Raw genomic sequence first — 59,944 nt, 5'->3', positions numbered from 1 at the left:
AGGCACTTGGCCCATCCTGTGAATGCACCGTGGCCTCTGTCACGCTGGAACCACCATTATTTTTCTGAGAAATGCCCCAAACCCCTCCCTTCCCCTCTGCCTCACGGTGGGAGCAGCCTGAGGAGCTGCACCCTGCCAGGACCCCTCTGCCTTCCCGGGCACTCAGCCCTGCAGATCCCTGATAACAGCACTTTGCTGCAGTGGGTGGGAGATAACCAGTGCTGCTCCCCCTCCACCCCTCGACCAGGATCTTCCCCTTTGAAAAGGACAAATATAACCGAGATGAGTCAGTTCCTCCGAGCTCCCGGCCCCTGTACAATATGTAACTGGAATTTTTCATTTCGGCACTGCAGGGGAGGCATAACTGGAGAAGACAATGGAGTCAGCTCCGACCCAAAAAAGCAGTGCCAACTCTGTGAGCCTGGGAAATAAAAACATTTTTTTTAATCTAAAAATAAATTAACTGTAAGTGACAACAAGAGCAGATCTGCATGTACTCGCTGCCGGCCCGCGCAGGACCAGTCCCTGCTCCTTGGCACAAGGATTTGGGAGAATTCCCTGCTCTTTTCAGGCCAGGTTGGGATTCACAGCTGTACCACAGAGCCAGGGAGACACTCAGCACCTGCACCAGGAACTGAGCTTCCTGAGCTGGCATCAGACCCGGCAGCAAATCCACAGGAGCCGGGGAAACCTCTTGGGTTTGTTTTCCAGCTGCATTACAGCAGTGAGGGGGGAAAGAGGCTCCACTGAGCTCAGGCCTTGGCTGGGCCAAGGCACTGACAAACCATAAAGCCCATCCAGCTTCCCCTGATTAAATAAAAGGGTAGGAAGGCTGAGGTAGCTGAAGGCCCCCCTGCCACCCTTGTGTCACTGGGCAGAGCAGATCCCTGGGGCAGCCCCGAGCCCACCCTCCTGCCCTCCCTGCTCCTGACTTGTGCTTGGAGCAGACACAGAGCGTGTGGGTGTCACAGGAGAGGGTCTGGAGACTCCAGAAAATAAAAGGCAGTCAATGGACCACAGGTGGGACCTGCAGAGGGAGCTGGTGCAGTATTTCAGGCACCTGAGAGTCAGGTCAGCATCTCTCTCTGCTCCCAAAACTCCTCTGATCCCAAACATGGCAACAACCTCATGGCAGAGGGGCCAGGAGCTCCAGGGGGATAAAGCCATGGCCCAAGCACATAACTGGGATTCTGACAGCACAAAAACACTCCCCAATTTACTGTGCAGCAACATCAACCCCTTCCCTGGAGGCTTCTTTCAGAATTCCAGCACCAGTGGTGGTGGCAGTTTGCTCCCTGTGCATGAAAATCTAACAACTCTCAGCAGGGATGTGGAGAGAGCAGGTGAGGGGAGACATTCAAAACCCAAACCACATGGGGACAATCCTCTCCTTTTCCTTAGGATATTGCCAATAGGACCATATAAAAATGTTCTGCCTCCCGTTCTTTCCTCTGCTCTGTTTTCCAGCGCTGCCTTCACGGGGCTGGGTTTCTTTCTTTCCCCCCTGGACTTGACTCCTCGCTGGGTAAGGCTGTATTTGATATTTTTAATCACTCAGCATGCATCAGAGCTTGGCAGCAGAAGAAAGTGAAGTTAAAAGAGAACAGAGACAGGCTGGGTTTGCCAGGGCTGCCTGCCACGGCCACAGCCCCTCATCGCTTGGGCTGCGATTCCCTCTGCTGGGAAGTCACGAGCCACAGCTGACAAGGGAGAACTTAAAAACCAAACTAATCACCAGCACTTATAAACCTGCAGGTTTTGAAGCCCTTCTTCAAAGAAAAACAGAAGTCCCGAGCCCTCCTGCCTTTGCTGTGCAGATATAAAGGCTTTACACACAGACGCATTTCATGTGCACATCAATATTAGTGATAAACGTTTAGAGTAAGTCTACGTTTGTTTTTTAAGGCTGGAAGATCCTGGTCACTGCAGCAATGTTATGGAAATTTTGACTTTCTTTTCCCAGAAGCTGCAGCAAAACGTTTTGTTTTCTATGAGGGCTGTAACTCTCCCCCTGAGCAAACCTGTTGTGGGTCACTGAAGGACTCCTGGGGGACAGGCAGCACAGAGAGAGGCTGTTGCTGGTTTCTCATCCTGCACCAGGCTCTGCCCTGGAACTCGCTGGTGTTTCCAAACACACCCTGAGTTCATCTGGTTCACGTGTTGCTTCCTTACTTTGACTATAAAGTTTGCATCACCCCATTGAATCCTTGGAAAAGGAAAAAAACATTGATTACAGTGTTACTAACCCATGGAGTCACTTCAAGGCTGCAGTAACTCCCTACCCAGTGTCTGCACTTCAATGTCTCTGCACTTGGGTCATCCCATGGAGTGTTCCAGGCTGGGGGAAGAGTGAATGGAAAACTGGGAAAGGACCCGAGGGTGCTGGTGACAGTGGTCGGACACGAGCCCAGGTGTGCCCAGGTGGTGCCACTGGCCCCTGGGCTGTCCCAGCACTGGTGTGTCCCAGGGCCAGGGCAGTGCCCGTCCCCCTGTGCTGGCACTGCTGGGGCACCTCCGGCCCCGGGGGCAGGTTTGGGGTCCCCAGTACAGGACACGGAGGGGCTGGAGCGTGTCCAGGGAAGGGAACGGAGCTGGGGAAGGGGCTGGAGCAGCAGGAGCAGCTGAGGGAGCTGGGGGGGCTCAGCCTGGAGCAAAGGAGGCTCAGGGGGGACCTTCTGGCTCTGCAACCCCCTGACAGGAGGGGGGAGCCGGGGGGGGTCGGGCTCTGCTCCCAGGGAACAGGGACAGGAGGAGAGGGAACGGCCTCAGGCTGTGCCAGGGGAGGGTCAGGTTGGACATCAGGAGGAATTTCTTCATGGAAAGGGTTGTTAAACATCGGAAGGGGCTGCCCAGGGAGGCGGTGGAGTCCCCACCCCTGGAGGCGTCCAAGGAACGACTGGACGTGGCACTCAGCGCTCCGGTCTGGGTGACAAGCGGGTGCTCGTGAAAAGGTTGGAACTCGGTGACCTCGGAGGTTTTTTCCAATCTCAGTTATTCCCGTGACTCCCAAATACCGGGACAATCCGAAGACCCAGAGGGCGGCGGCAACACCTCCCGCCCGCTGGGGGGCGCCCTGCGGGCCGCGCCGGAAGCCGGAAGTGCGGGCGGGCGGCGATGGCGGCGGCCGTGTCGTCGCTGAGCAGTTTGGGGATCCCCGATGGCGACGGAGGGGTGAGGGGGGGACGGGACGGGACAGGGCGGCACCGGGAGGGGCGGGCGGGGGGCCCCGGCTCCCTCCCGAGGCTGAGTGCGCGTTGTTTCAGAGCTCCTCGGAGGAGGAGGAGGCGGGCCCCAGCGCGGCGGCGGCGGCGGCGGCGGAGCAGCGGCGGGAGGAGCGGCTGCGCCGGTTCCGGGAGCTCCACATGAAGCGGGTACGGATCGGTCCCGGAGCCCCCTCCGGTACTTGGCGGGGAGGGGGGGGAGGTTTGCTTGGCCCTGCGTTTGTTTGTGTGCAGTTCTGGGCTGCTCAGTGCAGGAAAGATGAGGAGCTGCTGGGGGGGTCCAGCGGAGGCCGCAGAGATGATTTGGGGTCTGGAGCATCTCTGGGATGAGGAGACACCGCGGGAGTTGGACCTGGTCAGTCTGGAAGAGGGAAAGTTGAGAGGGGACCCTCAACCCTTGCAAATATCTCCAAGGGGTGTCAGAGGGTGGTCCCAGATTCTGTTCAGTGGTGCTCAGTGACAGGACAAGGAGCAATGGCCATAAACTAAACCACAGCAAGTTCCACCTCAACATGAGGCAGAACTTCTTTCCGTGGAGGTGGCAGAGCCTGGAACTCTATGCCCAGGGAGGGTGTGGAGTCTCCCTCTCTGCAGACATTCCAGACCCACCTGGACACATCCCTGTGTCACCTGCTCCATGTGACCCTGCCTTGGACTGGATGATCTCCAGAGGTCCCTTCCAATCCCAGCTCCTCTCTGATTCTGGTTTACATGGTGCTTTCAGGAAGCAGTGGCCAGGCCCCCTCCCAGGGGGGCTCCCGTGTCCCCCCAAGGGTTCTGGTTTTGTTGTTCCTGTGCTCAAGTGTTGCCCTGTTTCATTCCCAGTATGAGGCTTGCAAGCTGAACAGCCAAGAAGTGGTGGAGGAAGACAAAAGACTTAAATTGCCACCAAACTGGGAAGCTAAAAAAGCTCGGCTGGAGTGGGAGCTGAAGGTGCAGGAGAAGAAGAAGGTAAAGACACCTTTACAGCTCCCCATGACCCTGTGGAGCCACAGCCCAGGTGCCTGCAGTGACACTTCATGGTGGCTCAGCAGTCTTGGGAGCTTACACTGATGTTACCCTCCCAAAATCCACGTTCTAATTAGGCTGCTGATTATCTAAGTCAGTGTCCTGCTCCAGAGGTTGACTGGGCTGATCCAGGGAGATGCAACTGAGTTTTAGGCTTGGCCACTGGCTCATTGTTGAAACTGAAGTGTCCCTTGTGCTGTGTCAGGAATGTGCAGCGAGAGGGGAGGACTATGAGCGAGTCAAGCTGCTGGAGATCAGCGCTGAGGACGCCGAGAGGTGGGAGAGGAAAAAGAAGAAGAAAAATCCCGACCTGGGCTTTTCAGGTAACGGCTTAACCACGCAGCTGTGTTCGGAATGGACACCTGTGTTGGTGTTTTGGGTGAAAACTGGACCATGAGATAAAGCCCCTCACCCTGACACCGTCTGTCCCCAGATTACGCGGCGGCGCAGCTGCGCCAGTACCAGAGGCTGACGCGGCAGATCAAACCTGACCTGGAGCAGTACGAGAAGCTGAAGGAGCAATAGTAAGTTCTGTGGTATTTCCAAACCAGTAGCAAACACTGGAGACTTAAATCCTTCCAGCACATGCACGGTCTCGTGTGCCCTGTGATGTTAATTAGTCTTTAACATGATATTAAAGTACGGCCTGCTAATCGACTCGGCCATCCCTGCTTCGGGGGACTCAGGGGTAGTGGAGTAATTAATGAGGTTCATTTCTTCAAACTTCTTCCCTGTGAGGGTGGTGAGGCCCTGGCACAGGGTGCCCAGAGCAGCTGAGGCTGCCCCATCCCTGGAAGTGTCCAAGGCCAGGTTGGATGGGGCTTGGAGCAACCTGGGCTAGTGGAAGGTGTGACCTGGTGGAAAAGAACGGTGTTTAAGGTCCCTTCCATCCCAAACAATTCTGGGATTCTGTGAAATCTCAAAGCAACCAATAGTTGTGTAACCTGCTGCCCCTCTTCCCCTTATCCAGCGGGGAGGCGCTTTATCCCACCTCCGACAGCCTCCTCCACGGAACTCACGTGCCCTCCAAGGACGGGGTTGACAGAATGGTCGCAGATCTTGAAAAACAGTAAGTAAACCCTGGGGCCAGGCGTGTGCCAGAGCAGCTCTGGGCAGTGGGACGCCCAGGCCTGGCCCAGGGGTGCCCCATGGGTGCCGTTGTTGCCTTCCAGGATCGAGAAGCGGGAGAAGTACAGCCGGCGGCGACCCTACAACGACGACGCCGACATCGACTACATCAACGAGAGGAACGCCAAGTTCAACCAGAAGGCAGAGAGGTTCTACGGGAAGTACACGGCCGAGATCAAACAGAACCTGGAGAGAGGGACCGCTGTCTGAGGCAGCTCCTGGGGCACAGCACACAGCCCTGTGCAAGGGGAGTGCAAATTCTACAGGCAATCTTATAAAATAAAGCATTATAGGTGTTGCTGTCTGGAATCCGTGGTGGGTTTAATGGAAGAGAAGCGATTTGTGTAACTGCAGCTGGACACTGCTTTTACTTGCAGGAGTAATCTTGTGTTCTAAATAAAGACCAGCTTTAGTCTAATTTAAGGGTTGGTGTTTGTTCTTCAGTAGTGGGAGGTTATCAACAAGATGAAAGGTGAGGAAGGTGAAGTGACATTCCCGTGAAAAAACAGCTTCCCAGCTGTCACGTGCCAAGGGTGGAGCTGCCCACCCTCCCCGAGGGCCAAGAGAAACATGAGCCCTTGTGCACTGCCAACCTCAGCTTGGCCATTTAATAGTTCCTCAAAGAAGCTTCCAGGCACAAACAGTCAAATTCAGTTTATTTTACTAGTAATTTATTTATACAAAACCCAGGTTTAACCAATTGCACCAAGTCCATGCAACAGCCCGTTGATTTCTCCCATCCTTTTCTCCTGGAGCAGAGGTCTGGCTGAGCCGTGGAGTCATCACAGGCAGCATAACCTGTACCCTGTCAGCATGAACCCTCCTGCACTGACTGCCTTTCCCCTCCCTGCCTCACAGTGACCCTTAGAGGCTGTTTTTAAAGCCAACTAAGTAAAACACAAGCCTGCAGTAAGTCGAGCATTAGAAGGAGCAAAGGGACAAGTTGCTCACGGTGCAATATGGGACAGTGAGAAGGGCAGTGACTTCACCTACAGCAGTCACATACACATCCTACACAAGCTTTCCACTTCCAGAGGGATATCCAGGGAAGGTGCTCGAGGCTCTGAACTAAGCACAGCCCAGGCAGGAACTATTCCAGCATAAAGATCCACTTTAATGATGCAACAACTACCTTCTGTTGCACCTTGTGATAAGTGGGGTAAGTGAAAGCTAAACCACAGACAGGACATACTCATAACACAGGTCTAACACTTCACACGTTAAGCCAGTGCAAAACTAAACTTTATTCACTTGAAGTAAACAGTTACACAATGTAAATCCAAGTGTCCAAAGAACAGCTACTCAACTATGGTTTAGAAAAAGTTACCCACCTGCAAGGTCTAGTCCGATAAAGCAATACAAAATATTTACAAATATACACAAGATTCCCATCTGTGGCTTCGGGATCAGTGTGCTCTCTATCTGAAAGAGAAACCTTAGATTCCAAAAATTAAAAATCTCAAAATAAATACTCAGTATTAACAAATCTTCAACCCCATCAGAAAAGTTTGCAATCTCTCTACTGAAGGATGTGAAGTGCTGCAGTCAGACAGTGAATCCCGTCAGCGGGCCCGGAACAAGGTGCTTTTGGGTGAGAAGTTTAAGAATGTTTTCTTCTCCTCCTTCTTGACAGGAACCCACTGCCCATAGGGACTTCCCTTCCTGTCATCTTCTCTTGCTGGAGAAACTACTGGCTCCTTAACAACATGGCTCACTGGCTTCTGCAGGGCTGGCTTTGCCATTGTGTTCTGGAAAAGAAAAAATTTCATGTAAGAAAAGGTATTAAAACCTGTCACACCTCAAGGGGTACAAATCCAGTACATTTATCTGGACTGATTATATAAATGTTTTCTCTCCAGCTCTTGGAATACCTGATATAATATCACTTAACTGATAAAGGATTCAAGAAGTTATTAAGTTTGCATTACTAAAACACAGTACTTGAAATAAGTTCTGATTTAAATTAGTTCAAATTGTTAAGTCTTTGTTTCATCTAGTTCTAGCACTCTCAAGTGTATTGCAGAGTACAGATATAGTCATTGTTAGCAGGTGTAGAAGTAAATATCTATTTTAAATCCACTGCTTACAATGAATGCTCTGCTGAAGGACTGATTAACTCCTCCAGGAAAAGTCATTATCAAACCATTACATTCATTTTTTTACCATGATTAAGATCACTCACTTGGAAACCAGAGCTGGGAAAAGCCTAAGACAGGATAAGGGGCTGAAGTACTGGAATTCCATCTCGGGAAGTCACTTACATTAGGACTGAAGGAAATGCTCCTCTGTATGGTTGCTCTCTCCATCCCAGTCTTGGTCATGTCTTCTGCTGCACTTCTGGGTTGCTAGAGAAGAGCACACACAGCCTCAGTGGGAGGACACATCACCCCATGCAAGGTCAGGCAGTTACTACAGAGCATGAACTTTCTGGTATGGAGTTGTTTCAGGTATTTACATCAAAAGTAGCTGTAAAGCTACTGGATATGCAAACAGAGCAATGCTGAACCCAATTGGAAATGCATTCAGTATTTTTACCAACGTGGCTGTGCCAATTCAGGTGTGAATGGACGTGATATCCACAGCCCAGTTACAGTTTATAAGGATTCAGTCACAGCATGAACTGTCACACGAGTGCAGTGACAGAGCAAGTGGCATTAAGTTCTGCATAACCATCCTGCAGAGCTTTGGATAATGACAATAAACTTATCTGCAAGTGATGCAGGCCTCTTCTTCTGTACTCTCTCAACATCTGGAATATATTGCATATATTTATGAAAGGGATGCCTGTACCATTTGTGTAAAACCCTTAATAAATTTACTTCCATTTGTAACAGCAGCATCTGACTCACGTACAGGTTTGTATTCACCGTGACTCAGGTTAACACACTACAACACAACCAGGCTAAAATTCACTTTAAGCTGCTCAAGTTTCTCCCTCCCTTAATAAATTCACAGCAGCTACAGCCCACAAGTCCCTTAATTACCACCAGATTTTCTTCATCATGTCTGGAACCATAGTCATGATTTCTATAAGACAGAAATAAAGTATGTAAAATGCATTGTGTGCTTGCGTATGGAATTTCTGGGAAACAGTTTGTTGCACATGAAAAACTTTTAACAGTTCAAAAAAAGGCAGAAAGATTTAAGCTTAAAAAAAAAACCAACAAAAAAACCCACACTATTCACTAGGTTTGGCAAGGAGACTCCTGGTTTAGGTCAGGAAGACATAAACTAGCTGGATTAATGGGCAATATCCCATTAAAAGAGTAAGTCAAAAGGACAAGCTACATTCTCCTCTCCTTCCCCACCTGTCACTACTGGACAGCCTGCACAGGCTCAGAGGATCAACCACCTCTCTCAGGTCCATTGTGCTTCCAGCTTAAGGCAAAGTCTAGAGGTTTCCTAGAGCAGTTGTTGTTCAAGAGTTTGAATTCTTAATCACAAACTCCACAGTTAAACTAGAACACATCCATGCAGACAAGTTTTAAGAAGTGTTTACCTTTTCAGTGAGAACCCTCCTGTCCATACTTACCTCAGCTGACTCTCCAGGTTCTTCCCGCTCCTGTTTTTCATTTTTTATCTCTTTGGCAGGAGGAGGGATCTTCAAGCTTGCTGGCAAGACAATGTTATCTGTTCCCAGAGCTTTGGCAGCATTGGCTTTCGCAATTTCCAGGAGTTCCCTCTTGTCTAAAAGAGGAAGAAAAAAAAAAGAAGTGCCTTGTGTTATGTTTAAATCCACATTTACCTACTCACACAAGCCTAAAAACTGCAGGTTTATTATCACTGCATCTATGTGAGCATCAACTGTGATGAATTTCATCAGACCTTGAGAGATGTAGCTTCAGTTCAAGTGCAAAAAATGTGCTCTGAACTACTTTGTTTGTTAAATATGCTTTTATAACCACACAGAGATTTTCTTCCACAATGCCATTACAAATTATGCTCTATAAGGCAAGTAAACAAAGCAGAACTGGACTGGTTAAAGAAAGCTGTACAGTTTGAGGTTCTCAAACAGAAAAGTCTCCAGAAAAGTACCTTTCTCACTGAGGTGGAGAGGTGACCGACTGCGGGACCGTGTCCGTGACCTGCTCCTCCAGCTCCTGTAAGCCTCGGGATAGATGGTTCGCCCAAATCCGTAATACCTCCGGCCTCTGGAACGGGACCTGCTCCTCGAGTAGGACCTTCTGTAGTAGGACCTGCCGCGGGACCAGGACCTGCTGCGGGACCGGTAGCGCGGGGGGGAGCGGCGGTACCTCCGGTAGTGCCTGGCGTGGTACCTGCCCCGGTACCGGCGGTACCCGCGCGACCTGGAGCGGCTCCGCGAGTAGGAGCGGGAGTATCTCCTGGACCGGCGGGAACCGTTCCTTCTGGCCCGTGACCTCGACCTGGAGCGGCTCCAGCTCCGCGAGGAGGCTGAAGAGGAGCTGCTGGAGCTGGACCGTGAGCTGCACGAGGATCTGCTGGAGGACCTTGTTGACGACCTGTCACAGCTCCTCTTGGATCTCACGGACGTCTCTCTCTTCTTCGGAGAGCTGAGGGTCAAGTCATCCATGAAACCCGTCATGTCTTCTGTTTTCTGCACACAGGTGCTTTCAGAAGCTGGTTCTGGTTTTACTGTTGCTCTGCAATGCCCAGTCTCTGTTCCTGTTGTTGGGTGGGGTGGAGGAAGTTAATTATTCTTAATTATTCATGGGCATCGAGTCATTTACTCAGCAACGACAAACACGGTGACACACAGGCAAAAAGTTCAAGGATAATTAAACACACTTAACAGTCCTCAGCCAGTTTACCAGCATGTTTTGCACATGACAGTTGTGTTTCATAATTTCCTCACCTGTAGTCAGTCAAAAGACTGAAATACGAAATTATAGGGAAAAAAGGCTTTAGTTTAAACCATATATAGTTCTGTGTAGAATTTTGGAGAGAGGTAGGTTTGTGCAGGTTTTAAGTGTAATTCCTTTTGTGTAAATGGTACAAGTTAATACCCTTTTCCTCCAAACAGAATTTTCAAGGTATTTGATTTTAACTCTAAATGCAGGCTATTGCACCTGTGATGCAAAATAACCATTTGCCTTCCAGATCAGTACGAACTGATTTACTCCAAGAGGAGGCAAAATAAAAGTACCTTCAAGGTACAAAGCAGCCACTTCAAGGTCTTGACCATCTCATCTTACAAAAAACTCCACGCACAGAGCTCCACCCATTCCAGCAGTGTACACAGCAAGCTGCTATTAAAAATGTTCTACACAGATAGTAAAAAAATACAGGTGGTGACTCACCAGACACAACTTGTACAGAACACTTGTTATGGTTATATATTAATAATTAAAATGGCTGTCCCTCTAGCGGCAGCCATTTTATAGCTACAAAGGTTACACGAGTGTAAGGATCTTATCACAGGACTTAAGCCCCGAGTTACGTAACCACTGTACAGCTTGAGGAAGCTTGCTTTAACCCAAAAATTCCTAGTCGCTGCTCAATGCAAAGTTCGCAAATAAATATAAAACCGTTACTGGAATCTGTAATTTAAGCTCTGTAAGGGCTTGCCAGACGCCACTTCCCTCGGTACTACTACAAGCTAAAGTTTCACTACTTCACCTCTACGCCAGGGCCAAGGTCACAGGCGCTGTACGTGGCACAACAAGATAAATTCCGATGTGCCGTTTCCCAGTGTTAATCCCCCTCCCCAGCCTGTTACAACCCGGTTCATCTCGGACTCATCGCGGGTACCGCACACGCCCCCCCCAGTCCCACCCTGAGCGCTCAGGGCTCTGCCCGGGCTCTGTCCCCAGCACTCACCGCTGGGCGCGGCCGGGCCCCCCTGGTGCTGGTTCTCGTGAGGCACCTGGGCGCTCCTGTAAGGAAGAAAATAAAAAAAAGCACCCGTGAGCGATGCGTGTCCCTCACACCCCTCACGAACGATCGCAAACGGCCACCGCGAACGGCCTCTCCCGACCCTGGCCCCCCAACGACCCGCTCCGCCGCCTCACCGGCTCCAGCCGCCCGGGCTGCCCCCGCACGGGTCCTGAGGGGAGAGCCCCTCTTCGTGAGTCACCCCCATAGCGCCGGGCCACGCTGCTCCACCCGCGAAAGAGTCGCGATACGGCCGCGACAGAGCCCCAAGACAAAAGCTCCGCTCGCTCCCGCCGCCCGGCAGCGACTGAGGGCCGGCCCAGAACCTTCCAGAACGTCCCTCGCCTTACGTAACCCCCGCGCCGAGGGCGCACGCGCGGGCGGGCATCGTCCCCTCCCCCGGGTCCCCGCCCCGCCCACAGCGCTCGGGACACGCCCCCCGCGCCCTGCGCGCGCGCGGCGCATGCGCGGGGTCCCCGCCGCGTCCCGTGACGGTGCGAGGGGTGCGGGGTGAGGGGGTGCGGGACCGGGGATGCGGGGGGCGAGAGTGCCCGGGGCGCGGGATCGGAGTGCGCCGTTTGGGGGGGTGCGCGGGTCGGGATGCGGGATCGGGGGTGCGCGGTTTGGGAGGGTGCGCGGGTCGGGGTGCGGGACCAGGGGTGCCCGATTTGGGGGGGTGCGGGATCGGGATGTGCGGTTTGGTGGGGGGTGCGGGACGGGATGCGGGACCAGGGGTGCGCGGTTTGGGGGGGGTGCGCGGGTCGTGGTGATGGATCGGGGATGCGCGGTTTGGTGGGATGCGCAGTTTGGGGGGGTTGCGCGGGTCGGGGGCGCGCCGATTGCGCGGGGTGCGCAGCGTGCGGGGCTGAAGGGGTGCGGATCCCAGGGTGCGGGATCGAGGTGTGGGGGGCGAGAGTGCCCAGTGCGCGGGGTGCGGGATCGGGGGCGTGCGGGTCGGGGACGCGCGGGTTTTGCGGGGCGCGCCGTGTGGGGGATGCGCGGGTCCGAGGTGCGCGGGTTTTGCGGGGCGCGCAGTGTGGGGGGTGCGGGAGGGGCCGGTGACCGCGGGCCCTGAGCAGGACGGACCGCGGGGCTTCTTCCCCGCCCGCAGAGCCGCGGCCCCCGCACCCCTCCCGAGCGCGGGGGCCGGTGACCGGCGGGGCTTTGGCCGCTCCGCACGGGCCGTGCGGTTTTCAGGCAGCTCGAACCTCCCCTGCACGGCTCGATGGTTTCCTCTCGGAAATAAACCTCCCCTTTTTTTGCTTTTTTTTTTTGTTTGTTTGTTGTTGGGGTTTTTTTTCTCCTCCAGTTCTTCCAAGTGCTGAAAAAATGTCCGGTTTTCTGGAGAGCTTGAGGTGCTCGGAGTGCGTGGACTGGGGGGAGAAGCGGAACACCATCGCCTCTGTGGCCGCGGGAGTGCTGGTACTGCTCTGCTTGCCCTGCTGTCAGGCCCCCTAGGTGTAGTCAGCTGTCAGGAGCTAAAGGTTGTTAGAGCTTGGAAGGCTCCTCTCTTCCAGGTAACAAAGTGGCAGGATGAGAGGAAAACAGCCTCAAGTTGTGCCCGGGCAGGCTTAGGTTGGATTTTTGTGAAAATTTCTTCCCTGAAAGCATTGGAACAGGCTGCCCTGGGCTGTGGTGGAGTCACCATCCCTGGGAGTGTTCAAAAAAAATGTGTGGATGTGGCACTTGGGGGACACGGTTTAGTGGTGAACGTGGTGCTGTGTTAGTGGTTGGACTCCACCATTGCAGAGGACTTTTCCAGCCTGAACACTTCTGTGAAAAGGAAGAACAGGGATACATTGTCCTTGTACCTAGCAGCAAAGTTAGGAACAAAATCTGTTCTGGGTTCTTGCATCCACCTGTTTCTTGAGCTTCATGGAGTAACTGCTGGAGTAGGGAAATCTCTGGCTTTGCATTCAACCTTGTTCCCAAGCCAACAGCAAAACTACTTATACCATCACTTTACCCTGTTGGAGATCGTAAGAATGATTTTATATATTAGTGTTATTTTTTTTCTAGAGCAGTCTTAGGTATTGTAAAAGGGCTTGTGTCTGTACTTTAAGCCATATTCCTTCTTTTTTTCCCCCCTAGTTTTTTACAGGCTGGTGGATAATCATAGATGCAGCTGTGAAATACCCTAAAGTGGAAGACTTCAACCACTCCTACCATGCCTGTGGGGTTATAGCCACCATTGCATTCCTGATGTAAGGGCCATTCCTTGATCAGAGCCACACACTCCTTTGTGCAATTAACAGAAGGCTTCAAACAGAGGGGATTTATCCCATTTTCTGGTTTTCTCCCTCAGGATCAACGCGGTGTCCAACGGCCAAGTGCGGGGGGACAGTTACAGCGAGGGCTGCCTGGGGCAGACAGGTACAGATCTGGGAATCCACTGAGCCTTGGGAAAACTGGGAGAGCTGTGCCAGGCTGTGCTTTGTGTGCCTGAGGCAAGAGCCACGGTGCCCATCTTCACACACAGGCACCAAACATCCCTCTTGTCTCGTTCCAGGGGCTCGGATCTGGCTGTTCATTGGGTTTATGATGGCTTTTGGATCTCTCATTGCTTCCATGTGGATCCTTTTTGGAGGCTACGTTGTCAAAGGTAAGGCCTGACCCGTTTTTGGAAGTTTAAAATATTTTAAATGGCTGTTGAATTTTAGAGCTTATTTTTATATAGTTTCTAGGCAGTCCCTGTTTGAATATTTTAGTTCCCTACACACCACTGTCCCATTGTGTTAACATTGGGAGGGATTTTTTCTATTTCTAAGTCACAAACTTCTGACTACCCTCTAGAAACACAGGTCTTGCTCGACTGGGAACTGTACAAATATAATTAAACTGCTGCAGTTTTCTGGGAATAATTCCCTGGGTGAGCACTTATTCCCAGAACAAAAATTACTGACTCTGTGAAGATTGCTTCCAGAGCCTTTATGCTAAATTAGCAAAAGGTGTCAGAAATGGGATATGCTTGAAAATCACTTCCAAAAAAATTTACAGAGATTTTTTTTTTCCTTTTGTTAGAAAAACCAGTGGTATACCCAGGAATAGCTGTGTTTTTCCAGAATGCATTCATCTTTTTCGGGTAAGCCTATCTTCCTTTGGTTCTTTCTTATCTAATTTGTTTTTTATGACAAAAACTGAAACTTGCTGTAATCTGGTTTTCCCTTAAGCCCTGTTTTGTAACCAGACCTGTGTGAATAAACCAGTGAAGGCAGCAGATCTCTGGGATCTGTCTGCAACAGGTTTCGTGCAGGACAGAGAAGTGGGTTTGCAAATACCACAGTTTGCTCCCTGAAATCATGTTTTTAAAACTTGATTTGCTCCCTTGTGTGCTCATTATGTCCCTTTATTCTGTTTTAAACAGAGGACTGGTCTTCAAGTTTGGTCGCACGGAAGATTTGTGGCAGTGAACTCCCCTCTGGAAGTGCCCTGGCCAGGCTGGGTTTTAACTGCACACCCCCAAAATTTTGTAAAAACCATTTTGTAAACCGTGACCTTCCATTATGTCAGAAGATAAATCAAGGAAAGCTGAAAGCACTAAAAATTCCAGCTCTGTTGTGTTTGATTTTTTTTTTTTTTACTCTTGTACGTCCACTTAAATGTCGTGGTGTTTTTTGACAAATGTAAAATTGCTACAGGTAACAGTGGAGTCACTTTTCTGATACATTTGCTACAAATAAACAGGATAATGGAATATGGATGTATTTAACCAGCTGTTTCTATGACATTATTTACGAAGAAAAACTTACTAAAATGCTTTAAAACAACTTTTTAACATATATTTATTAAATATTTCCTGTATCTGGACAATATAACCATTTCTTCAGTTTCAAAGGTTATTGGTGTGTGGCTTTTCTTGCATAATATAGAACTATGTTGGTTGGGGATTTTTTTTTACCTCTCCCTGAATATTTAATTTATCCTGTGGTGATAATGAGGAAGTCTCTGGCAAGTAACAGCTTGCTGTGGGTGACACTGGAGAGGCACAAATTAAATAGTGGCTCTAGATGGAAGTAGCTCATCCACAGTGCTTGTGCTCAGCTGTTTTCTAACCACTGTGAGAGAAAAGGATGGAATTCTCTCTTCAGATGGAATTCTCTCTCTGGAAAAAGGTGCTGCTCAGATCAGAGAGTTCTGATCCTGTGTCTGCCCCTTCCTGTGCATTCACCCAGGCCAGTTGCTCAGGAAATCAATGATAAGGGAAATGGAATAAAATATTAGTCACTTAAAAGACAGAAAACAGGAGTTTGTGTTGCACAAGTTACATTTGGTTGGTTCCTGGGAAGTTAAGAAAGTGAAGAACACAAGCTGGGCCTGGATCCCACTGTTACTCACGTAGTAAGTGGTGAGTTAACTGTGAGGTAACACTCTGTGTGTCCAGGCTGGTGGAAGCTGTGGGCAGCTCATTAACTCAGCAGATCACTGGCTCCTTTGTGGCCTAGAAACAAAGAAAACTGGCCCTTCCTCTGCAAGTAATTTTTCATCACTTGGAACCTGTTTCATTTCTGTAACTGTAGTGACCTGCTTTGCTCAACACCTAAAGAATGAATGAGGTCAGTGAGCATCAAAGAACAGCCTGGTCCTCAATGTCATGGGTTTCCTCATTCATTTTTAACATGTGTGCTGAATAAACAAAAACAATCACATTTTCACTTCTTTATTAGGTAAGCATTTTGGAAAGAGCTTTTTTCTGTGTCAGCTATTTTTGAGACGAAGAACAAACACCGAGGATCACAATCCACTTATAAACAAGGGTGCACTTGCAGAGAATCCTCTGTGTGATTAGGCCCCAGAGTCCCCTGCTTGTCTTGGAATAAGCCACTTCCAAAATTGGGTCTTGGCATTGGTTTCAGGTGGCTCTGAGGATTATTCCCTCAGTCCCCTCAGGTGGCAGCTGACCCTGTGGTGGTACAGGCTGTCCCTACCCAGACACTGACCTGAGGTCTGCTCTTATTTTAGATTTGGCAGCAAATACCAAATTGATTTCAGGGACACCATGCACAGGAAGAACAATTGAACCTCTTGCCATCTGAACTTCCAAATAGCCCGAGCCAAGTAATGACAGATTTGTCTTTAAGCAGTCAGAGAACTCAAGGAGTTCAGTCTGGCAGGATGCAGAGTTTGGCCCAGATCCAGCTCACCCATCAAATCCTTCCTTAACAAGGCCTTCAACAGAATCAATTTAGCTTAAAAACATGCAGTTGAGTACTTTTCTAGATAAGAAGTGCTCCTTGAAAAAACACACTTTGAAATACATAATTTTGGCTTTTAAACTTGGGAGCTAAAAATAGTTTAAAGTTTCCAAGCATTTGGATTGATAAGCCATTACAGCCATGAATGCAGTCAACCTTTTTTGTACATATCTTATTTAAGGCAAGACCAACAAAGCAGAAAAGCTAAATGCAAGTTTGCATCTGTGAATTTACACTCAGTATCTTTGGAGAATAACTAGTTTAATACTAATTTTTTGTGTCTCCACTGGGATGGCTTTTGTGGGCCTGGGAACTGGTATTTCAGTGCTCTTTCAACCCATCATAGCTACTCATTTTCTCCAGTGACAAAGAGGAAAATCTTATCTTGGTCAGCTGGGATCTTGCACTCAAAATTCAACAGCCAAATGGGGAAACTGTGAAGGCAAAATTCTTGTGTCAGAACATTTTATGCACAAAATCACTGTACAAAAAACCCCAATGGAAAACCTGATTAGAAGCTTATTTTCATCCATTTCTTTTCTCTGTAATTCAGATACAGCATCTCAACGAGCACCTAAAGGTGCTTGAGCCCTGTGTTTGTGCATCAAACAAAATGTGCTGTGAAATGGAATATCCCCTTTTTTTATATGTTTAATTCAATACCCAAAGTTCTTCATCAAGGTGCTAAATATACTCTCACACAGTTAATTTTACATTTAAACTTACCTCCCAGTAAAACTGGTCTTCGAAGTACTTTGATACAGGGATGATCTTAAGCAGTCTGGTGTTCAAGATAAAACCTATTTGTAAAAACAGACATATCCAATATAAATATAAACATCAGGAAAGGGGGAAGGTTTTGTGTAACTGGAAGTTTCTTAGTAACATGTATCCAAATGTAACACAGATCAAAATACAAAGTCAGAACTAAATGCTTCAGCAGAGCCCCTTGACTGAAGCTGACCTTTAACACAAAGAGAGAAGCTTGCCAGGATCGAGGCTTATTGATATTAAAAATTAATTGCTTTAGGTAAAACCCAATTAAACAGCCTGCTAGACTCTAAAACTACATCAAAAATATTAACTTCTTGCATGAAAAATGCCTTGTGTATTTAAAGCAATCTGGCTCATCAGCACTGTTAGCTTGGGGTTTGAGACGGATGTATCTCGATTTTTAAACAGTTGGTTAAGCACTGAATGTTTGGTTCTTTTAGCTGAATAAAAACCTGCTCAACTTTTTAATTACACTCAAGGTAACGCAAAGGTTTCAGATCACAAAACAATCGTTTTAAGAGTGTATTTCACAGCAATTTTCATCAGCCATTTCTGTTTTACTCAAGACAGAGTTAACAGCTCTAGAAAAGCAGCAGCTGCCACAAAACAGGACATCACGTGGGAGCCACGTGAGCCCTGCTGATCCCAAACCACTCCTGATCAAAGGCCTGGTGCTGGAATGATGCAGCTCCTGACGTTGGTGAATCTCTGCACATTTACACCGACTGGCACAAGAAGTGACAAGCCCTAAATAGCATTTTCTGTCACCAAGACAATACCCAAATGTAAAAATATTTTCATCTTCACACATCTCCTGTGTGAAATGTGAAGGCAGCTGTTAAGCCTCGGTTAAAATAAACTTGAGCACTGAAAGAATGGTGCTGCTGGGTTATTGATGTGCAACACATCTCTTCTTCAAAAGGCTGGCTCTGAAGACCCCCTGGCATTCATGTTTCTGTGGCTGCTTTACAAATAATTTACCCAGGGAAACTTGCCCTGAGGAAACACTGAAGAAATTACTGGAACCTGTGTTTCAATACTGACCTGTGATAAAACCTGTTAGCAAGGCAAGGCTGATGGTCTGGCAGAAGGCACCAAGGTGAAGAAGGACCAAATAACCCAGACTGAAAAGGAAAACAAGTGTTTCACCTTTTACAGTTGCTGAATTTAGCATCAGGACTGTGAATGAATCTGTATATAAACAGTATTTTACATCAAAACCTCTCATCAAAACTCTGTTATTCCCAAATCTCTCTGCAGCTGCAGTTGGATGTTTTAGGAGATCCTACCAGAAAACTAATACAGACTTTAGGGGACATATTTTCTCCTTAGAAACCATCACTGTGGTACTAAAACTTCATTAAATTTGTTTCAGTAAGAACATGACTAGAAGTATAAGGCCCTCATGCTGCACTCTGATTTCTCCCTCCCCTCTCTTTGCACACAAAGCTCCTCAAAACACCTCAAAAGCTAAAAAGAGTCTTGGAAGGAGGCACATTCCCAGCTTTCATCTCCCATTTCTGCTGTATTTAATGTCAAATAAAAAGGGAGACAGAAAAGAGGACCCAAAACTGATACAAAAGTTTTGATCCAAAGTCTGCTCAACTCTCAAAGCCCTTTTTTACTGACCTTTTGGACTTCAGGGATTATCTTGGGTTATCTGGTATAAAACAATTTATCTGTGATGACACTCAGGCTCTCTGTAGGTATGAGAACTCTTCTCAGGGCAGCTGCAATAATGCTCATTTAAGCTTATTATTTAATAACAAAAATTTAAGTACCTCGATGAATTAGTCCATTCTCTTATGACTAAGAGGACAACTTGGGCAAGACCTCCAAGCACAGCAGGCAAGCCAAAGGTGAAATGAACTCCAGAAGTATCATGAATTTTGAGAGGAGGATTCAAGCATCTCTGGGAAGAAGGAAAGATTTAATTGATACACAGGAACACAAGCTGATAATTGCATATTGTCTGTTGCAGACCTAGGGAATTTGCAAGTTCCAACCCTGCACTCTGCTCAAAGCACCTCGGGTTCCTTAGTTTTAATCTCTTTGAAAAAGAGGTTTCTCTTGAGGTATCCTACACTGGAAAAGAAGTTTACACAGCTTATATGAAAATAACTTCAGGTTTTGAATACTACCTGTAAACAGTGAGATCCTAATATGGTGATGGCACTGCCAAGCAGACCCAAAATCATGGCAATCCAAGGATGACTGATTGTCTCTGCTGTAAAACTAACAGTGACCCCACCAGCCAGTGCTGCACTGTGGATATGAATCTGTAAAATAAAATAAGAACATAGAGTTAAGGGACTTTTTATTTAGTGATAGACAAAGGGGAATGGCTTTGAATGGAAAGAGTGAAGGTTTAGATTAAATATTAGGAAGAAATCCCTCCCTGTGAGGGTGGTGAGGCCCTGGCACAGGTTGCCCAGAGAAGCTGTGGCTGCCCCATCCCTGGGAGTGTCCAAGGCCAGGTTGGATGGGGCTTGGAGCAACCTGGGCTAGTGGAAGATGTCCCTGTCCATGGCAGGGGTGGGACAAGATGGGCTTTAAAGTCTCTTCCCACCCAAACCACTCTGTTATCTGATGACTGTCAGGCTGAGAGCCTGGACTTGTTTTTAGTTAACAGCTATTATATTATCAGTGTATTACTGAGATTAACAGAAAAATCTTCTCCATGAAGGGATTTTTCTCTCGTGCCTTACCATTCTGAATTTCCCATCCTTTGAGGTCAGAGCAGACAACAGGAAGGCAGTTACAGCACTCACTGCAAGGGCCAAGTAGGTGTTGAGGAGTGCATTCATCCTGGACTGAATGAGCAGAGCATTGAAGCTTGGCCAGAACACCCAGAGAAAGACACAGCCTTGGAGACAAACACAAGAAACTCTCATTACCTGCTCTGAACCACAGTGAATCCAGCACATCTGGAGTGCCCACAGTTTGCACTCACTGTAACTCCCAAACTGTAAAGAAAGGGGAGCAGACAGCCCTGAGAGGCACCTGCCCCTCGGTCAAAAGTTCTGCTCCTTTTCATGGAACTGTGGAATTACTGTTCAAAAACAGCTGTGAGAGAATGAAAGCCAGGGAGGAAGGGAAACAGCCCCCATGGTACAAACCACTGTAAAAAAAACCCCCAACTGCACTTTGGTGTGTCTTTTGCCTTGGCTACCAGTATGACTGCTGCTGGTTGTCTTGTCTCCTGGCAGGGTTTGAAGAGAAATGAGGATGAACTGAATAATAAGAACAGAATCCTCTCCACCTCTTTCATGATTCTTCCCAAGGAATGTGCCTGCTCAGTTGCACCTTTCTACCCAAGTTACCTCAGGAATTATTCAAGAAATAACAATATAATTACTCCAAATAGCAAGCACTTGGTTGTAGCAAGCTGCCCTAAAATTATAATGAAGGTTTAACAATGTCTCGATGAGTTAGATGAAAATACTGATCTTGGATTCTCCAGCAAACAAGAACTCCAGGAACACAAAAGAGCAGCATTTAAACTTCTTTTGCCTCGACTGGGCAAAGACTGACTAAGAATTAGACTCTGTGGACCCCTGCAGGAAGATCTTAGTTCAGCAGGTGGCAGTTACACAACAGAAGCCAAGGTAATAAAGAAACCAAATTGCTTCTGTAAGGACAAAGCTGGGCCTCCCACACCTTCAGCCTGTCCTCACTCAGATGCTTTCTTGTGGGCCTGCCTGTATCACACTCCCCACCCTTCATGAGGCTTTTATCTTTTCATTTATGTTACTAGGCAGGGACTGCCTATTTATATCTCTGCAACCACCTTGCAAACACAACTGAGCCTTGGCCCCAGTGGGGACTGGGAGCTCTACCAAAATACACGTTAGGACCTCAGCTTTGGCACACAGGCTGCTCCCCAACGTGCCTAGACAAGCCCAAAGGGGACAAGTGGGCTGTGACAGGGAATGGTTCACCTGGAGAAGGAACAGTTACCCTGGCACAGCCTTCATGCTGAGGGTGACAAAAGCAAACTGAGCCACAGCCGTTGCAGGAGTGGCCTGGTAGGGAACATGCTGAGAGTCACCAGCCCATTGTCAGAAACCACCAGCCACAGCAGCAGTTTTCTATGCCTGGCTGACTCACACCTGCATTTTGGATTCAAAACCTTCAGCCTGCTGTGCCCAGCACCCCAAAAACCTCCCTTATGTTCTCACTGCAACCTCTTCTTCCAGCTGAGGCGCTGGAGCCAAAGACTCACCCAACATGGAGAACAAGTCTGACTTTGGGGTGCTCCTGTTCTTGTCCAGCCTTGGGGAGGGCTCAGGGAAACAGGAGGTGACTGCCAGCCCAAAGTAGGCTCCAAACAGGTGCACGTGCATCAGGCTGAGATGATCTCCAATCTGTACCAACAGAACATTCAAATTTGTGGTCTGTTTAGGGCCTTTGATGCAGTTCCTGATACAGTTGTTCATGTTACCTCCCTATAAGCAACTTATTTTCACAGTCCCTCAGCTTATGCTTGAGTTACTTACATGAGATTGAGTTATCTGAACCCAGTGCAGCTCATAAACACACGATCCACACATAGAGAGTTTGGGGTATGTTTGCAGGCCTGATGCTGCTGGACACCATTCCCACTGGAAATCTGCCAGGCTGAACTGGCACAGGGTAAAGTTTAAGGGCACTTAGTGCCTTAGCAGGGGTCAGGGCTTTCATTCATCTCTGGGGGATGGTCTGGGTGTTGGCAAGGCCAAATGCACTGCACCCCAATCCATCAGATCAGCTCACCCTTCCAGGCCAAAGATACAGGTATAGAGATATAGAGTGTGCAGGGTTTGGAGTTTGATGTCCTTAAGTATAATCCCAAAGTCAGACTTCATCTTTTAATGAAAACACAGCCACGATCTGAGATAAAACACCCCGATGTTCCTGTCAGCACAGCACCAAGAAACCAGCAAAAAAAGGCAACATTCCAAAGTCCCAGTGAAATTTTCTCCCATGTGTTTGGAAATTATGCTACAGTACCTCCAGGTATCTCCTGTTGATCCACCTGCTCACATAGAAAACTATTAATTCCACAAGTGTCATCACAATTAGCTGCACAAGATTAGTCTTCCCAAGAACAGCTCCAGTGGAGATGACCACAGCTGTCATACTTATAAAAGCCTTTGCTATACTGCAAGAAATGAAAGAAAAGGAAAAAATTATTCTGTATCAGGATGACAGCAGGGCCAATAAAGAATGACACACAGTAAAATGCATTAAAAACCCAAAGCCTTCCAAAATGTCTGCAAATATGACTATGCTAATTCCCAAAAAGGTCCATATAACAAGGCATTAACCTCCATAAAGAGCAATCAGCAGTTCTGGATGATTCCAATTCTAACATGAACTAATTACCTTTTCAGAATACCTTCCTTTGCCTCTAGAGACAAGGAAACTAATAAATCTTCTACCAACACAGAGCATTGGACACCAAGTACAATGATCAGGAGGTTGAATCCAGTGCTGCTAAACCCACATCTTCTCAGAACCATCAGGAAAAAGCCAAATCCAAAAATCACCATGTGGTTGACATCTTGAAAGTCTGCATGACAGAAAAGACCAAGACAGCAGTGAAATTATTAGTGCAGACTGGATTCCTGGTTTTAAAAAAAATATATTAAAAATCACAATTAACTAAGAAGCTTCCAAATAAAAATTCAAGTGCCATTTAGTACTTGCAGAGAATTCCAGAGCTTTCTTCCCAACCCATAAGTAATCAAAAAACCAATTTCCTTGACCCTGAATCTATTTTTACAAAGTGCTCTGAATGGATGCCATAGGATGGGGGTTGAGGAGTCAAAAAGCACAAGAGAAATGAAGGACATTTAGCGAGGAAATTTGGACATTCAGTTTTCCTGAGGTGAATCTAAAGAGCTTAAGTTGAAATTTTCAAGGAGAGTTACTGTGAATGAGTGCTGATCCATTCCTTGAGGGCATTAGGGAAGAAACCTCTATGATGCCCTCATAGAAGGAACAGAAATTGCAGGGAGAGTTTAACATGGAAATCAGCACTATTGCATAAAAGTGGACAGAAAAGCTGTCCAAGGTGGAAGCTCTTGGATCTGTAAGCCTGGAATTGTCCCTGGGACCTGCTAACAGTCATATTCTCATATGGTTGTGCTGGCTGGTTCCTAGAGGAAAACACCAAACTGCTGGGGAAGTAGGTCCCATTTTTCCAGCTGCAAAACAGGGAGGGTCACACAGGAATGTCCCGAGGAATCGGCTTGTATTTGCACAACACCATAAACCTGTCACACACCACGGCTGTGGCACAGTCCAACAGCACTTCCAAGGCACAAAACACACCTCCAGACTATGTTTAAAGCCTTCATTCCACTGTATTAACTTCATTTATTTACACCAAGCATTCAAATGGAAAGTGGTGCCATCCTGAGTTCCCTGTTCTGGAACACAGCGACACATTAGGGACTCAACAAGGAGCAGAGTCACCTCCATGGAGTCAAGATTGCCTCAGACAGGCAGCAGAAAACAGACCAAAAATGCAATTTAGCATCACCTGTGTCCTGGCTCACTGCCACTGCTTTGATATAAATAGATTCCCACAACACCAGGCAAGGCGGGGTGTTTAAAGGCAGTAAAAACACTCTACTCCTCACTGAATCCCATCTCTGCTGCTCGGCACAACAGGAGCTGGGATTGTCCTTCCTTCCCCAGCAAGTCTGCCAGTCTTACCTGGGTAGGAGCTGTACACCCAGTGCAGACCATCATGTTCTAAGAGGAGAAAGTAAGAGCGGATGAGGAAAAGAACTTCCAGCAGCAGGATCAGCCAGGGAACGCTGTTTCGGAAGTTGAGGTAACTGGAAGGCATCGTGCACTCGACTACATCAGGCACAAACACACTGATATGTTCTTTTTCCTATAAAAATGCTCCAGTAACCTCAAACCAATAGCAAAGGAGGTTTGGGGGGGGGTGGCAGGAATAAAAACTCAAAGGGAGATAAAAAGCCCCGGAGGCGTTGGCAAGGGACAGTTCCTTATCTGGCACGTCAGGAGCCCCAGTTTACCACAGCAGACATGGACTGAACCCAAGAACTGCTTGTGAACAGAGACACATCCAACTGCCAGTGCTGTCATGCTCCAGGACACCTTCCATGCTCCAGGACACCTTCCACCCAGCTGCTGGTGAGCCTTGCAGCTCAGCTAAAAGGCAAGAAAGGAGAACATGGATTCCCAAGAGCAGGATGTTGTAGTTCATGCAAAACTATTATTTATTTACCTTGCTGGTGTCCACCCTGGACCCAATTCCCTTCATAGGAAGGTGGGGAAGGTCCTGTTGAGATGCTCAGTGTGATTCTACAGCTCCACAGCCACATCCCAAGGAACAGCTTCTCATACATGATGAATCCAACTCCACACCAGAGAATCAGGAATCTCTGGACACATCAAGAAGATGCAGCACTTCCTCTGCTGCTTGTGGGATCAGTCCATTGTTCATAGTATGGCCACTGAAACAGCTACAGTGTATCCTCTGGAAATCCTTGGCATTCCCAGGCTGGGAAGGCACAGACAGCACTTTTGTTTGGGAAGCAAACCATAGACCCACAGCCCCATGAGCCTTTAATTCCCACCTTGCCTTCACCCAGAGCTGTACCAACCCCTGTTGCTGCAGTGTGGCTACAAGGTACCTGCTGCCTTAAGGGTTCTGAGCCTTTTGGTAAACACGGGGATTTTGTGTTTGTCCTTGTTGTTGCTTTAAATCAGGAGCCAACAAAAGAGACCTCAAAGCCCATCTCATTCCACTCCCTGCCATGGGCAGGGACACCTTCCACCATCCCAGGTTGCTCCAAGCCCTGTCCAACCTGGCCTTGGACACTCCCAGGGATGGGGCAGCCACAGCTTCTCTGGGCAACCTGTGCCAGGGCCTCCCCACCCTCACAGGGAAGAATTCCTTCCCAATATCCCATCCAACTCTGCCCTCTGGCAGTTCAAAGCCATTCCCTCTTGTGCTGTCACCATTTGCCTGTATAAAAAGTCCCTCTCCTTCCTTTTTATAAGCCCACTTTAAGCACTGGAAGAAACATTTGTATCCCCTCAGTATCCACTGTGCTTCTGGTAAACTGAACCCTCTTTACTCAGGCTGCTCAGACTAAAGGATTTTAACCACATCTCAGACTTTCTGCTTTGAGGCCGCTACAAACTGAGGGCTGAGCTGAGACACCAACAGTACCCAGAAATGGGTATAAATGTGCCCAGAAATGGGTATAAAGCCACCTGCTGGTGACAGAAACAACTACTAGAAAAAAAAATATGCAGGAAAAACCCAGTATACCTTAATTTTAGGACATTCCTCCTGCCAAACCAGGATGTAGGGTACAATAATCCAAATCCTTGGACTCCAAGGTTCCCTCCCCATGGCAGTGGGTTGGAACGAGATGAGCTTTAAGGTGCTTTCCATCCCAAACCATTCTGTGACTCATACCCAGAATGACCCAGAACTCCATCCACAATTTCACCAGGGTGAAATGAATACAGTGAGCTCTTTTGACACCTGTTTCTAAATCCCATCAGTGTTAACACTCAGGGAAAACACACCAAAGGAGAGGAATTTACCCCTGTTTTCCCTCAGGATGACATGCCACGCTGTGAAGCTCATACTGAGATTCACAACTTAAACTCCCTCCCAGAGAGACCAAAGCTCGGTGATCTCAGACAGGGTGATGCACAGAATAACTCCTATATTAGGAAGGAATCCTTCCCTGTGAGGGTGGGGAGGCCCTGGCACAGGTTGCCCAGAGAAGCTGTGGCTGCCCCATCCCTGGAAGTGTCCAAGGCCAGGTTGGACGGAGCTTGGAGCAACTTGGGATAGTGGAAGGTGTCCCTGCCCATGGCAGGGGGTGGGACTGGATGAGGTTTAAGGTCCCTTCCAAGCCAAACCATCCCGTGACTCCGCGTTTCTAAATTAGAGCTCCACCACCACGACAACACCCCCATGACTCAGCCAAGGGCCGGGCAGCCTCCTGGGCCAGTTTTAACGCTGTACCGAGCCCCGCACTGCTCAGACTCAGCTCAGCACCGCCTACCCTTTTGCAGGGAGGCCCATTATCCCCAGGGAGGCCCATTATCCCCAGGGAGGCCCGGCAGGCCCACGGCCCAGCCCAGTCCCGGGGCACCGCCACCAGCCGGGCCGGGCGGGGCCCAGCCCGCGAGCCAGCCTCCCTCAGGTGCGGCGCCGCCATTGTTCCCCTCACGGCTCCCACAGACCGAAGGGGCCGCGGGGAGGGGGCTCTGCAGGGGCCGTAAGGCGGGGGCGCTGCACAGCGCGGAGAAGCCCGAGCCGGGTTTCGAACCCGCAACCCCGGGGGCGGCGCCGCTGCCCGGCCGTGACTCGGCAGCGGTCGGACACGCCCGACCCCGCCCCTCGCCGAGCGCCCGCCCCCTCCCCACAGGCCGCCCCTAGGAACTGCTCTCCCATTGGCCGAGCGCCGGCTCCTCCCGGCCTCTGATTGGCCTATCCGCATCTTCGGGCCTCGCGTCCTGCGCTGCGATTGGAGCGCTCTCCTGTCACTCAGTTGTGTGCGTTGCTTATTGGCCGGAGCGGCCTATCAGTCACCCCGCGGGGTTATATTGCCCCCCGGCGGGCCGTTAGCAGAGGTCGCTCTGTGCGGGCGGCACAAACTGCCGCCGCTTGCCTTTGCACCTGGGACTTAGCGTTCCCTTCCCCAGCAGCCGATTTGCCAGGGAGGTTGTCAATCAAGCGTGAGGGGCGGTACCTCGGGGCTAGGGTGACAGAGGAAATTGGGCCCTCCTTCTTCCGTTTCCGAGTGGATGGCTGAGCTGTCCTTTTATTTTTGTGCTCCTCTTCCATTGGGCAGCTTCGTTGTCGGTCACCACGCGGGGCGGGAACCAGCCCGGTAGGACAGTGGGTGGGCGGAGACCAAAATCCGTGCAGCGATTGGCTGGAAAAGCCGTCAATCACAAACCCTTCTCTTTGACTGGCTTCCGCGGCCATCAATCAAGGGGGTGGGCACGTCGCGCGACAGCACGAGGCGGAACTAACTTTCCAGCGTCGCGATTGGTTTACTGGGCCGTCTGTCTGCGTTTTTACGCTGATCATTGGTTACAAGCCCTGTCACTCAGGCAGGGCCAGCTCTTTGATTGGCCAGCGCCGGCGGAGGCGGGGCGCTGCGCGGCGGCTGCGCAAGGGAGGGGGGAGGACGCGGCGGGGAGGGGACGGACCAGGAATTATTTTTATTTCTTTGTTTCCCGGGGAGAAAAAAAAAAAAAACCGGAGGAAAAAAAAAAAAAAAAAAGGGGGTGAGGAAGGGAAAATAAAATAAAAAAAAATATAGAGCCGGGAAAAAAGGAAAAAATATAAAATAATAATAAAAAAAACCCAACAACAAGAAGCCGCGTCGCGAACCCCCGGCGGGGGCGGATGGTGCTGCCGTGAGCGGGGCGGGCCGGGCCGCGCCGGGCCGGCGGGATGAAGCGGCGGAGCGCGGACTGCAGCAAACTGCGGCGGCCGCTCAAGCGGAACCGCATCACCGAGGGCATCTACGGCAGGTACCGAGCGGCGCGGGGACAGCGGCCCTGTCACCCCCCCCCCCCCCACACACACACCCCTCACAGCGGCCCCGCCACCGCCACGGGCCCCCCGCGCGCTTTCGGGGCGGGGGAGCTGCTGGCCAAGGTGCTGCCGGGGGGGGAGGGAGCCGCCCTTGGGGGCCTTCGCCGTGTGTGTCCCCCCGCCCTTCCCCGGGGGTTGGTTTCTCGGCGGGGTCTCGCAGCTGGAAGGTCCCGGAGGTGCCGCTCGCTGCGGCTCCGCTTGCACGGCCCGGGGAGGCTCCGCGGCGGGGTCTCGTGTCTGGGGGTTCCCGGAGGTGCCAAAGCTCCGAGCCGTTGGCTGCGGCTTCACCTGGGGAGGTTTTTCCAGCAGGATCTCACAGCTGGGCGTTTGTAGAGGTGCCAAAGCTCAGAGCCACTCGCTGCGGCTTCACCTGTATCTCCCCCGGGCGGGCGGGAGGGGGGGGGGGTGTCTCGTGTTTGGGGGTTCCCAGAGGTGCCAAAGCTCAGAGCCACTGGCTGCGGCTTCACCTGGGGAGGTTTTCCCAGCAGGATCTCACAGCTGGGCATTTCTAGAGGTGCCAAAGCTCAGAGCCACTCGCTGCGGCTTCACCTGTATCTCCCCCAGGAGGTTTCCCTGCGGGGTCTCATGTCTGAGGCTTCCTAGAGGTGCCAAAGCTCCCGCAGCTTCTCTTGGCGAGGTTTTCCCAGCAGGGTCTCACGGCTGGGTGTTCCCAGAGGTGCCACTCGCTGCAGCTTCACCTTTATCTCCCCTGGGAAGTTTCGCAGCGGGGTCTCATGTCTGGGGCTTCCCAGAGGTGCCAAAACTCCAAGCCACACCCTGCAGCTTCACCCGGGGAGGTTTTCCCAGCTGGGGGTTCCCAGAGGTTCCAAAGCTCTGAGTTACTCGCTGCAGCTTCACCTGTATCTCCCTGGGGAGGTTCCTCAGTGGGGTCTCATGTCTGGGCATTCCCAGAGGTGCCAAAGCTCAGAGCCCACACGTTGGAGTGGTTCAGCAGCTGGTGGAGCAGGAGAACATCTGGGCTGGTGGCTTGGCCCCCTCGTGCAAAGGTTAAGAAAGTTGTTTTTCACGTGGTGATGGAGGTGCCTGTGCTGCAGGTCTGCACTGGGAGCACATGAGAGGCCAGGGGTGTAGCAGTGAGGGATGTGAGCAGGAATTCGGGTGGGAGATGCCTGGAGCAGGGGTGGGTGGTCTGGTGGTGGTGGGACCACAGCAGGTCCCCGGCTCACCTCTGGCCTCTGGGATGAGAAAAGGAGCAGCAGTGAAGTGAGATCCACGTGGGATGTGTCTGGGAATGCTTTCCAGGTGTTTGCATGCAGAATGCACTAAAACACTGATCCCTGCAGTTCCAGCACAGTTGTGAGCTTATTTTGAAGAGTTTTTTACAACTCTGCCCTCCCGAGTACGCAAAATTTTATATGAAATACAACAATTATGTATTTGTCAATAAAGAGGAGTTTGGGTCAGAAGAGGCTTTGAAGCTGCCTTGTGAAAGTTGTAGTAAGTGTGGTGGCCCATTTCTGTTTCTAGTTCAGTGAGGTTGATGTATGCAGAGCTTGGAAACTTGAGCAAGCTCATACAATTCAGATGTTAACTTTGCATAAAGGAAACAGCTGATAGGGAGCTCTGACTGGAATAAAATTGTCACAGTGTGCTGCTTATCCTACTTGTAGTGAATCTCTACATGAGAGCACTCTAAACCCCTTGTTTTAGACTTCCAGGATTTGAGAAAATGCTGCTTGTAAAGAGCAACATCCCTTGTGTAGAAATTCTTATTCTAGATGACTGGTCTTGGGAGAATAATTCAGATATGTAAGGAATTGCTTATAATTACTTAATTTTCAGAAGTCATTCACAATGATGTGCCTTTGAGGTGACTGGCAGGCAAGGTGGGGTTGAGAGAAGGAGGGCAAACCAGAATGAGAGGAACAGCAGGTGATGAGTGTGTGCAGCAGGTAGAGCTGCTGTAGGTGTGTGAACAGCTCTGGCTTCCTGCACAAACTTCTCCTGGAATGTTACAGTGCAGAAATGGGATTTTTAGTCTTTGTTTCACGTGGCATTTTGATAAACAGAAATAACCAGTGTCTTCAAAGTATTAATACACAGAAAGAAAAGAGAAATAGTGTGAAAGCTCTTCTCTGTAAGTCTAACCAGAGAGAGGTGCTTCCACATGGATTGTGGCTCTTTCTCTTATTTCTTTTGCTTTCCTTCTGCTTTTTCTCCTTTTTTTTTTCTCTTTGCCCCCCATAATTCCAACAGGTAACTTCTCACGGAACTATAGATGCCTAAATTCATGTAATTACTATAGTTATTTACTCAGCTTATCTTAATTGTCACCATCAGCGAACACAAGCCCAGTAAATACAGTTATCAGGAGGTCCCATCATGGTGTTAGAAGCAAAGCATCCAGGCTGAGCAAACAGCAGGATTGGGATGCTTAACTCTTGTAGGATTTTTGTTTGCTTTTTAAATTAAGACTAATCTTCCCATCCTTGTTCCCTCTGCAGTCTTTGAAAGCAGCTGTCACTAATAGACACGTGGGAGAGTTAGTTGAGAGCTGGGAAACTGGAAGAGTTTTGGAGCAGGTGAAGCAAAGAAGGAATTGTCCTGCAGTGAAGCTCTGGTGCACGTGTAAATCTGCAGCAGATTTTAAGAAGCGATAGAAAAATAATTTCTAGTCACAGAACAGAGTTAGAAATACAAAATCCTGGGCTGCACTGAAAAATGTGAATAACCTGCCTCCCTGAATGTTAATTTTTGCCACTTTGTGGAGTGTTGTTTTTAACAAGTTGATCTAAGGGTTCACAGCCTACAGTATTGTTCTTTAAAATACTTTCCCCAGCATTCACTACCTAAATTAAATGGTAGCCTTTCATAAATGCTTTCAAAGTTACTCCTGACCAATCTTCCCCCCTTCCCCTCCCAATTTTCAACAGCTGCCCTCCCTATTCTTCTTTCGACCTCTTCTTCCATTCACCTGTTTTTTCTTCCTTCTCCTTTCTTCCTTTTTTACCCCTTCTTTCTTTTCAGTTTGGTTTTACTCCCTGTTTACAGCTCTAAGGTACTTGGGCCTGTGTGACAAACTTGATAAATCCCACTCTAATATTATGTGCAAAGACTTTTGCTATTTGGAAGTATTGCAGTATCTGTGGAAAGAACATTAATATAATCAAAAATAACTGTGCTTTCAACAGATCTCCAAACCCAACACACTAATGGTAGGAATCTTGAGATCTTTTATTATTTCCACAGTGTGTGTTCCAACCTTTGCCTGTTCATTTGTAGAACAATGGCAATGGATAGCTGAAAAATGCTGAAGTGATTAACATCTTATACCTTTGGCAGTGTACACACATTAAAACCTTAATTGTTAATTAAAGTGTTCACTGCAGCTTGTCATCAGTTAAGCAATTAAAGTTTACTTGTTACTGCTTGTTCCTAACTCTTCCCAGTCCTCATCCTTCATCTATTTAAAAATCCTTCAGCTTTATTGCTGATACTGCTTGTTTTGGGCTCTACTGAGTCATATTGGCACTTGGTACCAATTCTGTAGCTGGTGAAGTTTCAAGATGAATTCCACATGTGATTTGCTTTAACTCAGGCTGTCCCATCAGCTGATTGATGCTGCATCATGGATTCCCTGACAATGGCCCTTAAATGCTGCATGTGCCTTTGGAATCAGGATTCTTTTTTAGCTCTGGATGTAAATTGCTCTTTATCACAGGCAGTACCTGGGCTGGCAGCCAAGAGGGTGCCAGGGAGGAGGGGGGTGTGTGTGTGTCTGATCTCCAGGTGGTCCTGAGATACCCACCACTGGCACAAGGGCAGAATTTCTGGATACCACGACCTTTAAGATCCTCCTGGTTCCCTCTGCCACCGAAATCCTGACAGGGCTGATTTCCAGGGACTCGCTTTTTGACTCTGCTGACAGCCAAATAAATTGTAGCAGGTCGTTACTACCTCCAGGAATGTGGCTTTTTTTAGGCTTTTCTTAAAAATCCATAATGATTCTTCCTGCTGATTTATTCTGGCCCCTTTCTTTTTTTTTTTTTTTTTTTTTTTTTTTAAATAAGCTTCCTATACAGGATAAAACATTTTCTTCAGCAGCTGCCTCGGAGGTCTGTAACAAAGCAGCAGAGCTGCCTTTTGTGACTTGAACTTAAATCCAGGTCTCAAATCTAATTTAGCCTACATTTAAATGTGTTCTACTGTGTCAACCCCAATGGTACATGTAATATCACTTCCCTCTGCCTGTGACTTGCACTCCCTGCACTCACTGTGGCTCCTTTAGCTTTATTTTGGGTTCTGGACACTGGTGTTTTCAGGCTGACAGTGCCTCTTGTTTCAGCACCACAATGCTGATTGCTGATTATATCCCTGTGCTTCAGCTTCCAGAACTGCTGTAAGAATTTTCTATTTTGTCTTCCTTTCCTTACACTTCCATAGTTCAGTAATGGGTATATTCTATGCCAAGACACTGAATAAGTAGTCAGGGAAGTTTCCTGGGATTCTTTACATTTCTCTTCCTTTCCAAATATTTAGTTGGCAAGGATTTCCCATGGTAGTTTCCAATACACATACCACCTCCCAGCAGTCCTGTTTTTTCCCTTGCATACTTGCTGTGCTCATTCTGTCCTGCTTCTTTTGTCCACTAGTAATAATCTTATATAGATGTATTTCTGTGTTTGCACATATAAAGCTTTTTTATTTGCAAATCTCCAGCATTCTCAGTATTGTGGCTGGTGTTGGATGGGTAACCTGGAGGTGGGGGTTGTTGCCTGTTTGGCAATTCCACACAAATGCTACATTTCAGCTTTCCAAAGCCTACCTGTGTGTTTGGCACCCACTCCATTGTCTTGGATGAGTCAGGCTGCAAAATGAAACGTGCCATCAGTTCTGCCAACATTCCCTTTCCAGCCCTTGGGCCTTGCTGATAAATAGTGGGATGGAATGGAGGCTTAATTTGCCACCAGTTTGGGTTTGGGGTGCATAATTGGTTCCTTTTCCAGTGATTTTTTTGCAATATTTTTACCTTGCAGCAAGCACAATATCTGTTTTGGGGGCAGTAAAAAGAGAACAAAGAACAAGGGGGGGGGGGGGAAAGGAGGAAAAAAAAAGAAAGGAAATGGCATCTGGCACTTGAAGGGGGAGGAAGAATAAGGAGGAAAATTATTTGTTTGAAAATGCAAAGGGGGAGCACAGCCAGTGTTGGGTTATGAATAAATCTTTATATTCAGTGTACATTAGCAATCAATTGACCTCTCAGAGAATTTGCAGCACTGTAATCACTGCTCCTCCCTGTTTGGTGCCCTGCTCCTCTCATGGATGTGTCCATCCTTCCCTCTTTTCCTTTATTACCCTACAGGATTAGATGCCATATGCTGGTTTGTAGGGAGAGCCCTGTCCTTAAACCTCTGTCAGGTCACCCAGGCCAGATTTTTTAACATGTGTCAGAAAATTGGATAACCCAGATTTTAGGTGTTTATCTGCAAGAATCTTTCCCTGTATTAAGAACCAACTCAGAATTATAATTGGCATCGTGGAATATATTTGAGCCTCTCTAATAAAAAGGTTACAGAGGTTAGGAAGCATTTCAGCCTGGTGTTATCACACAGCAGTGATCAGAATTGGAGAAATGTGTGATGTGCCCAGAGAGATCAATGACTGTCAGAGGTTCCCAGGCACCAAATGGCTGGTGCTGGATTCCAGAGGAGATGGATAACAACGGGAATGCCCGTGTCTGGAAGGAATCAAGGGATTCAAGAGCAGAGATGCAGTAGAAGTGGCTGGTACAAGGCAGAGGAAGGGAGGAGGCTGTTGCTATATTTTGTTAGTTGTTTCATTCATGTGATGCCGTTTGAATGGTGCTGTCTGAGGCAGAACAGCAGCAGGGATCAGCCTGTCAAACCAGGGCCCTGTGCCTGCTTTTCTCCGGGTTTAATTCCTGCTGGATGTATTTCAGCTCTCACTAATTTTAAGCCTTCACTGGCGAGGCGTCAGTTCACTTGTAAATGAAGTGCTGAGCTGTGTGCTTGCCAGGACAGCAAGGCTTTAGGGTTTAGGGATGCAGCACACCTTTAGGGATGCAGGGATGCTGAGATTTGTGAGCCTCCCTCCTCTCCCGAGGCTCATTCCCTCTGCAGACTGCAGAGTGCGGCAGAGGCACCGAGCTGGATGGCACCGGGGGGAGCTCTGCAGTTTGGAACACCCTCTTTGGAGGGTCCTGCTGCCTGCAGGCTGCCACCAATATCGGTTTTTAAAGCCAGGCTGGAGCGTTGAGTTCTGACCCCGCAGTGCTGTGGCTTTAATTGGAGGGTCTGAGGTAAAAAAACCAACCCAATAATTCATGGAATGTAGTACCTTTAAATTGATTTCTGTGAATGTCTGCATGTAGAATCAAAGAGTTCAGTACATGTGTAGAATATATTACACAGCAGTGAATTTGTTGCTGAGGCCAACATAAGTGGATGAACTCTTTTATGAAAGGAGTAACTTTCTTGTGTCTTTGTACTCATGGAATTCTGAATTGCTCTCGAGTCCTTCAGATGACTGAGAAGTAGCCTCTTTAATGTTGTTGGCAAAACCTTGTTACAAACGTTGTATTGTTCCAATTCCACTTTAAAAGGTGGTAAATGTCACCGTGGCCCCTGGATGGATATGAATTTAATATTAGAAATCACTTTAATGGCTGTATTACAGAACTCTTATTCAGCAAATGCTTTAACTTAGAGTGGCACTTAACAGTGGAGAAGCATTAGTTCTGACAGCCCTAATTTGCTTGGAAACAGGTAGTCTCCTCATGGATTTCAGTGGCAGGAAAATAAACACTGGCCATCAGTTTAACCCAGGGAAAGGTGCCTGCACCACACAACTGCTTTTCCAGCAAAACAGGCAGAATAAGGATTGCCTGGCTGGGATTCTTTTAGATATTTCCTCAAAAAATCTTAAAGAGCTGCACATGCACAGTTCCCCAGTGTGAACAGTGGTGACTCTGTACCCCAATGTCTGTCACCTTTAATGTCAAAGTATTCTCTGAATGCAGCTGCTTTTTATAGATTTCTGTTGAAGATCTGAACTTTAGATAAACAGAGAACAGCAGCATGTGCAGACTTTATCTACCAGGACTTGACCATTTAAGGTTTCTTTGGTGGGTTTTGGTTGGTTGGGTTTTGTTGTGGGTTCCTTTGCTGGGTTTGAAGGAGTTTTTTTAATACTTCTGCTGTAGTTTCATTCTTCTCAAAGAGTAATTTTTAACTAAGTGGCTGGGAATGGTTCCATAAAAACTGAAAAAAGCAGCACCTTAACTTTTCCAAGTGTGTGTGTCATTAATTTTGTTTCCATTAAATTAAAGTGCTTCCTGTAGCCTCTTGCTTTGTTTTTCCAGTGCCATTAAGCTGATAAGGGTCACTTTCAGGCACATGCAATTAATCTTTGATTCCCAAGAAATCAAAGTGTTCTCCCAGTCGTGGGATCTGGAACCTGACCTTGTGTGACAAGTAACGTGAGTGATAATTGCACGAGGAGTTCAGTTGTTTCTGAACCTCTGCTGGTCCCCAACACTCTCCATGGAAGTTTTCTATTTTCTATCTTATCCAAAGCTCTGAACAACTTCCTTAAAAAGCCCTGTGTCCATGAACAGTGCAGAAACTTGACCCTACCTGGCACTGTGAGTGCAAACCCTTGGCAGCTTATCAGTGAACATTCCAGGGCAAAGTTCTGCTGGTTTTGTTGGCAGAAGAAGTTACTGAAAGGAAAAACTGCAAAACAAAAATATATTTTTAAGCCCCCATTTCTGTTACAACCCAGTAGAGTGCAGGGCAGCTGGAGTGACATGCTGGATCTCTGGGTTTTGGGGGAAAAGGGGTTTTTGCTGCTTCTTTTTTAGGAGAATGGATTGGGCTGATCCCTGGAGTGTTAGTTGGGTATGAGCTCAGAATATTTTTGAGCTCTGTAGCCATCAATGGTTCAAAATGCAGGACTAAGAATATGGGAATGTGGCTTTGAAATAATTTTAAAAAATAGAAGTTAGACTGTCTGGTCTCAAGTCTCTCAGTTTTTCTTTTGTTATTTGTTTTTTAATGGATCCAGTGACATTGATACAGATGTTTTCAAACATAACACTGACAACTCAGTATCAAAACAGGCTTCCTAATGGCTGTAGTTACAGGCTTAAAATATATCTCAATTTATTGGTGTTAAATGTGGAAAAGGAGTGAACATCTACAGTCTGGTGAGGAGAGGGAACACAGAAATTTCTGAGCTCCCAAGTGCAAGAAGGGAAACATTTCAGCTGATCCCACACCTGTTGGCAAGGCTTCACTTTGTGAAAATGCTCTGGAAAGCTAAAGGGAGATTGTTGCTGGTTGTCTTGTAAGAGCAGTGAGCCTTCTGTTTATTTGTTCCTTGAAGAAGAAATGCAGTTAAATATTCAACTTCATTAGACCAGGCCTGATTTTAACGTCATAATAAACCCACTTATTTTATAAAATCAGTTTGGATGAAATTTCCCCTCTTTTATAATAAGTTTTTATTCCTGAAGAACATGTAATTAAAAAAAATTTTAAAAATGAAAGTAAGTTTTGCTATTGGAAATACTGACCTGAAATTACCTTTTCCTTTTTTCCCCCCAGTACTTTCCTGTACCTGAAGTTCCTGGTGGTGTGGGCACTTGTGCTGTTGGCAGATTTTGTCCTGGAGTTCAGATTTGAGTATCTGTGGCCATTCTGGCTCTTCATCAGGAGTGTTTACGATTCCTTCAGATACCAGGGTTTGGTGAGTATGACACAAAGTCCCTTTGAAGGGAAATCTCCAGGGTTTCAGGGAATATTCCTTCTTACACAAGTGGCTTAATGGCACTGATGATCCACTTCACAAGATTTTCAAGTGTCTGGGTGCAGGTCTCTTCTCTCTGACTGCATATTTGATCTGTGGCAAGTGCAAAGTGAAATATATATCAAATTTTCACCATAGAAAAATATAGTTTTAATTCCTAAGTTGGGTTTGAATTAGTGAGATATATACATCTATAACCCTATATATATATATATATGTATATATATGTATATATATACACATACATAGACATAAAAAATATAGCCCTCTCTCTCTCTCTAAACCCCTATATATATATCTATCTATATATATATATATAAAACCACATACATATATAACCCTAGATAGCAGGGTTTTCTTTAAAATAAAACAGAAACTTGCCAGTTTAGATATTTACTGCTTTTTCAGAGAGTAAATGGCCCTGATAGTGGGTTGGGTGGGTGGTTTCTTTTCTGGAAGGAGAATATACCTGTGATTCTACTATAGATCAACAGTGTGAATTAAAGTGTTCAAACAAGATAAGAAGGGATAAATTTAACTGTTTGGAGGCTTGTTGGAAGAGTGGATGGGCACAAATTTGTACCTGTTCTCTCTTAATTTGTACCTATTCTCTCTCAATTGCTCAAATTTCTACTTTCCTTGGCCAAACTGCTCCGTTTTTTTCCTTGATTATAAGCAGCACCAGTGTTTCTATGTTGAAATATGTATCAATCACTGTCAACAAACTGGTTATTTTTCCTGGAATAAACCAAACCACTCTTCTTTCCCCCACCCCTCCTTTCTTTTAGGCCTTCTCAGTATTTTTCGTTTGTGTAGCATTCACATCAAATATAATCTGTCTGCTCTTCATACCAATCCAGTGGCTGTTTTTTGCTGCCAGCACCTATGTTTGGGTACAGTATGTCTGGCACACAGGTAGGTCACTGTTCTTTATTTACAACTTCCTGATTCAAAGGCATCTCACAGCTTTTAGTAATGTGCATTTTATTACCACATTTGTTTTAATGCAGTTTTGTTGTTGTTAAAAGTGTTCTTTTTGCTTTGCACTTGATGCACATCTGGGTGCATTTTAAATAATCAGTAACTGAAGGGGTATAAACAGGAATTCCAGAGCAGTTAAATACTTTCCTGACTTCAAAATTCTCCTGCAGCAATAAAATAAATACAGAGCACAGTGTTATGTTCTCACTACTAGTCAATTAGTGTGCTATTTAGTTATTATTATTAAAATATTAGTTGTTTTAGTGGTCATAGTTTAAATTTTTATTAGCCAAATCTTTGTGTCAGCTGGATTTAGTCTCTGAGAAAAAGGCTGGTAATACCAGTGCCTGCCTTGACAGTTTGAGACAGATATGGAGAATTCTTCTCCCCCTCTGCTGCCCTTTTTTTTCCTTAGTTTTTTGGGTTTGTTTTAATAAATCCTTGGGTTTGGATGGTTTAGTTTGCAAGAGCACTGTTGTATGGACTACGTGTATATCTTGCCCTAAATAAAAAAAGTTTAGGAATAAAACTTGATTTATTTTTTTTTTTTAAATTTGTTTTTTTAGAGGTAGCTTTTCACCACCCAAATTCTTGGGATCTGGGCTTTTGTAGTGTTTCCTGTTAAACTTGCCATGAGATCCCAGGAGTTTGCAGGGTAGTGTGGATCATTTCTCAGTCAGCTTTCTGACAACTTAGTCATTTCTAATAATGGCAGTGTGGGAGCTAATGGAAGGTACTGTGAACCAGTTGTTGCCCAATTTCAAATACGTGGAGAATCTGGAGTTATTTTTAGAATTGTATTAACGTGTTAAAGCCTTATCTGAAGTTGTTCAGGGTTGATGATTAGAAACCCTAAAGGGAAAAACCTGATGGGCCAGATTTAACTATATCTATTGAGATTGTTTAATATGTTAATTCATGGCACTGTTAGGAATTATTCTTTTTAAATGCTCGTTTAAGTTGATGGGAACTTGCTCTTTCTAGGTTATGATCTTTTTTAGGTGGAATCTTTAAGGTCCCTTCCAACCCAAACCATTCCATGATTCTGGGTGCACGTTGCTGACACGTTGAGTCCCTTTAAGCTGACAATTTGTCCCACAGGTTTTTTTCATTTCTGAGGATTTCAGGGCCTCAGATTAATGCTATTTCAGTTTCAAATTTGAGACCTGTTTGCAAACCAACACACAGTATGTTGATGTCATAACGTGATCAAGAACTTGGTTTATTTACAAGAGCCTGTAGTGACAATATTGGGAAGGAATCCTTCCCTGGGAGGGTGGGGAGGCCCTGGCACAGGTTGCCCAGAGAAGCTGTGGCTGCCCCATCCCTGGAAGTGTCCAAGGCCAGGTTGGACGGGGCTTGGAGCAACCTGGGCTGGTGGAAGGTGTCCCTGCCCATGGCAGGGAGTGGAACTGGGTGATCTTTAACTTCCAACCCAAACCATTGTGTGCTTATTTTTGTGAAGCTCATAACTGGTGTTGATTTGTGGAAATCTGCAGCCCCAGTGGCATTTTCCACTGGCCAAGAGCTTTAAGAGCTCAGTTTTGCTTGACTCCTCTTTACATCCTCCCCACTAGTGCTGGAGGGATAAGTGACTCCAGTGTCCCAAGTGTTCCCTGACAGAGAGTTTTGGGTTGCAGAGTGTTCTCAGCATGACTGTATATGGAGTAACCAGTGCTGGGCTTACTCACTGTTTTCTCAGCTGATTTGCTCACTGCTGCTACTCAGATATACCCAACTTGGAGTGAGAAAGTAGTCCAAGCTCCCCACTTCTGACTCAAAGATCATGAGCTGTACCATTACCTCATCTTGTGCAGTTTCTTCCACTTGTGTTCCTTGTGCCAACCTATTTCATTAGCTGTGCATCTGTTATTTTTCACTGAGGCCTTATAAAAGTAATAAAGCAAGATAAGGAGTGAAAAGTTTACATTGGTGTGAAATAGAGATGGCCTAGATACTTTATTCTGAAGGGAAAACCTCTTAAAGTTCCCTCTATATCTGGCTGAAAATTTCCCTTGACTTTTGGAACGTTTCAAAAACAACTTTAAAAATATTTGCTGATTATAATATGTTACTAAAGTGTTTCTCTCTCGTGTTTTTTTTTCTCTCCATAGAGAGGGGGGTGTGCTTGCCAACAGTATCACTGTGGATACTTTTTGTTTATATTGAAGCAGCCATTAGATTTAAAGATTTAAAAAATTTCCACGTAGACCTTTGTCGTCCATTTGCAGCACACTGGTAAGTGGGTCTTTTTTTCTCCTTTTCTTATTAACCTTTATTTCACCAGGGAAAATTAATCATCAGGGCTTTTTATTTTGGTTCAGGGTTTGGCTGTCATTAAATATTCCATGAGAAATGTAGGTAAATGTGGACCCAGGGTAACCCTTCTGAGCATTCAGTGTTTGTGAGCTGTAGGGAATTTGTAGCATGGGTATTCCAAGCATTTCTTGAAAATTCTTGCCATCACCTTACAAAGTCTGTGTTCACATAGTGAATGCATGATGCTAAAAGTTACAAAAGAAATAGGTTTCCCTGATAATTTATGAAATTGTTATGGAAATCTTCTTTCTCTGTGACAAAGCACTCTTCTTTTTCCCTGAGAAAGGTTTCTCGTGAGTGTCTGATTTAATAATGCAGCAGAAGGTGTGAATAAGCTTCATGCTGAAAATCATGACAGAAAATAAAACAGAAAAAAACCCAAACACAATTTATTACAACTCTTCTTTGAAGGTGAGAAGAGTGATTTCAGGACAAAGCCTTAACTGCAGAGTATCCATCTGTGGAAGAAATGCACTTTTATTCCACAGTTTTTGGTGTAGTATGCACTGATCTGCATTTAAAATGTCTCCTGTTTTTCCTGGAATCCTTTGGTCCAGTTCCCTGTGACTCTCTTCCCATAAATCAGACATCTGTCATTTTAATTTATATTGTCTACATTGTGCAACAGATCCCTAAACACCAATTGCATTCTGTAATAGGTTACAAAAGCACTTTAGGAGCTGTGAAGGAAGGTCTTTCTGCTGCTGAATTGGATGCAAACATTTGAGCTTGTCATCAGAGTTTGGGAGCTGCAGCCACAGCTGGTTTTACAGGGCATTACAAAAGAGGCATTGGCAGAGATAATGTCAGATGCAGATGCAAATGATTCTGGCAGCTCACTTAGAAATACAATTTGCACAGGGCTGTGACTGAGAAGGTTTTAATGGTTAATAGTCATCTGGTTAATAGCCATGTGTATCTGAGTTTTCCTGTGATTTAGGACACCTTCAGTGTTTAAAACACGACTGTGCTTTGGTAAAACTCTTGTCAGACGTGTATTTATTTTTATTGATTTATGTTTGCTCCTTGATGGAGCACCTCTGTTAATAGATACAGGGCATGATTTGTTAGCATTCTGTGTTGGTGCAGTTGTCACAAGCTAATAAGAACACTTAAATTCTCTGTGATGAAGCTGATATGCAAAAATACGATTCCAAAGTTCTGTCGTTCCCATCAACAAACGGAACAGCCAGGCCTGGCTGGAAGTGAAATTCTTCATCTCTTACCTGTCAGTGAGAGAAGTGGAAGAACTAAGTTTAGGGATTAAATGATTTTTGCCTTCAGCTTCAAGGTCAGTCTCCTAAATGAGGAATCTCCAAAGACCGTTTCTTGCCCACAGAAGATGTTTTTGCCACTGAGGCTTTGCCTCCGTGGTCCCCTTTAACTGTGCCAGGGGTGGCTGGTCACAGCCTTGGTCCCCCCAGGAGTGTTGTAGCCCCAAAGCTCTGTGTTCCAGCAGCTTCTGCAGCTCCTGTTTCTCAGAAAGAGTCACAGGGCCTCTTGCAGAGGAGGTGTTTTGGAGAACGTTGTTTTGTCTCAGCTTCAAAGAGTGGTGGTGAAGGGATCTGCTCTTACCTTCTGTGTGTGAAAGGATGGGGCTAAGGATGAGTTTTCCTTTCCCTGTTCTGGATGAATGTTGTTAAAGTATCTCCCAGTTTAATGTCTTGCACATTACACAGCCCTTTAGGAACAAAACCTGGGATCCTCTGCTGTATTTGCTGTTATTTCCTTAAAAGATGTGTAATTCTAGTCTGGTGCTGGTCTAAGAGCTGTCCTTGCTATGCCTGGTGCAATTGCATTTTTGTAATCCTTTAATCTATGCTACAGTTAATTGCTGTCTGTAATGAACTGTCATTTTATCTTGATAAAGAGCTGCCTACATTTTTGAACTGCAGCTTTATTGTAGTACCTCAGAAACCATTTTACGTATCATTGTCTGTGAAAAGTTGTAATCCAGATGTATCTACATCACTTATTAATTTGCTACTGTGGTTAACAGTTTGAGTAATAATTGGTTTGATTTTTTTTTTTTAGTATTGGCTACCCTGTTGTGACTTTGGGCTTTGGCTTTAAAAGTTACGTCAGCTACAAAATGCGTTTAAGAAAACAGAAAGAGGTGCAGAAGGAGAACGAGTTCTACATGCAGCTCCTGCAGCAAGCACTGCCCCCAGAGCAGCAGATGCTGCAAAGGCAAGAGAGGGAGGCAGAGGAAGGCAAGTTACACTTCTTACTTAATGTGTTTTCTATTTTCTGCTCTTTAAAGAAAAGACAAACACCAAACGTGCCGAGGAAGAGCTGCTTCAGCCCGTGTTGTTTTGCTGCAAGTGCAATGAACCTAGAGCCAAAAATACAATAACTTTGGCTGTGGTTAATATGACAGGAGAAGTCAATTATGTCCCCTCTGCTTAGTTCTTTACTAGCAACTGCATTAATCTGGTCAGGCAGTGTTCTATGAAGCACTAGTATTTATTATTAAATCCCTTGGTTACTGTTTCCTGCCTGTAACGAAGAAAAAAAAAGTCTTAAAATACCATGTGACTTCAGATTTTCTTTCCTAGATAGTCCCCAGTAATTATTGTTTTCTGCAGGCGTGATTGACATGTACATAATGATTTTTCTTTCTGTGTCACAAGTATTGATTGATTTAATGAACTAAGTATGGTTTTTCTCACTTTGGTGTTGCAGCAGCCAAAGGATTATCCGATATGGATTCCTCAATACTTCTGCAGCACAATGGAGGCATTCCAGCCAATAAAAAAATATCTGCAACGTTGCCAGAGCTAGAATATAGAGAAAAAGGGAAAGAAAAGGACAAGGATGCGAAGAAACACAACCTTGGAATAAATAACAATATTTTGCAACCTGTAGACTCTAAAATACAAGAAATTGAATATATGGAAAACCATATCAATAGTAAAAGATTAAATAACGATCTTGTAGGAAGTACAGAAAACCTCTTAAAAGAGGACTCATGCACTGCCTCGTCCAAAAATTACAAAAATGTCAGTGGAGTTGTGAACTCCTCACCTCGCAGTCACAGTGCAACTAATGGGAGCATCCCCTCCTCATCCACTAAAAATGAGAAAAAACAGAAATGTGCCAGCAAGAGCCCGAGCACACATAAGGACTTAATGGAAAATTGTATTCCTAATAACCAGCTAAGCAAACCAGATGCACTGGTAAGGTAAGTGTGATATCTGAGCATTGTGTGATGCCTGTTTTATCCTCCCTGCGTTTCAGTACATCAGATTTTTAAATTTTGGGTGGTTTTTTTTTGCCTTAGAAAAATGTAATTTAGGATCTCCCAAAACAGAATTGTTCAGTGATGGATTAAGATCTCTGGAAGCTTTTGGGCCTTTTGGGTTCTGCTCCTGATTTTTTGTTTGATGTGCAGCCTTGAGCAAACTGCTTCCTTTCTCCCTCAGAACAGGATGCTCACCTACCTCACAGGGGTGTTGTGGGGCACAAGAAATAGCTCTGATTTGTTGACGTGAGAGAAATGTGGAAAATCATCTGTTCTTAACAATTCTTCCATGTAGTGACCTTTAACTCTCTGGAGAATTCACTGGGGTTTGATGGTGCCTGAGCAGGTGTTTTGTCTTAGTTTTTTGTTTTGTTTTTCCCCTGAAATTGTTTTAATCTTCAGTTCACAAGTAGAGAGGCAAAGAATCAGTCACGGGGTAACTCCTTATGGTGCTGAGTTCAGGCTCTTGCTGCCTTGTTGCTTTAGGAACGGGTCACAGGGATTTAATTTAGCTGCCTTGTAAACTGTAAACATGGGAAAAGTCACATCTTTACATCTGCTCCTCTGAAGTTGAAAGAAAAGATGAATTTATGAGGTGCAGCTCAGTATTTGCAGCATATATCCTGAGACATATGGTGTTGTCATATGTTACCAGAACAGCACTGGTAAGAAAGAGGTGGGGTGTGACAGTTCACAATGGGATGGAGAGATGTCTGGAGCAAAACTGTTGCACAATTATGCACTTTGCCACCATTTTCCACCTGGCTTATGCCTCTCTTATTCCTTTCAAACACTCTTTGGCCAACAAATCCTTGGTGCCCAACCTAATTGGCAGATCCAGGTTTGTTTTCCCTGCAGGTACCTTTTGATAATTGGACTTTTGTCTCTGATCTGTCCCTGAGGATTTGTGCTATGGGAATACAATCACTTCAGTGAAAATATTCTCCTTTGATAATCCCACTGCCACTGATTGACATATCAGTACCAATTAAACATCCAGACTAATTGATACCTGATGTCTATAGAGAAGCTTGTATGCAGGAAATAAGAAACCAGCTAATCTGTGAATCAAATTCAGCCAAGATTAGTGGGATGCAGATGGCTCTGCCTTCAGCAAAGCTGCACCTAAATAATACCCATGTCCAGGACTGCTGGGTTTGTGTGTTCCCATTTTTCAGCTGGGCATCTCAGTACTCTTTATATGGCTTGTTTGCCCAGCTGAAGAAGAGAACAGGTTTGCTGCAGCTCAAAATATCATTCCTAAGCCTTGAGAAGAGAGAAGGGAAGGGCTTTACAGAATGACCTGCCAGACTAAGAATTTTGTCCCATGTAGCTGTGACAAGCAAGGAGATGTAAAACTTGTATGTTTAAAATTTAAATTACACATTGAAATCTTTATATGCTCCAACGAGAGCTTAGACCAGGTGGTCACTAATTGTCCAGAGTGGGTTTTCTAATGCAGAAGTGAGTATACAATGAACTAGGTGGTGTCCTTAGAGAGAATTCCAGCTCCTGTAACTCACTGGATAAGGACAGAGCACACAATTGCCTTTGTACAGCTTAGCCTTACCCTGAAAGTGAATTAAACAACTTCAGTCTTTTGTTTGTCAAGTGTTTTTATGGGATGTGTGGGTGTGATGTGGCTGTTGTGCTACAAATTCGTGTCCCTGTTTACTGTACCCTGATTTCCCTGAGCAGGCAAGCCAGGAGCTCTGGGAACACCAACATCCTGTGCTCCCAGTTTGTTACAAACAAGGATGACTGAAAGCATTCGTGAAATCTTGTTTCTGTTCAGATTGAGCACATAGCTCCTACACCAGTGGAACTATAAACTTAACTGGCAAATTGGATGGGATGGAATGCACTTAAATTTAAAAATTCATGGTTGTTTTTCTTTTAACCCTGTCAATTATCCTGTCCCTGGAGTGTGAGGCATTTGTTCATCATCTTTTCCACTTCCAGTAGTATTACTCATTCCTGTTATTAAACTTTTAGGCTGCATCAGTTCTGTACCCTGAAAAGGGCTGAGTGAAGTCCTGCATTTGTGTCCGACTTTCAGATCAGATCTGCTCAGCTTCCAAATAAAGATGCTTTTTATAACCTCATGTCCAGCAGACTCGCAGCAGGATGTCAAAACCAAGCTGCTTTCCTTTTGTGTTCACAAATGATTTCCCTGAGCTGACTAACCAGTATTAAATGTAAAATATGCCTTATGGCTGCTGGGCAGTTGGGAATAACAGGGCTGCAGACAGTAAAAAATGGGACTACTGAGAACAAGAGTCTTGCAGGGTTGTTAACTTTTAAATACTTGATGTAACATTTATATATGAAAGGGTGCTGCTAATTAAGTTTTATATATATTTATATATACAATATTACCCTTACTTGAAGCTGAGTTTTTATTTTTGTTCTGTCTGGTAGATGGTTGGTGCCTGAGTGTTTTGTTTTCTGGAGAGGGTATTTCAGTGAATATTATGTTGTGTTACTGTCATTTTGATAGGGATTCAAGAGGCTCTGTCCCTGCTGATCAGCCTTGGCAGTAATCTCAGGGGTTTTGCTGTTCCTACAGCTGAAATGAATATCTCCTTCTGAGGGATGCTGAAATCTGCTGTTTGTTTGTCAGGCACTTAATAATTGAATCTCTGTGATCTGAGCTGCTTGTTTCCCAGCTCTCTGGTAATTGGGCCAATGGAGGGATCCATTTGCTCTCCAGTGCATGGATAAACTTGGTGTCCCTTTGCATTACTGTTGTTTGTCAGCAGGTACAGAACAAGTTCACTTTTTTTACCATTTCACTGTAATTTCTGAGGTGAAACAGGTTTTGTTCATGGTTGAGGGGCTCAGTGTATGGAACAAGCCCGAGCTGTAATTGCTGCAGAGTTTATATTTTTATGTGTTGCTTATTACACAGCAATAATCATGACCTGCCTCTGCCTTTTTACACCCTGAAAAAAACACACAAAAACCTGGCAGTGCAGCTTGGCAGAAGTGTCTGTATCCACAGAGGTCTTGCCTTTGGCACATGAGGTGATGAAACAAGCTGTCTTATGTACTAATTATTCTCAGAGATAACAATGACATCTTCTGGCAGTTGGACCAAGAAAGGTATTTTTGAAGCAAGAGCTGGTCTGCCACATCTTATTTTGCTTTCCTAAAATTTTTTCTTACCTGCAGAGACAGACTTTGAAGGTTTTAATGTAAATGTATGGCCATTTGATGGTAATTTTTGTGCATTTTCATGGCATTGTTGGTGGCCAAGGCGTGATGCTGCTTCTTCCTCATCCCCCCCTGCCTGAAATGGCATTAATGTACCAGAAGGCTTCCTGCTGTCAGCTGCAGTGGGATGATGGTCAGGGTTTCCTGCAAGAGGGTGGGGGTGAAGGCAAGTGCAGAATAGAAAAGGAAAAGAACTGAGGATGTAAATTAGAAATCTGGGAGACAATCCTTCTTCCAGACCATTTTCAAAGCCGCTGTCAACACAGTTGCTTGGACTGTTCCGAGGCAGAATAACCTTTTGAAATGCCAGCTGCTTAGATCAATGCTGTGCAGGAGAAAAATAAGTATCTTGGCTTTCTCTCTGTGGATTACTGTCTTTCTTGGTAATGAAAAATGCTCTGAGGAGCTGCAAGTACCAGCGTGTTGGTTACAGCAGAGGCTCAGTGCTGCAGGATCACACTGGCCACTTCAAAGGAGCAGGTTCACTGCAGGGGATGCTTGTGCCAGAACAGAGCAAAGGGAAAAATGGGGCTTTGGAAAAGCATCCCAGTGCCTTCTGAGTCTTTTAAAATTTTGATTTTGATATGAATCGTGTTTAATTCCTGTACCATCGCCAGGTGATTGTGGGATGGAGTTAACTGGATGAGTAAACTGAGCAACAGGGGGGTGTTATTCTCCAGACATCAATACTTAGGAGCATTAAGCTGAATTGAGTTGTCTTTAAGTTGATCCATCAATCTTCCCTGAAGCATTTGGAAAAATACTCAGTCCCTGAGGTGATTCCTGATTAATTCTCTTCATCAGTGAGATTAGGAATGGTATGAGGTAGTGCTGAGAGAAGAAAATGGATAAATCTGCATTTAGAGTAATGACAAACTGAAAGAATGGACCTTGGTTGTATAAACAGCACAACATCATAATTTGCAACCAAACCCTCATTTTAAAAACAGCTCTGTGTCAGAATGACTTGTAATGTGTGCAGCAATAGAGAGAAGCATCTTCTAGAACTCAGGTTTTCTTTACTCCCCCCTCCTTTGTAAATAACTTTTCCCAATAAGCCTGGAAATAAGAGGCTTAAGCAGAAAATGAAATCATAGTAAGAATAACAGCAATTCGAAAAATGCTGGTTTATGGGGTCATTTATCATTGTAGCAGCAGTACAGACTATTCCAGAGGGGAGGAGAGAAAACTCCATGCACTGGTCTGTGCTGGCAGCAGTGAAACTTTCTTTTATGGCACTGTGCTTTTATTTTAGAAAGAGTGTTTTTAATGTCCTAGTATGAGAAATGGCCCCTCCTAATGGTGGGTGGCCTGATAGACAATGAAAGTAGTCCATGTGGTTTTGAGGGGAAACTAAATTCATGTCTTTTTTAATGAAGTTGTATCTCTACCTAATTGTGGCAGGGCTGGGAGAGAAACCATGTAGGAAACATTTGGTCCCTGCATTATGATGGATTATTATCTTCCTCACTCATTTTAGGTAGTGAGGAGCATTCATTTGCTCTATAATTTGCAGAAAACGTCTGCTCTGGTATTTAAAGCTGTAGCAAAACCTACAGCATAATGAAAAGAAGTAATTAAAACCTGCTAAAATCTTTCTTTAAAGCTTCCTTCTAAGCAAGGCTATCGATAGATCAATTTTCAGTGGGTTTGTCTGGCATTGACTTGAAAAAGATTCGTTTTCTCTGTATTAATTAATTCTCTTCTGCCCCTTTTGAGTGATGTCTCCTGAATGTGCAGCCCCTCCCCGAGCCTGAGCCTCACAAATTTAACATCCACAGCTCTGCTTGGCCACTGCTGCCTGTGCTGAGTGAGAAGGAAAGCTGTGGCTTTGTGGCCTCATCCGTTTCCCCCCGGTTTGGAAAGTTGGCATCCTGTGTGCTCACACTTGAATGTGCTCCATGGATCCTGCAGGTTTCTTCCAGCACAGTCTGGAGCAGCCCCATGAGCACTCAGGTGCAGGAATGCCACCAACCAGATGGCTTCAGAAACTTGAACTAATGTCAATACTCTGTTGCCAAAAATACAAGTTCAGCTTGTCCTGTGCCAGCACCTCTGATTTATTCAGGCTTTATCTGATCAGGGCTTCTTTTCCTGGAATACTAAATACCCAAAATAAATCCTGGTATATCTTATTTGAGCGAGTTTGACATAGTCTGAGCCATAGGGAGAAGGCTGTTTACAGCTGTCTTATTTTCAGTTATCACTTTATTGTAGACATGTATATTGAAATTATGTACAGGTACTTGTCAGTGTAAAGTGGGATTTATGTCCTTTCCTTTGCATTGTCCTACCAACCATTTTTTTCACCTATTTGTGAAAACCTGTATTAAAACCAATCAGCTGTTGGCACACAACAGTCTGTGAGTGGTTCTTACATCCTCTCTAATTACTACTCTCTTTAATTAAAAAGTTTGCTCTTTCTAAAACACTGAGTTACTGCTTCCTGGAAGATGAACTCTCATAGCTTTGCCCAACCACTGTCCAGTCTCACACCCTGAACAGGGTGACAACACACACCTAATAACACCTACAGCATCTGCAGGTGGGGTTCCATTTTTGGGTTGTGTGGCTGAAGGAATATTTGGTTGGGTTTGCAAATTCTTTTCTTTCAACAACACAGTACGAGGTGTTGAAATTATTTTTGGACTCGCATTTGAAATGTGTGTTTGCTGTGTATTACTATTTGCCTGCAAGTATAAGTTGATTTTTTTTTTTTTTCTTTTTAAGGGTACATTTGACCGTGGTTTGTACTACACTAAAAGGAGTTGCTCTTACCAGGAGGGCAGTTCAAGTCTAACTAAAAAGCCAGCTCAGTGCAGCAAGTGGGATCTGAGCATTTGAGTTATCCGAGTGTGTTATAGCCCAGCCACGCTCCTTTACAGGCTGTTCCTTGCTGTTAATTTACCTCTTTGGTGCAGTTTTAGCCTATTACAGACATACTTTTATGAATTTCCATAACTTTGATGATTCCACACTTAACCTCTTGATTCACTGGCACAGGATGTTCTCGTGCCTCGTGCTGTTCCATCTCTCAGTAGCCTTTCAGGCTGAGATTTTCCTGCAGTGAAGCCCAGAAGTGTTTCATGAGGAAGGCAAAAAGCTACAACCATTTATCTGTACTGCTGAGTGTCAATAAGGCCAGTTCTTTTTGGCTTTTGTGAACATTCTCCTCAAGTGTTAATGTTCAACTGCCACTAATTCTGTGGAGTCCTAGGAAATAAAACCATCTCTGTCTTCTTTATGAACATTTAAAAACTTTCAAATCAATAACTGACGGAGCAAATGAGGGTTATGTGAGAATGGCTGAGGTGTATTTGCTTTAAATAAGTACATAACACAGTTTAAAAAAAGGTTGATTAGTCACCTGTGATGTGTTTTTATTCTAAAAATCAATAACCTTATTTTGAAAGTGTGGGAGGAAATTAAAGTGAGCTGAGTGCCTCTGTTCTGAATCGTGTGTTTTATTTAAACCAGTTTTTGTTGGAAATACTTTAATTAATAAGATTACATGAATCTTCAAGAACTTTCTAAAGCTACAATTCAAGTGGATGGCAGATGGTCTCTGTTCAGGAGCAATTAAAACTAAATTTACTGACTCCTGAACTGTGGATGACTTACCACGTTCTCATTATTCAACATTCACATCATGTGCTACCAGAAAATACCAACATGTTTAGGTGAGAATTCAGCAGTATGGCCCAGAGCTCAGCTCTAGCTAACAAATGAAACTCAGAATTTGTGGAGAAAAGTAAAATTTGTCCATAAGTGGACAAATTCTCTTAGATCCTCTCAGGCCTAAGAGAAAATATAATTCCATAGGATTTGTTTTACAGCTTCGCAGTGCCCGGAGGAAACCGGATTGCTGTGGGAGGTTATGAGGTGTGTGTATACATGGAGCTAAATATATGTGCAGTTATGTAAAATGTGATTTTATAGCAAGGATGCACATCATTTCTGAGAGCTGATTGTTTGAAGTCTGGAGGTTTGGGGAGGGGGGGGGCTGGCAGATGGTGTGAAGTTTTTACGTAACGCGCCCCAACCTTCGGGCGAGCGGGACTAAAGTCGGAATTGTCTTTTTTTTTTTTAAAAACCCTGCCTTTCTTTCTTTCTTTCTTTCTCAGGTTGGAACAAGACATTAAGAAGCTAAAGGCTGACCTGCAGGCCAGCAGGCAGGTGGAGCAGGAGCTGCGCAGTCAGATCAGTTCCCTGAGCAACACAGAGCGGGGGATCCGCTCGGAAATGGGGCAGCTCCGGCAGGAAAACGAGCTGCTGCAGAACAAGTACGTGGGCCACGGCTGGGGGGGGACCGGGGGGGGCTGGGAGAAGAGAAATAATTAATTACAGTAATAATAATAATAATAATAATAATAATAATAACAGCAACAAGAATAGTGACCGAGGCCTGAAAAAGGGGAAGAAATTATAATACTCGTTATACTTATTATTATCATCATCGTTATTATCCTCATAACCACTGTGAGTAGAAAGAAGTATTTATAAATGTTGATAAAATGAATAAAATTTAGAAATAAAATATTTAGAAAGAAATATTTATGAATTTTAAGAAAATAAATAAAATTTAGAAATAAAATATTTAGAAAGAAATATTTATAAATGTTAAGAAAATAAATAAAATTTAGAAATAAAATATTTAGAAAGAAATATTTATAAATGTTAGTAAAATAAACAAAACTTATAAATATTAAACATAAATATTAATTAAACATCAGTAAATATTTTAATAAATATGTATTAAATGTTGATAAAATAAATGCTAATGTTATTAATATTAACAATCAGAATATAGTAATTTATATAATTTAATAGAATATAGTAATTTATATAATTTATTATATTTGTATATAATTTAATAGAATATAGTAATTTATATAATTTAATAGAATATAGTAATTTATATAATTTAATAGAATATAGTAATTTATATAATTTATTATATTTGTATATAATTTAATAGAATACAGTAATTTATATAATTTATTATATTTGTATATCATTTAATAGAATACCGTAATTTATATAATTTATTATATTTATATATAATTTAATAGACTACAGTAATTTATATAAATTATTATATGCATATTTAATATTTATATCATCATTACATCTATTTATATATTAGATATTGTACACTCATCATATATTCATTAAATATTTAAATAATTCTATTTATCTGTTTAAAGTTTATATTTAATTATTTGGCAATTATCATTGTTTATATTATTTATATTTAATATTTACATTAACAAGTACATATTCTATATGTTTATATAATAGAATGTATAATTATCCTATATTGTCAATATTTATATTTGTATATTCAATATTTATATTCGTGTGCTTAATGTTTATATTTAATTACTATTTAGCTGTTATTGTTATTATTATTTGCCAAATTGGAGGCAAATCTTGCCTGCAAATCCCCCAAGACTCGTTTGGGACCAATTCATTTGTAGTAAATAAAATCCCCCGTTGAACCCCCTCGCTGTTCCCTTCCAGATTGCACAACGCTGTACAAATGAAACAAAAAGACAAACAAATGATCAGCCAGTTGGAGAAGAAACTAAAGGCAGAGCAGGAGGCACGAACCTTTGTAGAAAAGCAATTAATGGAAGAGAAGAAAAGGAAGAAGTTGGAAGAAGCAACTGCTGCACGAGCTGTGGCCTTTGCTGCTGCCACGAGGTGCTTTGTGCTTTGGGGAGGCCTTTTTCACTCCTGTGTACATGAAGGAGTAGTTTATTTGATTCTTTTCTTGAAAAAAAAAAAAGGCTTTAAAAAGGCTTTATTTGTGTTAAGGCAGAGGGAGGACTGGGAAATCTCTGAGCCTCGGTGCCTACATATATTACATTTGCCCATGTAATGTGAATTACACGGGTGAAAAAGCTCTGAAGAGCATATTTAGAACACAATGCTCTGAATTATCTGCTGTACCTTGACTGTGCTGGCAGAGATGTTGTACCTGCTTGGGTCAGTCTGCTTGGGAAAAAGGAACATCTCCTTCCACGGGGGGACTGTGAATCAGGGATTTGTGCAGTGGCATTGGCCAAAATACCAAGTTTAGGTCCCACGTTGTGGAATGTTCCTGCTCTGGCCAGTGGCTGCCAGTGCTTAGCACTGGGATTTTCAGTAGTCACACAGCTGCAGGGATGGGAGCACAGCACAAGTGGGGATGACTTTAATCTGCAGTGCTCCAAATGTCTAAAAAGAATTATTTCTGCTTTTCTGTTCTCCATATTTCATAAATATCCTAAATTTCCTGATACTTGGTGTGTAACTCTCCCCATTGCTGCCATGAGGGGAAACCATTTTGCTGCAAAGGAGAAAGTCAGCTTCCTCTTTTTGTCCTTCAAGTTTTACATTAATTTTCATGGTATAAACAGCTGGGGAATGACAGCCTTATTCTTATTTCATCTTCCCCTCTTTTCATGTGTTTTTCTGCAGGGGAGAGTGCACTGAAACTCTACGGAATCGTATCCGGGAGCTGGAGACAGAGTGCAAGAAGTTAACAATTGACATAAAGCTGAAAGAAGATCAGATACGAGAGCTAGAAATGAAAGTTCAGGTAATGACAAAGCGCCAGGGGCTTAGATCAGCATCACAAGGAGAGCTTTCAGCCCTCCAAAATCCAAGGATCTACATAAGTGGCAATCACCACCTTCAGTAACTGTGCTGTTCAGATGTTTGTCTGGCATGTCTTGCACCAGGGTTTATCAGACAGTGGGGATGAGGAAGGTTAATTGTCTCAGCTCCACCCCATTCAGTTGGTTAAATTACAATTTTCCTCCCCAAACCCACTGGTTTGTAGACTGAGGATATGATCCCCTCAACAACATTTTTTTACCTGATGCAAGGAGCTCACTGTCATTATATATTCACAAATTTATTTATACAAATCTGTTTAATTCACGTGATTTATATAATTCACCATTTTATTTATACGTCATTATATAATTCACAAAGGCTGCTTACTCAATCTGAACACTGGCCAGGCTTTTTTTTGGTGGGGGGGAAATGCTTCAATATTGAAAATACTTGGTGGCAGACGTGTAGCAGAGACAGTGTCTGGCATGTTAAGAGTGTAAGAGCTCAAATGTGTGAGTTGGAGTTGACCTTATTCCTTTCAAATGTCTGTTCCTAAAGATGTCCTCGGACTGTCAACTGCCAATTTGCATGAATATGTATTTTTAATGTCTCTTCAAAATCCACCTGGTGTTATTGTGAACTTGTTTCCAAACAACATATGCAGCCTTGTTGTTCCTGTGTTTACCAAACCCTTGAAAACAAGGGTGGTTCATCCGTGGAGAGGACGAGCATGGCTTTCAAACAATTAAAACCAGCTATAATTAAGCTTTTAAATCTTATTAGCACCCTCAAACTGTTAGAGAAGCCTTTTGTTGCAGGCAGTAATATTTTCCCCTTTGTATTCTTGTTTCCTCATTTAAAAGTATAGAACATTTCTGTGTATAGTAGAGTCAGCATCCCTGGAAGTGTTCAGAACCCACGTGGATGTGGCACTTGGGGACATGGTGAACGTGGTGGTGAATTGGGCTGGATGTTATTAAATGTCTTTTCCAGCCTTTTTGAGTCTGTGATTCCAGCCAGTTTGCTTGTGGGAAGCGTTTCCACATCCCACATCCCTTGGCTGAGAGGGCTGTGTGGCAGGCTCAGCTGGCACTTGGAAGTGGTTTTTTTTGGGTTTTGGGTGGAGGGTCTTCCTGTGACTGATGGAGGGCTGAGGAGCAGAGTAACTGGTGCTCACTGCACTGTAATTATGCCTCGTTCATTATGGCTTTAATCACTTGTTTGATGGCCACGTGTAATTACTGGAGGTAATATTACAGTGTCCTTAATTAACCAGCATTTTAATTTTACACTGTTAATACCAGGCCCACTGTGGGGAAGGCAGAAGGCTTCTCAGCCTATCTCATGTGTAAAGGGAGCGAGGGATAACATTTGTCCTGATTATTCCTGCAGGAGCTGAGGAAGTACAAGGAAAACGAGAAGGATACGGAGGTGTTAATGTCAGCACTTTCAGCCATGCAGGATAAAACACAGCACTTAGAGAACAGCCTGAGTGCAGAGACCAGGATCAAGCTGGATCTGTTCTCTGCATTAGGAGATGCAAAAAGGCAGCTTGAGATTGCCCAAGGTAACGATGGAGGGTTAAATCCAACACGAGGGCAGAGAAAAATCATGGCAGTGTTTCGGGGTGGGTGGGATGTGGCCCCCACTGAGCACTTCAGCTTCCACAGCTTTGTGGGGGTTGAGCCTAAGCCACCTGACCTCCTTCCCCCCAGCTATCAAACTGACAACAAACATCAAGATGGGTGTTCTGAGTTAATTTATGATTGTTTTCTACATTTTTATAAACCATTAGCTAAAGCTGGAGGTCTCTTAAAGAGCTAGAAGAAGCTCTCTCTTTTAAGAGCTAAAATAATAGTTGCCATCTATTAAGTTGTTGTCTTTGAATCCTAATAATAATATTTTATGACTCGTGAAGTACATAAAACCTAAATTGGAGGGGAGAATAACCTGTTTTAAACGTGGTGATGCCACCAGGGGGAGCAGGAAACCAGCATAAAACCCTGCCCAGCCCGGCCTTGGTACAGCTGGGCAAACCTTGGAGCAAAATTAAATAACCTTTTGATTTAACACCCGTTTAATTTCCCTGTAGAAGTTTTGTTTGACTGCAGGAAAATTTGATTAGAGTGAGAAATTGTTTTGTTTCATTTCAGTGCTGTTATTCTTTCCCTGGTTTCATAAATTGCTGCAGTGGTGTTGTGAGCGTGCACAACAGGGGGGTTAGAAAAATGATGGGAATTGGGCAGTTTCGAAAATAAATAACACATTCAATAAGCCAATACTTGTGCTTTTGTGAGGATTTTGGAAAAATGTGAATGGAAGAGTGCAGAAAATTGTTGAGGCATAGAAATAATCTTTGGATACGGTGCAGCTGTGAATCCAAACGAGATTATAATGGAAGAGCTGTGTTTAGTTATGTCGTGGGGTAATTAGGGATAATTAAACACAGCTCCTCAGCACAACCAGGAGTTACACAGGTTGTACTTTGATGCCATGATAAAGAACTTCACCAGCTCAACCACTGAACACTTTTGGGGTGGGTGTGTGTGGGGGGTGAAAAACGCCGCCGGTTCTAAGTGATGTTATTTGCTGTTTTCAGGGCAAATCATTCAAAAAGATCAGGAAATCAAGGACCTAAAACAGAAGATTGCAGAAGTTATGGCAGTAATGCCCAGCATAACATACACTGCAGCCACCAGCACTCTGAGTCCTGTTTCCCCACATTACTCTTCCAAATTTGTGGAGACCAGCCCTTCTGGACTCGACCCCAATGCCTCTGTTTATCAGCCCTTGAAGAAATGAATGCCAATTTTTCTTTTTTGCCCAGTAATTTTTTTTGTCATGCTGAAGGCATCACACAGGAGTGTCTCTTGCAGTCAAGATGAAATTGTATTGTGTGAGACTGTATTTGTTGTCATTTAAAACAGGATAAAAGAACATCTGGATTGACTAGAACTGCCCATCAGTTTTTCTTGTAAATTTTTAGAAAACCTCACAGAACTTTGCAATTTATTTTCCTTGGCCAATGCATTAAAAACAATTCTTGGTTTTCAAGTAGCCAATTTTGCCTTTTTATGTACTCTTGCATGGTTTCCTCTTGAAAAAAATACAGGGCTTTGCTTGATTTTGAACCCTTTCTTCTTTTTTTTTTTTTTTTTTTTTTGTTTAATAATCAAAAACAAATTTGCAGATTCGTTCAGAAATAGTGAGGGAAAAAAAAAATCTTTAGTTTTTACAGTGAAAGGGTTAAACAATCCAACAAAGCTTTGATTTATAGATGTATTAAATGCAAATACGTGATGTTGCAGAAGATAATTTGATTTTACCCCCCTCAAAGGACCAAACAAATTTCAGGGGCGTTGTTTAAGGGGAAGAGTAAGAGAATAGATGATGATGTGACGGTGGTTGTTGTGTGAAATATTTATATTCCCATTGGTGTTTTTAGTCATTGAGAATTGCTAACAGTCTTGTTCACAGTGCCTTGGGAAAAGACATTTCAAGAGGAAACTTGATAGTTTAAACTATTTTTTCCCCCTTCACTGTCATCTATCTTATATATCAAGCTCATTACAGAGTCTACTGCAAATTGTACATGGTAATTTGGATGTTCATTATAAACCAAGGTTACATCTTCTGTTTATTTTGATATAAACTCAGCAGTGTTCTGTAACTTGCCTTGATTATTCTGCATCGTGGAAGGCACAATATTAATCCAGAATTAACGTGAAGGTGGAGCTGTGCAATGTACTGTATACAAGAGACTGTAAAGCTGGCTAATAAAACCTGCAGTTCTGGTTTTTTTTTTTTATTTTATTCCACTGTGATTTACACTTTATATCACCTTGTGTTTGACAGTTTAAAAGGAGCTGAATGTTTTTCAGCTGTCGTGCCAAGGAGTTGTTGTTTTGGGTTTTTTGTTTGTTTTGTTTGTTTTTTTTTTTCCTAGTGAGTTTTGAAGGAAACTCATAAATTGCACAAAGGTTTAAGTTAAAAAAAAAATGTATATTATACGTTGATAGAAAGTGTTTGCACTGGCAACTTCTGAAGTGTTTCAGAGCTTTGGAGGGTGGGGTGGGGGATTGGAGGGGTGGGGAACCCAAATTGTGTGGGGAGACCAGCAGAAAAAAAACAAACCCAACATTAGGATTTTGCAAACATGCGGTGGACTCTGGAAGGACAAAGTTCTTCTGAGAAGAAAAGATTTTAATTTTATTTTTTTTTAAATTATGGTGTTAATTGGCATGTTGCCTCGTGGGGGAAAACAAACAAAAAAAAGAAGTAGGACAAGCAAGTCAATAGAAGTATTAAAGCTACATCCTTTTAATCACAGATAATTCCTTTGGGATACAATTTCTAGCTTTAGCCAGGTGTGCATGTTGCTGTCATTTGCATTTTTGAATCATCTTGTGTAATTGTCACCATGAAAGTGTTACTCAGAAATGTCATAGGTTTTCCATCTTTGTGCAAAACATGAAATATTGTCACTGACTTTTTGTGTTGAGGTTCCCCCATTTTGCTGCCCACTTGGGCACAGTTTTCGTTCAATACTTGGTCTTGGCTGCATTCTTTTTTTTCTGTGGGGTTTACAAAGAATAAACATTTTCTTGCAGATAAAAAGAGATAATTATTATTTTTATTTTTATTTTTTTTGCCTTTTTAACTGACCTGATTTAGGAAGTGTAAAGAACAGGTTTTGTTTAAAGGGCACCCTGTTATTCCAGGTAAGTCTCTTCTGCAACAGAGCTTCAGGAAAACAGAAGGAAGAACAGATGTCTTCTGTGTTCATGTATAAACTTAGCAAGTTCCCCTGTCCGTGGGCTCTAAAAAAAGAGGAGAAACAGGTAAATTTGAATTTCTTGAGGATTGCAGAAGTCTGTAAGCTTTAGCCTTTTTCTTTCCAGCCATTCTTCCTGCAAAAGCAAGGCCAGGATGGACAGTTTAGAGGTTTAAGCATTGTCCTTGCCGAGATAAAAAGAGAAAATAACTACTCCCTTGTTTTCAGTGTCACAGCTCCTGGTGTAAAATGTTTTATTGGGAATCTGATTTTGGGGTGGATGAGCTGGGTTTTCCCTCTTTGCTTTGGCTCCTGACATGGGTGTTTTCAGGCTGCATTAAACCTCCAGGTAAAACTTTTCAGGTACCAAGAAATTCCGACCTCAACCATCCCCTGATCCTGCTACAGGCCCTGCCTGAACCTCCCAGTCCCCTGAGGACACTTTATTAATAATTTTATTATTGTGACACACAGAGACCATTTCCCAGTCAAAAATCCATTATATGGATGAGTTTACAATTTGAACAGATCCCCTTGTAACCCCCAGGACCCTCCAATGGAAACATTCCTCCAGGAAAGGTGAGAGGATTTGCAGGCACCAGTCTGCTCTGAGGACAATGGGGAAGGAGATAATTCAAGCATCAAATCCTATACCAGCCAACCCCCTGAGTGTTTAAATATTGAAATGCCTGAAATGGAAAATATCTTAATGACTCATCATGAATTGTAGTTGCAGGATGAATGTGTGGGGAATTTAAGCACATAACTGGGGAGAAGGGTCACCCAGCACATTTTGGGGGTTTTTTCAATTGTTTTTTACAGTCAGTTTTGAGGTGTTAACTGAGGAATTAATACTCTGGAGAGATCTGCCAAAATAAAACCAAAGTATCCAGAAGTTTTTCCCGCCAGCATAAGTCTGGGAAGCAAAGGGAACGGAAGGGCAGGACTTGTGTGGGATGGCTTTGGGTACCTCTGGGTTTATCCTCACTGAAAGGTCTAAGTAGAGTGGAAAGCAGTGTGTAATTTTAATATTTTACAAAAAAGCTCCTTTACTCATAGAATTCCTTCTATAACTGTGCCAAGATGAACTGGCTCCTCTTCCTGAGCCTGTTTCATGGTGGTGGGGAAGGGAAGGCTTAAAAGCATGGATTGAACTCAGTCTGCCTTCAGCAAATAACCTCCAGAAAGGAAAAAAAAATCCCTGCTTGGACTGGAATGTCCTCTGCAAGTGGAGCTGGAGATCCCACCTTCAGAGCAGGAGGGCAGGGAACTCCCACCTCCTCCAAGTTCCCTCTGAAGTGCTCCAGCACAACAAACTTGCGGTTTGTTTCTGCTTTTTCTTTCCACACTGTTCAATCAGATTTGGAAGTTGTTCCTTACCCCCACGCTCTGGAATTACACACTGCAGGAACTGGCTCCAAGGCAGTTTCTTAGGCCAAGAAAAATGTGCCTTTTGGCATTTCCTGATCCTGCCATTCCCGTGTCCAGGAGCTGCCTGCTCCAAATACGTTATTATTGATGACATTTGTATGTGACAGATGGGGTTTTTTTGGTTTTTTTGTTGGTTTTTTTTTTTGCACTTCAAAATCAAAATCTGTCTCTTCCCAATAGCTGGAAATACACATTTGACAGAAAATGCCCTATTAAACAGTTTAACCCTTTTCCAGTAGTGCCTGGTATTGAGAATAAAACCATTCCCAAGATTAATATCTGAGAGCACAAAGAGAACTTAACCCAAAATCTGCACTTGAACTCGCCCAAGCAGGTTTGTGCACCACTGTACTGCAGCAAACTGATCACCTGCAGCAGTAAATTGCTGGAGTTTTAGGTTTTGGTGTTTTTTTTTTTTAAAGCTTACAAGTTTTAGACATAAGCTCAGTGGTTATTCAACACTCCCCCAGCAGTTGGGGGGGCAGTGGGGATGTGTTCCTTTCCTACTGGACGCTTCTTTTTCTTGTAATTTGGAAGTCAAGGTCAGAAATAAACCCTCAGCAAGCTAATACACCATAAATTACAACAATGAAATCTGAGATGCAGCAATATCTTCAGTGAATCACTAAAATAACACCCATCCATGTGACTGAAGCATTCCCAGTAAAGGAGAAGAGGCAGGAGAAATCCATTTTAATCAAGTTCAGATGTAAGTGGCTCATTTACCTACAAGCTGAGTGGTGATTATGCTGTTCTAGCCCACGTTGTCAGGTTCAGAAAATACTGGGGTTTACTGCTTGCAATGAA

The 59,944-nt window shown here is 44.6% G+C and overlaps 5 protein-coding genes across 15 annotated transcripts; 3 read left to right on the top strand and 2 right to left on the bottom strand.

Annotated features, from left to right (window-relative positions):
- Positions 1 to 3,089: 3,089 nt before the first annotated feature.
- SYF2 (SYF2 pre-mRNA splicing factor) lies at positions 3,090 to 5,775 on the top strand. The gene is made up of 7 exons (XM_032709810.1): positions 3,090 to 3,171; positions 3,264 to 3,371; positions 4,047 to 4,172; positions 4,435 to 4,552; positions 4,663 to 4,753; positions 5,200 to 5,298; positions 5,402 to 5,775. Exons 1-7 carry the CDS (start codon positions 3,115 to 3,117, stop codon positions 5,565 to 5,567), a joined length of 765 nt encoding a protein of 254 aa, XP_032565701.1. The 5' UTR covers positions 3,090 to 3,114; the 3' UTR covers positions 5,568 to 5,775.
- An 806-nt stretch (positions 5,776 to 6,581) lies between these two features.
- On the bottom strand, positions 6,582 to 11,575 carry RSRP1 (arginine and serine rich protein 1). 2 transcript variants are annotated; one of them, XR_004360777.1, is made up of 6 exons: positions 11,348 to 11,544; positions 11,157 to 11,212; positions 9,393 to 10,001; positions 8,890 to 9,044; positions 7,619 to 8,106; positions 6,582 to 7,105 (listed from the first exon to the last, which is right to left on the bottom strand). XR_004360777.1 is itself a non-coding variant. In XM_032709809.1 (6 exons), the coding sequence occupies exons 1-6, from the start codon at positions 11,416 to 11,418 to the stop codon at positions 6,920 to 6,922; spliced, it is 1,161 nt and encodes a 386-aa protein (XP_032565700.1). In that variant the 5' UTR covers positions 11,419 to 11,575; the 3' UTR covers positions 6,582 to 6,919. The 2 variants fall into 2 exon arrangements, 1 of the variants encoding a protein (XP_032565700.1); XM_032709809.1 differs by having other exon boundaries at positions 7,619 to 7,702; positions 11,348 to 11,575.
- Positions 11,576 to 11,605: 30 nt separating this feature from the next.
- TMEM50A (transmembrane protein 50A) lies at positions 11,606 to 15,047 on the top strand. Of its 7 annotated transcripts, none has more exons than XM_032709812.1 (7): positions 11,606 to 11,704; positions 12,520 to 12,632; positions 13,302 to 13,414; positions 13,516 to 13,583; positions 13,720 to 13,812; positions 14,232 to 14,292; positions 14,575 to 14,919. In XM_032709812.1, exons 1-7 carry the CDS (start codon positions 11,674 to 11,676, stop codon positions 14,618 to 14,620), a joined length of 525 nt encoding a protein of 174 aa, XP_032565703.1. In that variant the 5' UTR covers positions 11,606 to 11,673; the 3' UTR covers positions 14,621 to 14,919. The 7 variants fall into 7 exon arrangements, with proteins under 7 accessions (XP_032565703.1, XP_032565705.1, XP_032565702.1 ...); XM_032709814.1 differs by having other exon boundaries at positions 11,648 to 11,720; XM_032709811.1 differs by having other exon boundaries at positions 11,659 to 11,713; positions 14,575 to 15,047.
- An 804-nt stretch (positions 15,048 to 15,851) lies between these two features.
- Positions 15,852 to 27,063, bottom strand: LOC116797892 (RH-like protein). 4 transcript variants are annotated; one of them, XM_032709804.1, is made up of 11 exons: positions 26,920 to 27,063; positions 23,882 to 24,701; positions 22,544 to 22,730; positions 22,169 to 22,319; positions 21,402 to 21,543; positions 19,885 to 20,042; positions 19,318 to 19,455; positions 18,958 to 19,088; positions 18,221 to 18,300; positions 17,129 to 17,202; positions 15,852 to 16,836 (listed from the first exon to the last, which is right to left on the bottom strand). In XM_032709804.1, the coding sequence occupies exons 2-11, from the start codon at positions 24,015 to 24,017 to the stop codon at positions 16,810 to 16,812; spliced, it is 1,224 nt and encodes a 407-aa protein (XP_032565695.1). In that variant the 5' UTR covers positions 24,018 to 24,701; positions 26,920 to 27,063; the 3' UTR covers positions 15,852 to 16,809. The 4 variants fall into 4 exon arrangements, with proteins under 4 accessions (XP_032565695.1, XP_032565698.1, XP_032565696.1 ...); XM_032709807.1 differs by having other exon boundaries at positions 23,882 to 24,349; XM_032709805.1 differs by lacking the exon at positions 26,920 to 27,063 and adding an exon at positions 26,411 to 26,542.
- Positions 27,064 to 27,467: 404 nt separating this feature from the next.
- Positions 27,468 to 57,549, top strand: MACO1 (macoilin 1). The gene is made up of 11 exons (XM_032710072.1): positions 27,468 to 27,712; positions 36,365 to 36,506; positions 37,355 to 37,481; positions 39,662 to 39,785; positions 41,901 to 42,079; positions 42,552 to 43,050; positions 50,451 to 50,609; positions 51,850 to 52,032; positions 52,792 to 52,912; positions 54,325 to 54,499; positions 55,532 to 57,549. Exons 1-11 carry the CDS (start codon positions 27,633 to 27,635, stop codon positions 55,732 to 55,734), a joined length of 1,992 nt encoding a protein of 663 aa, XP_032565963.1. The 5' UTR covers positions 27,468 to 27,632; the 3' UTR covers positions 55,735 to 57,549.
- The last annotated feature ends 2,395 nt before the right edge of the window (positions 57,550 to 59,944 follow it).

The sequence above is a fragment of the Chiroxiphia lanceolata genome, chromosome 24 (assembly GCF_009829145.1).
Source record: "Chiroxiphia lanceolata isolate bChiLan1 chromosome 24, bChiLan1.pri, whole genome shotgun sequence".
Classification (NCBI taxonomy): Eukaryota; Metazoa; Chordata; class Aves; order Passeriformes; family Pipridae; genus Chiroxiphia; species Chiroxiphia lanceolata.
Note: the sequence above shows the minus strand (reverse complement) of the source record. Positions and strands in the feature narration are given on the sequence as shown.

What these genes read in the sequence shown, in the direction of transcription:
- RSRP1 (XM_032709809.1), bottom strand. Translation starts at nt 11,418, where the DNA reads ATGGGGGTGACTCACGAAGAGGGGCTCTCCCCTCAGGACCCGTGCGGG. An exon ending in AGCCCGGGCGGCTGGAGCCG is followed by an intron (nt 11,213 to 11,347) that starts GTGAGGCGGCGG and finishes TCTTCCTTACAG; the next exon opens with GAGCGCCCAGGTGCCTCACG. An exon ending in GGGCCCGGCCGCGCCCAGCG is followed by an intron (nt 10,002 to 11,156) that starts GTGAGTGCTGGG and finishes ACCCAACAACAG; the next exon opens with GAACAGAGACTGGGCATTGC.
- LOC116797892 (XM_032709804.1), bottom strand. Translation starts at nt 24,017, where the DNA reads ATGCCTTCCAGTTACCTCAACTTCCGAAACAGCGTTCCCTGGCTGATC. An exon ending in GGTGTACAGCTCCTACCCAG is followed by an intron (nt 22,731 to 23,881) that starts GTAAGACTGGCA and finishes TCTGTCATGCAG; the next exon opens with ACTTTCAAGATGTCAACCAC. An exon ending in AAGGAAGGTATTCTGAAAAG is followed by an intron (nt 22,320 to 22,543) that starts GTAATTAGTTCA and finishes CATTTCTTGCAG; the next exon opens with TATAGCAAAGGCTTTTATAA.
- MACO1 (XM_032710072.1), top strand. Translation starts at nt 27,633, where the DNA reads ATGAAGCGGCGGAGCGCGGACTGCAGCAAACTGCGGCGGCCGCTCAAG. An exon ending in CCTTCAGATACCAGGGTTTG is followed by an intron (nt 36,507 to 37,354) that starts GTGAGTATGACA and finishes CCTTTCTTTTAG; the next exon opens with GCCTTCTCAGTATTTTTCGT. An exon ending in GCCTTTGCTGCTGCCACGAG is followed by an intron (nt 52,033 to 52,791) that starts GTGCTTTGTGCT and finishes GTTTTTCTGCAG; the next exon opens with GGGAGAGTGCACTGAAACTC.
- SYF2 (XM_032709810.1), top strand. Translation starts at nt 3,115, where the DNA reads ATGGCGGCGGCCGTGTCGTCGCTGAGCAGTTTGGGGATCCCCGATGGC. An exon ending in GGGAGCTCCACATGAAGCGG is followed by an intron (nt 3,372 to 4,046) that starts GTACGGATCGGT and finishes TTTCATTCCCAG; the next exon opens with TATGAGGCTTGCAAGCTGAA. An exon ending in TCCCGACCTGGGCTTTTCAG is followed by an intron (nt 4,553 to 4,662) that starts GTAACGGCTTAA and finishes GTCTGTCCCCAG; the next exon opens with ATTACGCGGCGGCGCAGCTG.
- TMEM50A (XM_032709811.1), top strand. Translation starts at nt 11,674, where the DNA reads ATGCGCGGGGTCCCCGCCGCGTCCCGTGACGGTGCGAGGG. An exon ending in CTGTGGCCGCGGGAGTGCTG is followed by an intron (nt 12,633 to 13,301) that starts GTACTGCTCTGC and finishes TTTCCCCCCTAG; the next exon opens with TTTTTTACAGGCTGGTGGAT. An exon ending in AATGCATTCATCTTTTTCGG is followed by an intron (nt 14,293 to 14,574) that starts GTAAGCCTATCT and finishes TGTTTTAAACAG; the next exon opens with AGGACTGGTCTTCAAGTTTG.